At 54.1% G+C, this 66,056-nt stretch overlaps 5 protein-coding genes across 16 annotated transcripts; 2 read left to right on the top strand and 3 right to left on the bottom strand.

The window, feature by feature from the left end:
* Positions 1-2,609: 2,609 nt before the first annotated feature.
* Positions 2,610-20,458, top strand: SELENOI (selenoprotein I). Of its 2 annotated transcripts, none has more exons than XM_072332756.1 (10): positions 2,610-2,763; positions 11,394-11,462; positions 11,783-11,891; positions 12,554-12,628; positions 12,811-13,073; positions 14,055-14,163; positions 15,170-15,218; positions 15,515-15,695; positions 15,846-16,028; positions 17,869-20,458. In XM_072332756.1, exons 1-10 carry the CDS (start codon positions 2,716-2,718, stop codon positions 17,983-17,985), a joined length of 1,203 nt encoding a protein of 400 aa, XP_072188857.1. In that variant the 5' UTR covers positions 2,610-2,715; the 3' UTR covers positions 17,986-20,458. The 2 variants fall into 2 exon arrangements, with proteins under 2 accessions (XP_072188857.1, XP_072188858.1); XM_072332757.1 differs by having other exon boundaries at positions 17,869-17,934.
* A 7,177-nt stretch (positions 20,459-27,635) lies between these two features.
* LOC140249418 (dnaJ homolog subfamily C member 5-like) lies at positions 27,636-32,309 on the bottom strand. The gene is given in 5 exon segments (XM_072330958.1): positions 27,636-27,910; positions 28,166-28,310; positions 29,135-29,329; positions 29,331-29,349; positions 32,260-32,309. Coding segments are annotated over 5 exon segments (492 nt in total). The 3' UTR covers positions 27,636-27,827.
* On the bottom strand, positions 29,397-30,967 carry LOC140250294 (uridine-cytidine kinase-like 1). 2 transcript variants are annotated; one of them, XM_072332937.1, is made up of 6 exons: positions 30,865-30,930; positions 30,692-30,730; positions 30,067-30,189; positions 29,880-29,987; positions 29,642-29,798; positions 29,397-29,554 (listed from the first exon to the last, which is right to left on the bottom strand). In XM_072332937.1, exons 2-6 carry the CDS (start codon positions 30,692-30,694, stop codon positions 29,481-29,483), a joined length of 465 nt encoding a protein of 154 aa, XP_072189038.1. In that variant the 5' UTR covers positions 30,695-30,730; positions 30,865-30,930; the 3' UTR covers positions 29,397-29,480. The 2 variants fall into 2 exon arrangements, with proteins under 2 accessions (XP_072189038.1, XP_072189037.1); XM_072332936.1 differs by lacking the exon at positions 30,692-30,730 and having other exon boundaries at positions 30,865-30,967.
* A 4,159-nt stretch (positions 32,310-36,468) lies between the features above and the next one.
* On the top strand, positions 36,469-59,188 carry PTK2B (protein tyrosine kinase 2 beta). Of its 9 annotated transcripts, none has more exons than XM_072333459.1 (31): positions 36,469-36,633; positions 46,232-46,479; positions 47,700-47,878; positions 47,962-48,049; positions 48,190-48,269; positions 48,422-48,484; positions 48,628-48,682; positions 48,838-48,978; positions 49,168-49,242; positions 49,316-49,417; positions 49,779-49,896; positions 50,340-50,379; positions 50,457-50,503; positions 50,614-50,667; positions 51,476-51,573; positions 51,661-51,745; positions 51,970-52,070; positions 52,157-52,272; positions 52,406-52,506; positions 52,585-52,674; positions 53,301-53,505; positions 53,609-53,717; positions 53,803-53,868; positions 54,484-54,609; positions 55,134-55,280; positions 56,106-56,141; positions 56,515-56,542; positions 56,818-56,864; positions 57,096-57,239; positions 57,996-58,076; positions 58,165-59,188. In XM_072333459.1, exons 2-31 carry the CDS (start codon positions 46,267-46,269, stop codon positions 58,378-58,380), a joined length of 3,051 nt encoding a protein of 1,016 aa, XP_072189560.1. In that variant the 5' UTR covers positions 36,469-36,633; positions 46,232-46,266; the 3' UTR covers positions 58,381-59,188. The 9 variants fall into 9 exon arrangements, with proteins under 9 accessions (XP_072189560.1, XP_072189563.1, XP_072189562.1 ...); XM_072333462.1 differs by having other exon boundaries at positions 36,490-36,633; positions 56,809-56,864; XM_072333461.1 differs by having other exon boundaries at positions 36,511-36,633; positions 56,821-56,864.
* On the bottom strand, positions 59,107-65,328 carry CHRNA2 (cholinergic receptor nicotinic alpha 2 subunit). 2 transcript variants are annotated; one of them, XM_072333465.1, is made up of 7 exons: positions 65,146-65,328; positions 63,857-64,011; positions 63,145-63,189; positions 62,913-63,022; positions 61,459-62,551; positions 60,791-60,931; positions 59,107-59,223 (listed from the first exon to the last, which is right to left on the bottom strand). In XM_072333465.1, exons 1-6 carry the CDS (start codon positions 65,207-65,209, stop codon positions 60,806-60,808), a joined length of 1,593 nt encoding a protein of 530 aa, XP_072189566.1. In that variant the 5' UTR covers positions 65,210-65,328; the 3' UTR covers positions 59,107-59,223; positions 60,791-60,805. The 2 variants fall into 2 exon arrangements, with proteins under 2 accessions (XP_072189566.1, XP_072189564.1); XM_072333463.1 differs by lacking the exon at positions 59,107-59,223 and having other exon boundaries at positions 60,680-60,931.
* Between the last annotated feature and the right edge of the window lie 728 nt (positions 65,329-66,056).

The following is a 66,056-nucleotide window of genomic DNA, read 5'->3' as shown; positions in this document are numbered from 1 at the left end:
GGTGCTCTCTGAGCCTGGCTCTGAGCCACCTCTTATAAAGCCTGGAACCTCTGTACAGGCTGCAGCTTTTTGTAGGTGGGGCAGACCTTTTGCTCCCTGAAGCTGCAGCTGGAAGTGAAACTTGGCAGCTGCTGGAAAAATCAACTGCTGGGTTGAACTCTCTGGGTATGGCCGTACAGTCTATTCCTTTTTCATGTGACAGCACAACCACCAAGTCCAACTCTTAGTGAGATTGGGATGCCCAGAACAAGCCAGAAACCATCAGCAGTCAGCTCAGGGAGTCAGAGTAGCACCTGGAAAGCCCCAGGGCTGGAGCAGGACAAACACAGATGCTCCTGACAAGAGGCACTGAGCCGCTTCTCTTTCCTATGTGTGGTTTCTCAACTGGATCAGTTCTGCATAGGAACTGAGGTCATAGGAAAGTTTACAGTGTTTGGGACAACCTGATGAGAGCCCAGACCAAAGGCCATGAGAATGCTGCGGTGCCTGGATCAGTTCTGCTGGGAGGAGAGCGGGGAGAGCTGGGGCTGCTCGTCCCAGAGCAGGGGAGGCTCAGGGGTGTCCCACCACAGCCATTAAAACTCATAGGAGGTACAACAGAGTGGAGCCAGGTTCTGCTCTGCAGTGCCCAGATAGACCTCGGGCACAGCCTGCAGCCCAGCAGCTGCCCATCAGCAGCACTGCAGTGCTGGGTGGGTGCCGGAGACTTTCATTTTCACCAGGGCCTGAGCCGCATCCAGGAATGGCTCTGATTTCTGAGAAGCAGAGTACAGATATTGATAAAAAGTAAAGAACCTTTAACCCTCTCCTGAAGGTGTGTGTGGAACATGGGCTGGACAAGCAGAGGGCAGGACTCTGTTTGATGCCTACAAGACCATGTGGTTCCTGAGGTCACTGCCCCAAACCCGCTGCCTCCCCATCCCCAGTCAGTGTTGTGGCCACGGATAGCACTGACATCAAGGAGTGAGCTTGGGGAGCGTTCCTCTAGGTGTGCATCCTCCATTTATTGGCTGCTAACTAAACTAAACTAGTGATGCAAAAGCAATCACTCACCAGGCTGTCCCTGAATGCTGCAAGGTGAGCCGTAGGGGAAGAGTCCGGTGTGGATGAACTGGGATCTATCCCTCGGTGCTGAGGGAGCTGGCGGGGCTGATTGCTGAGCCGCTCTCCACCATCTACCAGAGCTCCTGGTTAACTGGAGAGGTCCCAGAGGGTTGGAGGCTTGCTGAAGTGATTCCCATCTACAAGAAGGGTCGTAATGAGGATCCGGGTAACTACAGGCCTGTCAGCCTGACCTCGGTACCGGGTAAAGTTATGGAGCAAACCATCGTGGGTGAGATCACACGGCATGTGCGTGGCATCCAGGGGATCAGGCCTAGTCAACATGGATTCATGACAGGCAGGTCGTGCTTAACCAACCTCGTCTCCTTCTACAATTGGGTGACCAGGCTGGTAGATGAGGGTAAGGCAGTTGATGTTGTCTACCTGGAATTCAGCAAAGCCTTTGACACGATCTCTCACAGTATCCTCCTGAGGAAACTGGCTGCCCGTGGCCTAGACAGGTGTACCCTTCTTTGGGTAAGGAACTGACTGGAGGGTTGTGCCCAGAGGGTAGTGGTTAATGGAGTTAAGTTCAACTGGCGAACCGTTTCAAGTGGTGTCTGCCAGGGGTCGGTTCTAGGGCCCATCTTGTTTAACATCTTCATTGATGACCTGGATGAGGGTATTGAGTGCAAGCTCAGTAAGTTTGCAGATGACACCAAGTTGGGAGGTGGTGTTGATCTGCCTGAGGGTAGAGAGGCCCTACAGAGGGATCTGGGTAGGCTGAATCGCTGGGCTGAGGTGAATGGGATGAGGTTCAACAAGGCCAAGTGCCGGGTCCTGCACTTTGGCCACAATAACCCCATGCAGCGCTGTAGGCTTGTGGCAGAGTGGCTGGATGACTGTGAAGAGGAAAGGGACCTGGGGGTGTTGGTCAGTGCTGGGCTGAACATGAGCCCACAGTGTGCCCAGGTGGCCAAGAAGGCCAACAGCATCCTGGCCTGCATAAGAAATAGTGTGGCCAGCAGGAGCAGAGGGGTGACCATGATTCTATGATTCTATGACCACCTCCTGTGAGCAGCCCGATGTCCAGCCCATACCTGAACAGAACAAAGCTGTTTTCTTATCCTCCTCTTCTCCCTTTTGAGTGCTGGGCGTGAAGTTATAAGGCATGAAATATCTCTTTACTTAGTTTGGGCCACCTGCCTGGTGGTTCCCCCTCCCAGCCTCTTGTTCATCCCTCTATCTATTCACAGTGAGAAACACAGAAGCCCTTGATGCAGTGCAAGCACAGTTCTGCCTCAGCTACGACATCCTTGCGTTGCCAGCAGTGGTTTTGTTCTGAAACCTAAAACGCAGCACCTTAGGAACTGCTATGAAGGAAATCCCTCCTCATTTAGACCCAATTCACCCTCTCCTTTAGAGGTGTGGAGTTGTAGAACCTCACGAGCTTCGCCCGGTCCCTCCTCCATCCATCAGCCCTCCTCGCCGCTAGGGGGCGCGCTTGGGTAACGCGGCGCCTCTCGATAGGAGGCGGCGCGGCGTGGTGACGTCATGGGCCACGCCGGGTGGGCCGATGCGGCGGCGGGAGGCGGCCTACGGCGGCCGGTGGGGGCCGAGCGGGTGCGGCGTGGGGCGGCTGTGGGGCGGCCGGGTCGGGTTGGTGCGGACGCCATGGAGTACGTGACGGCCGAGCAGCTGGCCGGCTTCAGCAAGTATAAGGTAGTGCGGCAGAGAGAGTGGCCTGGGGGTCTGTGGGAGCCTGGAGTGGGGAGAGAGTGCAGGGAAACCGGTGCTTGGGGTCCTGCTGCTGGATGGGGGGCAGCTTATAGGGTCCTTTGGCTGAGGGTACGATGATGCTGTGGGGCCCTTTGGATGTTGTGGGGGGGGAGAAGCTGTGAGTCCTTTGGCTCTGCGGGACGACGACACTGTGGGGCCGTTTGGCTGTGGGGTGGGGATACAGTGGGGTCCTTTGGTTAAAGGGGGGAGAGGGACGTTATGGGGTCCTTTGGCTAGGAGGGGAGTGGGACACTGTGGGGTCTTTTGGCTGGGGGAGGATGTCACTTTGAGGTCCTTTAGCTGTGGGTCTTTGTGCCATGGAGGAGTCTTGCTGCTGGGGCTGTCGTGGGTCTTGATGCTTTGGGGAGGGTGGGAGGTAGTTTCCATGGGGCTCTGCCCCACAAAGGGGGATGTGGTGGTCATATGAAGTGTCAGTTGCGGTGCTGTTGTCCTTTTGGGGGCTTATAGGGTGTCAGTTTCAGGTTGGATATTAAGGAGTATCTGTATCGAAGAGTGGTCAGTCATTGGCACAGCTGGTCCAGAAGGTGATGGGGTCACCATCCATGGAGGTGTTAAGGAACCGTGGAGATGTGGCACTGAGGGACGTGGTCAGTGGGCATGGTGGAATGGGTTGGGGTTGGACAACAAGGGAGGGTTGCCTCCCTGGGCAGCAATGTGTGAGCCTTGCTGGTACCGAGGTTCCATTCCCAGCTGGACCATAGGGGCAGAAGCCAGCAGAGCGTGTGCTCCAGGGGCAGGATTGCGGTCTCGCTGGCAGGAATAGACTTGCTCGAAAGATTGTGGTTTTATTGAGTCAATAAGGACTTTGATATAAGCAGGCAGGTTCACAATTAGCGCTCAAAGCGCATCGTGTCTGCTGTATGATGCCTCTTGTCTGCTTGGCAGGGCTCTGCTCGTCTTGTTTGCTCTGGGAGTTTGTTTTTCTATGCTATTTTAGCCTTGATGAAGGGGTGCAACCCTGTGATACTGAGTGGCACGTTCCAGCTTTGCTGTGGGCATTGCACCTTGTCCTCGTGTGCCCTTTCCTTACCTGGTGACCCTGGGCAAAGCTTGGTTTTCCTTTTGGGTGCAGCCAGAAAGCTTCTGTAAGAGTGTAAAACGCTCCATAGGGAGAGTATAGAGCGGGGTATGTGTGAATGGATGTCAACGCAAGATGTCAGGAGAGCAGTTTAGCTTTTGCTGCATGGCTTTCTTTGCATCCTGTGTTAAACCTCAGCCATGTAACCTGAGCGTGTACCCACAGCTGGAAAGTGGTGGGACCAGCTAAAAAGGGGATGCACAGCCAGAAGCAAACCTACAACCTACAGTTGTCCCTCTGTTCCTCTTGCTGCTTTGGCCAGCATGTTATAGGTTTGGAGAAAAGCCTGGAGGAGGCAAGAAGGGAAGGAGCACATCCCTGCTTTCCCAGCAGTGCTGCTTGGTTTTCCTGGAGCAGAAGTGCTTTATGCAAGGTTGCTTCATCCAGCTCTTGCTCCTCCCGCAGCTGCCAGGAGTGCAGATGGTGAGCTGGGAGCCAGATGGCTTCAGCTTTGCAACGTGCACGTTTCTGGCTGGGGGAGGTAGGTGTGTGCCTTATGGCATAGGTTGGCTGGCTGCTGACGGGGCTGATGTGGAGGGAACCATCCCCTATCAGCCCCCTCTGCTCTTGATGGGACACTGAAGTGTTCTTGTATGCAAGGGGGTTGTGCAGCAAAACGTTCAGTGTTGGCTTAACCTTTAATTGTACCCCTGTCACTTCTTCAGCAGGAGGTTGTACTACTTGGGTACATACCTACTTAAGCCATGGGACAGAAAGGTTTCTCTGCTGTACCAAATGCATCCCATTGCCTGACAGTGCTGAGGCTTGCCCAGGAGATGCTGCTCACAGTGGTCATCCTAAGTGAGTCTGCTCCAGTATTTCCTCCTGCTCATCAGGTTGGTGCAGAGGGCTGATAGTTCTGGCAGATCGAAGGGCTTGTTATCAGGAATAAAGCTTGTTTTAAGGCTGCAGAGCAATACGTGCCTTGACCTTCCTGTTGGAATACTGAGTGTCTTCGGCCAAAACCAGGTGCTGTGTTACTGTTCAGCACCGGATGCCCTCAGCCAGGCTCTGCTTTTCAGGGCTGCAAACCTTGCAGTTGGATGCCAGAAGTCATGGCCTGTTTCTTCAAAGCCAGCTTGCAAATCACTTTCTGGCAAGCTTCTATAATATCGTGAGCAAAGGGGAAAGTGGGTCCGTTTGGAACATTCACAGAGATGTCTGCTCCTGTTTTGCATTCGCAAGGAAAAAGATCTTTTTTCCTTCCAGGCTGCCCCCAAGCCCTGCTTTTTTTTTTGCAGTGCAACCCAAACAACTCGCCCTTGTGCAAGCTTTGTTGAGTGTGGTGCCTGGAGCTGGATGCGGAAGAGAAAGGAAGGACGCTTCGTGTATTGCATGCTGCGCTGCTATTGCTGCTCCTTGTGCATCTAGATGAGCTGCATGCAGTCTTTGCAGCTCCTGGGGCTCATTTCTTGGGGGGCTGCCACAGTGCCAGGAGCAGCTGCAGGAAGGCAAAGGGAATGAGGGCAGAGCTCTGCGGCTTGATGATAGTGCCAACTTCCATGGCTGGTTGCAGTGCTTTGGGGTTCCAGGTGTCCCAAGGTTCCTGCAGACTTTCCTGGCCCAGTGTTATCTCTGCTAGGGGTGATTCATGCCCCAAGGGTGGGGAGACAAGGGAAAGCAGGGCATTGGAGCACTGCACCTGCATGGCACAAGAGCTGCACCCCAAGAGGTGAGGTGATGACACGTGTCTTGCTTGGGTCCAAAGGTGGGATGGGACACTTTGGGAGCAAGCTCTGCAAGAAGAAAGTGAGCTGGGGGGGTTGGGAAATGCTGCACCCTGAAATCCTTCCAGGCCTGTTCCCATGCTTTGCACAGGGGTCGGTGATGACAGCAGCAGCATTGCAGAGGAGGCTGGCAGCTGCCCGCTTGCCCATGCTCTTGTGAAAGGCTTTTTGTCTCCTTACCTGCGTGGGCAGTGAAACAAAGCCTTCACAGTGTTGCTGTCATGTTTGCTGGGCTGAGGATGGCGACAGCACAACGAGTTGTGCCGTTGTCCTGGTGTTGGGACCTCAGCAGGTCCAAGCATTGGTTGAGCACCTTGGGTGTACTCGTGCATGGAGAGCTCAAGCTGTGTTGAGTGATGGCTCTTGCATAGGAGAAGGAAAGAAAGAAGCTTCTTCAGCTGTGCACTCCTGGACGAGGAGATGTCTTGTATGGTGCAGAGCAATCAAGCTCTATGGCCCTGTGAACATTCCCACATAGCAGATACTTCATGCCAGGAAGAGCTGTGCTGTTACCCCAGTGAGAGTGGTGCTCTGCAAGGTGCCACTTAAAATACTATTTGTTAGAGCTGATGCTGTGAGGAGAAAATTGTTTAGAGAACCGTGTATCTCCTTATGTGATAGAACTGCCACAAGCTATTGTTGGGTTTCCTTGCAAGAAAACTCAATTCCTTATTTCCAGAGCCATACAGAAGGATGCTCATTTGTGAGCATCACCCAGATAGAGGCACAGGTACATGGGTGCTTTGAACATATTTGTCCTGCCCCAGGAAATCCTCTTCCCTTCAGATCCAAGGACCGTGGAGAGCAAGGCTGCAGATGCTGCACTGCAGGAAGCAGATGGCTGGGAGCTGTCCTGGCAGCCTCACGCAGGCTCCTCTGGAAATGCAAGCCCTGAAGAGATCTCTGCAGACACCCAGATGTGTGCCAGTGGCTCTTCACACCAATGGAACAGCAATGCAGCTGGTAGTCAGAGCACTGTGAGAGGCTTTTGATGTTAGCAACCTGGATGGGAGGCTTGAGGCTGCTGCTTGGTTTCTCCTGCAGGGTCCTTAGCAGAAAGGGTGCGGTGCGGCAGAGAAGAGCCCTTTGAGCCCTGTTCTTGAATCACTTAACTCCTTCCCCAACAGTTCCTTTAATTGTTTTGTGGCTCTGCATGTGCCAGCCTTTAAACGGCCGCTTCCTAAAGTGCTGTGTTGCAAAGGGTGCCTGAAGCCCCGGAGTACTCCCAGGTTTCACAACTGTTGAGGTGAGCAGCTAGAAGACAGAGGTGTTTTTCTTCTTTCTTCTCCTTTTCTCTTGTTAAATTCAGGATATCGAACCTCTGCCCAATTCAGTACCACAGAATCACCAAGGTTAGAAAAGACCTACAAGATCATCCAGTTCAACCATCCATCGATCACCAATAGCTCTCACTAAAGGTATTGAAGGTATTGAAGCGCATTTTGGCTATGGATTCCCATTTTGCCCATTTCTAACTTCACGGAGGTCACTGGGATTGGACTTGGTGATCTTAGAAGTCTTTTCCAACCAGAATGATGCTCTGATTCTATTCCATGAAGCAGTGGCACACATTGTCCAGACAGGTGGTAGGTGTCTCTGCAGACACCCAAGGTCAAGCTGGATGGGGATCTGAGCACCTGATTGATGACTGTGTTCATTGCAGGGGAGTTGGACTAGATGACGTTTAAAGGTCCCTTCTGACTCAGATGATTCTAGGATCTGTCTTTTACTTTGCATTTTTGCTTCGGGTGCCTGATAGATCTTTGCACACACCTTCCTCCACTGCTGTCCTTGGTGTTGATGCACATCCCATCCCCAGGTCAATGGCTGCAGTGACACGTAAGGATGGAGCAGCTCACCTTTGGGATACCACTTTGTGACCCAAAGTTTTTGGCTCTCAGAGTGGTAGGGCTGGCCCATGGTGTTAAATAGGCTTAAAGACAATGTAGGTTGCATGCTGCAGAGGTGGTGGCTCTTTCAAGAGCCATGAAGATGTGGCACTGAGGGACTTGGTAATCTGTGTGTGTTCTACCACAGCAGTTCTGTGTTGGGTGGGGAAGAGATGCTGGGCAATTAATGTCATTAATCTGGAGGGGTTGTAGCTTCCCTCCTGAGGTCTGAGAAACATTCCTGTTTGCTATGGAGGATCATCCCACCTCCGGGTCTTTTTGAGTAGCACGGAAAGTCTGCTGTTAGAAATGTTGTTGCTCGTTGAATCTCAGCTGTAACGAACTCCATCATGAAAGTCACTCCCTGCTAATTAACAGCGAGCTCTTGGCTGCTGGGACTGCTTGGAAGAGAGAACCTTGTGGAAACTGACACCTCCCTTCCCATGGCTGGCTCACAAAATGGCTTCGTTATTAGGGCTTGTGTAACTGCCCCAACTCGCTGTGCTTCGAGCCCTGCGCAAAGCAGCTGTCGGGGCTTGCAAAGTTAATGCGTATTTCGCTGTATTTTTTTGTTAATGATGAATTTCCTCTTTGCAGAAAGGAAGAAAAGAGACTGAGTAAGGTTTAGGTGCTTTGGGAAAGGAAAAAAGAAGCGTTTTATTTGTCTCTTTCAAAACGCCTCTGTTGAAACTTGAAGGTAGTCCTCCCCCTCCTTCCTAGCAATGCCTTGCTTCATCTGCAGCCCGTCTCCTGATGTGCGTGGGTTTGTGTTTTCCTTTGATAGGCAGAGTTAAAAGTTGGGCTGACTTCTTTCTAGGGGAATCACAATGGATTCTCTTTCCACACCAACTCTCCTGCTTTACCTTTCCTGCCTCTTGATCTGCAGGGAGAAACGAGCCTCTCCCCAGTGGTTGGCTTTGCTATGGTCCTATGGGTGTGTTGAAGAAGGCAGGGATAGTCTCAGCAAGAAGTGTGGTTCTGACCATGAGAGGCTGTGGGCAGGGCAGAAATCCTGTTTTCCCAATATAAATTGCACGGCCTGTGGGGCTTGGAGAGTGTTGTAAGAAAGCAAGGCTTGTCAGTGTTGCCGAGTTCTGACTTTGCTAGAATCCCTGTCTATTGAACCTTTACAGAATGAAGACTGAAAAATGGCCAAAGGAGGGATGTAGTGTTGGGTAAAGTTTGGTGATGCTGGCATCCCTCTGTGCCAAACCTTCGGTTCACGCCACAGTCTTGTGCTCAACGCTGCCAACGTGCTCCATTCTCACACTGCTTGAGAACTGACCTTAGGGAAGATCAGCAGGACTCAAGTTAATAAGTACCATTAAAACACGATGCGGCTTGTAATGCACCAGCGGAGCGTGGGCATAGTGCAAACGTGGCTTGTTTGTGCTGGCACGGCTCTACTCGATGACAGTTGCTGTGGATTGTTTGAGTTCACAGCCTCCTGGATTACCTCGGGCCCCATGGGAAGAGGCTCTTAGCCTTGTTCTCCCTTTGCACTTAAGGAGATTTGTAGGAAATGGCCTTATGGATGTGCTGGTGCTCCTTCTGCTTTGCTCTTGCTTCGGTGCTCCCCCAGCCCACCCCAAAGCCCTTTGTGTATTTGGCACCGGGTGCCAGTATGATGAAGTGCTTTCTGCTGTTGGTAGCTGGATTACTTAAAAGCTGCATTGTTTTATTGGTTGGGAGAGCTATGAGGAGAATCTGGGCTATAAATATACATCTCTTCCTTGAGTGTGTAATTGGATCTTCCAGAAAGCACAGAATATCATAGAATTGATTGCATTGGAAGGGACCAAAGCCTGCTGTGGGTAGGGAGGGACTCCTCCCATAGAGCAGGCTGCCCAAAGTCCCATCCATGGCCTTGGGTGCTGCCTGGGATGGGACACCCACAGCTCTCTGTGCAGCAGTGCCAGGACCCCACTGCCCTCGGAGTAAAGAATTTCTTCCTAACATCTACCCTAAGTCTCACCTCTTTTGGTATGGCCAATGGTATAGCCATTACCCCTTGTCTTATCACTACCAGGCCGTGTCTTTTTATATAAGCTCCCTTTAAATGCTGAAAGAACCCAATTGACGTTGCCCTAAAGCCTTCTGTTCTCCAGGCTGAATGACCCCAGCCCTCAGCCTTTCCTTATAGGAGAGAAATGTTCCATGTGCACAATTGATGCTGGTTTTAAGCTGTAAAGAGCTGCTCCTCTCTCTTTAACTTCCATAATGATGGGCACCGGCTCAGTGCTGTGTCGTGGCAGCTGGGACCACTGGAAGGGGTTTTTAGAGCAACTTTACTTGGAAAAAGCCTCCTGGAGGTAAATCTCATTTTAATACTGATGGGAAATATCCCTGTGCTGTGTGACCAGGGAATGTGTAGGTTAGAGAGTGGTAGGCATGTGGATGAGGTGACTGGTTACAAGGGGTTCAGCTGGCAGGGATGGAGCACAGGGATGTGCTGACTGTGAGATTGATGCTGCAGAGTTGGCTGGGCTGTATTCTTGTGAAGCTTAAAACCGAAACCCCATGGGAGTGGATCCTTCCTGCCATTGTAAGGGGAAGCAACGTCTGTGTGCACGGTGCTATTTTAGAGCAGTGTCCATTACAGCCGTCTTGTCTGCTTTCAATAGGAGCCTCTGGGGCATACGAAATCCCTTCCATTTGTCCTTCCCTCCCTGAAAATAAGGCAGAAATCCGAGTCCTGACTGCTGGCCCTGATGGAGAAATGACTCAGGGAAGGACAAATGGTGTATGTTAAGCCATTAGATGTGTAGGGGGTTCACAATGGAGAAGGAGAGATGTGCTGGGATGTGGCCTGGAACCCTCCCCAGGGCGCAGACTCCAGAGTCCTTCCCCTGCCTTGCTCCTGTCGAGGCACCTGTTTTCTTGTTCCAGACTGTTACGGGGATAATGAGATTTAATCAGACTCCAGCTCTCCTCCCCTAGTTGGTAGTTAGCCCAAATCCTATTATCTCATAAAGTGTTTGAAATTCTGTCCCCTGAAACCGCGCTAAGCTGGGATGGAAATTCCTCACGGCTTAGCCCTTGTCTCATACGATGGCAGGCTCAGGGTGGTGTTGCATTGCTGTAGGCCCTGTGGGTTTGCTGGTGCTGTAAGATCCTATGAGATAAGTTGGGTGGAAGCTTGGATCACATTCCCTCCCATTGCACTTGAGCTTTCCCCTGCCATGGGGTGACAGCAAGCACCAATGCCTGACACTGTGTGGGCACTGTCCCAGGGTTCATTGCCTGGAGCACATGAGCAATGTTGTAGTAAATGGAACTGTTTTCCTTGGGACACTTATCAAAGTGATTTCTTGGGGAAGAGGACTTTAGACAGAGTGATGTTGGCTGGGAAAAGGGCCGTGAGTTGGAAAGCAGATAACAGCTTTGTGGTGCTTTGAGAGCCAAGCGATGGCGAAATGTAACTTATGAGCTGGAACCTGTTCCGTTGTCTGTTTGGGTCTTTTATTTCTATGCCCCATGTCTCCATCCAGCCCAGGTCAACTGTGCTGGGGGCTGCCAAATGACCCTTGGCTGCTTCAATTGTAATGGGGTGTGTAGGATTTGGAGGTGATCGTGGATGTGCAGTGATGTATGTGACATTCAAGAAACATGGAGGTGTGGCACTTAAGGACGTAGGTTAGTGGGCATGGTGTGGATGGGTCGATGGTTGGACTTATCTTAGAGCTCTTTTCCAACTGCTGATTCTATGATTTATGTCCTGCAGAATTGGGGGGAGGGAGGGTGGGGTTGGAGCTCTTATAAACATCTTCTATGGCACTCAGGTTCTTTAACTTGCTACAAGAGGTCTTGGAGCGCTAACTATTATTTGTTGTCTTTTATTTCCCCTCTCATTCACAGTACAGTGCCGTGGACAGCAACCCTCTGTCTTTGTACGTCATGCATCCCTTCTGGAACACGATAGTGAAGGTGAGACCTCCTCCTGCCTTGACTGGGACAGCAGAACACCACTTGCTGCCAAGGCTTCTGCAGCTGAAAGGCCCTGTTTGTATGCAAAGACCTGCTTCCTTTGGGGTGTGACTAATTAAGTGGGCACGACCTTCCAACTGGCTGCCTGCCCTGAGCTCACTGCACTGCAGCCTGAAGCTTCGTGCTGCCCGTGATGTTGGATACAACCAAGCAGTGTTGTCTAACACCCGGATGATTGTAACGAGGTCTCTGTTGCAGCTTGGAGCAGCCTTGTTGCACATTTTAACGAGCTCATTTGTTCTTTTGCTGCTTTCCCATAGATCTTCCCTACTTGGCTGGCCCCAAATCTCATAACGTTTTCTGGCTTCCTGCTGCTTGTCTTCAACTTCTTCCTCATGGCATACTTCGACCCTGACTTTTATGCTTCTGGTAAGGCTGCCTTTTTCTGTTCGGACAGTTCATGGTGTCAATCTACAGCATCTGTGGCATTGCTGTTGCTCGTAGGAGACCTCCATTCATTCTCAATTGAGGCTGTGCCAACATGCAGCTTCCTGCTTTTTCAAGTGTACCTTTGGGCTCCCAGAGTTGCTAACAGCTCAGCTGGCTGTCTGCTGTGAGTGCTGAAGGAGAGAAGGAGGACAGGTTATTAGGGAAGAAGTGAGTTTCAATTGGCAGAGATGCAGGCTGAGATAGGATTCCCCACGTTTGGCTGCAGAAGCTGGGTGTAACCTCATAGATTCTTGGAATCACATCCCCAACAGGCTCTGCTTGGTGCACTGAGCGAGCAGTGGAGGAGTGCTTGATTGGCACGCACTTCCATGGCATGCATTGGGCCATATTTGCTAGCTGTCATCACAAGATTTTTAGATCCTGTGACTGGGCACCTGAGGACAGAGGGCAGATATATCTTGGAACGTGGAACAGCTCTGCTATCTCATCCTGCAGAGCTACCATCCCGGTTTCACTGAGTTGTGTGGGTACTTTGTCCCGATGACCTGTTGGTCTGTGTTTTCTGTGCGTCTTGTGCCAAAATAAACCCACTGAGCATACACACTGAGCTCTCTACTCCTGGGTCTTTCCGATCCCTACAGCTCCCGACCACCAGCACGTTCCAAATGGAGTATGGGTCGTCGTGGGCCTCCTCAACTTCATTGCCTACACGTTAGGTAAGACTTCATCTGGCTATCTGGGGGATTTGTGTTGGTTGTGCTCTTGCTGCAGCTGTATGTTGGCTTATCTCTGAGCCCACTGTATCTTTGATTCTGAACTTCAGCCATGCCCTGCTCTAGGGCAGTTTCCAGGAATTGTTTTGCAAAGAAACTCCTGTTTCTCTTTGCTCTCTTCCCAGACGGTGTCGATGGCAAACAAGCTCGCAGGACCAACTCCAGCACACCCCTGGGAGAGCTTTTTGACCATGGCCTGGACAGCTGGGCTTGCGTGTACTTTGTTGTGACGGTCTACTCCACCTTTGGCCGGGGCTCCACGGGTGTCAGTGTCTTCGTTCTCTACCTCCTCTTATGGGTGGTGTTGTTTTCATTCATCCTCTCCCATTGGGAGAAGTATAACACAGGGATTCTCTTCCTGCCCTGGGGATATGACATCAGCCAGGTGGTAAGTATGCATCCCAGCCACTGCTTGCTTTCAGCAGAAGCTCAACAGGTTGCTGATGTGCCTGGAGTGTAGTACTGAGGTGTGAAAGGCCCAAAGCTTTATAATGCAGTGCTCTGGGGAGGTTGTCTTCAGCAGGAGGCACTCGGTAGCACAAGGAGTCCTCTGTGTGCAGAAGGGAGCGGGCTGTTTGCATCACTTGGAGCTTCTGTTGCTTTTATAAATCACTGTCATGTGATACTAGGAATAAAACTTCAGAATCTTAAATCCAAGGAACTTTGCCTTTGGACTCAGTGATCTTTACAGATCCCTTCCAGCTCAGGATAATCTATGACTTTCTGCAAGAAACAAGGCTTGAAGAATGGATATTGCTTTGTATTTCCTCTGCCTGGTTCCTAGCTGCTCTCCATGTCCTAGCTACCTTAATTGTTGCTCTGCTTAGTCACTAAATTGGCTACATTCAAGCCTAGAAGCTTGGGCTGCCTTTTGCAGTCTGTCAGAATGGGTAAAATTCAGCCCTGCTGCTTTCAGCTGCTTGTCCCAGCTGGAGTACAGCACCAAGCAGCACACCAGGCATATACTGTCTTGGTAGATTATGGGTGGGAAATGCAACAAGCTGGAAGAAGAGTGACCAAAACAGCTGTGTTAATTGCAACGATCACCTCCACTGGTAAAATGTAGCTATGACCATATTCTGACTCCTTCCTCCAAAAGCATTGCTTATGCTTTTGGACCTCTGCATAGCACAGAAAGGCAGGGGGTAGGGATCTTCACATAAGGGTTACTACTGCAATTGAAGGATCTTTCTGTAGCCTGTTCCCAGTAATGGCTTCAGCAGATGGATAACAGGAGTTCAGAGCTGATCACTGCGATGTGTAATATGGGACACACCTCCATGCTACAGTTCAAGCTGTGTAAGGGCCTCTAACATACAAGGAGCAGATCCGTGCTGCTCACCCCTGCTTGTCTTCTGCTTTCTTTCAGACCATTTCAATTGTCTACATAGTGACAGCCATTGTGGGAGTAGAGGCCTGGTATGCACCTTTCCTGTTTAATTTCTTATATAGAGACCTATTCACTACAATGATTATTGGTAAGAAACTCCATGTTGAAGCCTGTCTTTTAAACAAAATCAACTTGCTTTTTTTTTTCTTCCTAAAACCCAATGTCATAATTATTTTATACTGACGTTCTGTTTGCTGTAAAATGAGAAAAGCTGGGGCTGCTGCAGAGAGGGAGGACGTAGCTAAAGGGTGGGGAAAGCAGCTCTCTTTGGGGGTCCTTGCCATCTGTGCACCCATCTAAAGGTTCAGTCCAAGGGTGCATGACCTTGCTGGCTGCTCTTCCAAGTGGTATCAGAACAAAGCAGGGAATAATGCAGGTGGAGGTATCTTTGGAGAGCTATCTTTGCTTAATGTCATTTGGCTTATTCAGAAGTCCCCTCCTCAATGTAACCTTTCTCACTCTAGGCCCTTTTCTTTAGGTGCTAATTATTACTACTTAATTCCAAGTCAACGCGTCTCGGGGGGGTTGTTACATTAAGAAAAGTTCAAGCATCAGATTGAAGCAAGTGGATATTCTGAGCTTTCCTTTGGCAGATGCATACTTTCATATATGAATAATAAATGCACTTTTCCCTTATGAAAAGTAGGGCGGGATGTGTGTGTGGACTGGGTTTGTGTGTCTGAATAGGAGTTAGGTGATTAAAAGCAGGAAGATGTACAGCTGTGTTAAAATACCTTCTGCTGGGTAAACAAGGAAGAGTTGTGATGCACCTTCATGGCTTTGACTGTAGGGTCCCATTGAAGGCAGTATCGTAATTAAACTTTGCAACTGCTCCGAGCGTTAACACTGAGCTGCGTAATGCAGCACTGAAAGTTCATTTTGTTGAACTCAAATTGTGTTTGCAGCAGACCTTGGCTTGTAATTACAACCCCTGAACCAGAATCTCAAGCACCTGCTTGGAAACCTGCTGAGCTGCCCTTCCTGCACCTCTGAGCTGTTCTGCTTGCAAGCAGCTGAAACCAGAGCACAACCACAGTGGGGTGCACACGGTAGCATCCTCTGCACAGGCAGTAATGTGGCTCTTTCTCTTTCAGCTTGTGCTCTCACCGTGACGCTGCCCATGAGCCTGTATAACTTCTACAAGTAAGTTCTTCCTTCTCCACTTTAGCACCTTTCCAAGAGCTCCCAGAGCCTTTTGCAGCTTCTTTTGTTCTCAGATGAATGTCTTCAGGATGTCATTGTGGTTTTTGTATGTCACCAGAGGGTTCCACTTTGCAAGGTGGAGGCTGCTCAGCAGCTTGCTGAAGAACCCACAGCTTCTGCAGGCTTGTCCTGTTGTTCACAGCTCACCTAATTCAGGAGTTTCTTGGGTTTGGGGTTACCAATGAAGGTTTGCATCATCCTCACGTGACTGTGGTTATTGACTGTTTGCCTTTCAGGGCCTATAAAAATAACACCTTGAAGCACCACTCTGTTTATGAGATCATGCTGCCACTGGTTTCCCCAGTGTTGCTTTTTGCTCTCTGCACCACTTGGATCTTTGTTTCTCCTATGGACATCCTGGAGGTCCATCCAAGGCTCTTCTATTTCATGGTTGGAACCGCCTTCGCTAACATTTCTGTAAGTGGCTTCGCTTTATGTTTCACTTTAGCCTTTGGGAAGTGTGAAACCTCCCATGACGAAGTAAAACACATTCCCCCGTGCTATGCACAGCTGTAGGTTTGCGGGGTTGGTGCTGGTGAGGGCTCTGACTTCTTTCTCTCCCTTCAGTGCCAGCTGATCGTCTGTCAAATGAGCAGCACTCGCTGCCAGCCTCTGAACTGGATGCTGCTGCCCATTGCCCTGGTGCTCTTCGTGGTGGTGTCTGGGTTTGCACCCAGCAGCGAGACGCTTCTCCTCTACCTGCTAACTGCATTCCTCACCTTGGCGCACATTCACTATGGAGTGATCGTGGTAGGTGAACCTGGCTCATGGGCATTGGGCTGAAGGCTCAGGAGCTGCTCCTCGGGGCAGCAAATGCTGTCCTTTATAGTGGTGGTATCAGGGCACATAGCTCTCCATGAGAAACTAGAGCTGAGTGAGAGACTTGGGCCGTAGGCTGGGTTTAAAGCAAGCTTCAAGCAACGTGGCTGGGGGCTCCTGTGCCATCCAGGGGTCTGAAATAAATCCTTGCATCTCTGCTGCTGTTTTGCACGCTGTAGCTGTGGTTTTAACCTAGAAACCAGCTCATAGGTCTGCCCATCTGGGTGATCCACACCCTGAGGCAGTGGGAAGGGCTCCTGTAGATAACCACAGCAGTGGATGTGATGTCTACATAGTGGATGGAAGTGTCTGATTTGGGAGTTTTAGTATCAAAAGTTGATCTGCTGTGGGTGTCACCGTGGCTTAGCTCAATCTGGAGCCAGAGGGACACATAGTTGACATGGAGCACAGTGATGCTGTGGCTATGTAGAGATCCAGAGGACCGATTTGTTCCCCTTGGTCTGAGCAAACTCTGCCTAAATTTTCCTTAAGAGAGAAAACAAATTCAGAGCAGTCCAAATCCAATTAGAAACACACCAGGAAGCTGCTGAGGAAGTAGGGCAAGGGCCCCCATGGTGCTGCCATGTCACGCACCCTGCATGGGTAGCCCTGTGCCCTCAGTGCTGCATCACTAACGTAGAGTCTCCACGAGTCAAGTTTGAGCTGTAATTACAGCAAGGAAGTAATACCCACGTTATCTTGTCTTTCCAATTAGTGTAATGAGACTTATGTGCGAGAAGGATTTGAATAGCTAAGAAGCTTTAAATAAATTTGGTCTTGGAGTCATTGTTGGAGACGGGGCTGAGGACGGTGTAATCCCATCTGCTCACACTTGCCCGTCCCTGCAGTGAGTTTCCCAGCTCTCTACTCCCCCTGAGTTTATGTTGCCCCCCCTTTGAGTTTTCCAGGGGCCCATCTGTGCAGTCTCCTCTCTCAGTACAGAAGAACCTCAGTAGTGATGAGCACCATTTTGGAACAGATGCTCTGCCCTGGCTTGCTGATGGTCTCAGCACTGTTTTCTGTTGGCTTTGCAATGACTGAACACTGGTGCCACGCTGTAGGTTTTATCCTCTGTCTGCTGCACTGCTTCTTTGTGGTTCTACAGGTGTTGCTCTTTCACCCTGATATTGAAAGGAGAGGCTGAATACTTTCCCTCACCCCACAAAGAAGATTCCCTGCTTTCCCAATGCAGCTCTCAGCCCTTTGTAGTGTTCTCATTCCTTAGAAGACACAGGGAAAGCTCAGGCTGCTATAAAAGGGACCTGATGATCCAAAACTTGGTATTGGGTACCCTCTTCTCTGCAACCCTCCTGTGTCAATGCCCAGCACTTGACCCCCAGTCCTAACTGAACACATCCAGCAACTGCTGTGCCTGAGAAGGGCAGGATAGAAATAAAGGTGCTCCAGGGCAAGATGGGCGACTCTAAGATCATCAAGCTCAAACCAACCCATCGTGCCCAATAGCTATCCACTTCACTCAGTGCCACATCCCAGGGATGGTGACCCCACCAACTCCCTGGGCAGCTGTGTCACTGCATCACTACTCTTTCAGAGAAGAAGCTTCTTCCTAATTGCGTCTGTTCTTCAGCATTCATCCAGTTGCTCCAAATCTCTGCTGCCTAAAACCTTCCATGGAAGGACATGGGGAAATCTGGAGGACTGGGACAATGCACTGTGGGCAATGATGGGGAAAGCAAGAGCAGTGGGGTAGGAAAGCTTCCAGCTTTCCTTCTTGTGCCGTGAGCTTTGCTAACTCTGTCCTTGTTTTCAGGTGAGCCAGTTGAGCAGGCACTTCAATATACGACCCTTCTCACTAAAGAAACCAACTCCGGATTGACTAGGAATGGAAGAAGAGAAAATCAGCTTGCGGTCTGCAGAAGTACTGTAAATATCTGCTGCAAATACCTGTAAATAGTTCAACCATCACCACAGATCTAAACCTATCCTCTGGACAGACATCAGGGCAACGTACACGCGGTATCCAGTGCAGCCAGGGTGGGACTGATATGGGGCAGCCTCTGCTGCTGTTCAACCAACACAAGCCTATGGTTTTTGGGTGAAGCTGGACAAGCTTCAGGTCGCCTTCAGGTCACTACTACTGTATTTCAGACCAGCTGAATGTTCCCAGTACAACCTCAATCCCCAGCACTTGTTCAGGTAAAGCCTGTTGGGGATGCAAATGGCTTTACCTGAGCAAAGCACCTTGACCAAACCCAGCGTAACAGCTGATTTCTGTAAGGTCAGGGGGACATCCTTGTGGTCGAGTTCCTGTCTTTCCCTAACCCTCTTAACCTTCATCCTGGGCTGGTACTTGAGGAGCAGATGGTGACAGTTCTCTCACATTCTCTGTCCTGCCTTCTTGCACTCATTTATTTGGACAAATAAATACCCTTTATTTTTTAAAGCAGAGGTTAAAGCCACGCCAAACTTACAGTAACATTTTACATAGGGGGCTTTAGGAATCAGGGCTCAAAGGAACATAGAAGTGGGAAGGCAGCTTTACTCTCCCTTGCCCAAGTGGTGGGTACTGGGACCGCATTGCAGCTGTCTTTGTGTGCTCCCTGTCTGCGAGCTGGGCTTTCTGATGGCAGCAAAATGTGGCTTAAACTAGCCTATGTAACACAAAGCCAAACTCCTTCTTCCAATGGGATGAACTTGTTGCTCCGGGTTGGCTCTGCTGGGTCCCTGAGCCTCTCCTTCCATAGCAGTGCAGCCAGGCTGCACATTGTCCTTCCACCAGCTCACCGATAGGAGCAAATCACAGCTTGGAGAAGCACCTTAAATCGTATCATGTTGGTTCAGTGTGCGCTTTCAGAAAGCTCACAGGTGTTTACGTGTGTGTATGTGGTGACTTTCCAAACATCGCTTTGTTTTCAAGCTCGTTGTCCGCAGCGGCTGCATGTCTCATCCGATGGATATCTTTGTTTACTGTCCATTTGTACAAGGCACGTTTGCATTGATTTCCTTTTGTTTTTTAAAGCATTTTTATAATTGAGTTAATTGAGTGGGGTGGTGAAGACTTGGAACGCTGATTTTCTTTTCTGTTCAATTTATTTAATGAAGATCTGTGCTTGAATGAAGAGTGTAGCTTAAACCCAGGCTCTGGAAAGGCTGCATCCGGAAGCAAACAAGCACAGCAGATTGTGTGCATATGTAATCTACCCATGGGAACAAAGTCTCTTACACACTGATCATTGTGCGGCGTGGTTCGTGGACGCCCGGTCACAGCATGTTTTCCTTCTGCAGGTGAAGTCCTTTCTTCCTGCTTTAGGGAACCTTCAAACTGTAACTACTATTTAATGCTTTTTATTTTGTTTTTGCCGTGTTGTTGGGGTTGTTTTTGTGTGTGTGCGTGTGTGTGTGTGAATTCAAATCACTGTCATGCAGACTTAAACCCCCCCCCCCCAGGCAGCACCCTGTGTGTCTGTCTGGCTCCGTGTCTGTGATGGTGGCTCGCCTGGGAGATGAGGGGCAAATGGTTTTCAGAGTTAACTAAATAAAGCAGCGTACACGGGATGTTGTACTGACATTGTACAGGAAATAAGCAAAACAAACCTGAAGTGCACAGAAAGAACCGGGCTGTGCTTGAATTTATGATGCAAACGCAACAAAATACAATCACGGAGGGAGGTAAATGCAAGCCGTGCTGGGCCGCGTTCAGGTGGTAGCATTGTGGAGGTCGGACGGTTGATTCTCTGCAGCTTGTGTTACCCTGGCTCTTCTCTCGTGCTGTTGGATGTCCCACCTCACCCCTGGGATGTCACTCGGTCTCCTTAGCACCTATGCAGCATCTGTTGGCTGTGAGCTGGTGCAGCCCATAAGAACATACCCCGAACAATGAAATCTAAGTTACAAACACATGGAAGCAGGGCTTCCTCTCTTATCTTCTGCAACTACATGTTGTGCTGGAGGAGAAAAAATGCCTCTGAAAAACTGGAACCGGTTCCTATCTGCACAGGCTTTATCTTTTGGAGAGTCCTGGGTTTTCGGTGCCTTAATGTGAAGCACCTTGAAGCTAAAAAAATAGCTGCTTAAATCAGTGCTGGAAAGGAAGCTGGCTCATCTCTGCTGCTGCCAGGCTTGTGGCAAAGCCAGTTGTGAGCAGCCCTGGTCTCAGTGTACGTCCAGTGCCGTTTCCAACTCGTGCTGCTGTGAAGCTGGGTGGGTTTCTGTCTGAGCTGTTGGAAATGATGTGGTTGCTGATCCCAGCTTCTTGGGGGAGCGGAAACACTTGAATGGGGAAGACCCAAACCATCTTGTCTTGCCATGGTGGGGTGTGGCATGCGGAGAAACAAATTATTTATTAACGATAATGGTTTTAAGTCTTAAAAGATAAATAAATTTATTCCTTGCTAACTGCATCTGAGGGTGCTTGTGTTGTGGTGGCGGTGTCTCTTCGGGTGCTTGGGGGCTGGTCCGCATCACTGCTTCTTGAAGAGATGCTTCTTCCTTTGCTGGGGGACACGCTGTGTTGATAGAAGGGATGTTTCACGAGCCTTTAAATCTATCTCAATCCAGCCCGATAGCAGGAAGAAACCTGTTCAAGGTTCATTGCCAGGGCTGGAGCAGAAGGGCAAAATCTTGCTTGATCTTGATTTTCAGTACGAATACAGACTGTGAAAGCGGGGCCTCACCATCCTTCCGACTTTTCAACCGCTCGAGTAGGAGTTGCGTATGAAGCTTTTGGTCATGGTGTTACGATGTAATGTGGTGCGTGAAATACCTCGTTGCATTCCCTCTCGTTTTTTTCCCAACCTTGTACTTTCTTACATGAGAAACGTGAGTGATCGTCACTTTGGATGGGGTCAGGGTGAGTAGATTTGAGAACCAAGACGACAACCCCCACAGTGTATTTCACCCACCAGCTTTCTAACACTTGGTCACCAGAAGCAATCCAGAGGATGAACTGACATCCCACAGAGGGTTTAAATGCTCTCGTATAATCCATTTGCCATGTAGACCATCATGGTTTCCCCTCCTTAATAAGTAACCATCCTCCCAACCAGCATCACCCAGGATCTGAAGTTGTTTTTCCTGATTTTTAGGTAACTCATCAATACTTTCTGATTGCATTTTTGGGGCAGACTGACGATCCTTAACATGAATTTCCCATCTTGAAAGGTGTTTCCTAGCTACACCTAGTTATAATTACCAAACATTCATTCTCCAAACTGAGGCTCTATTGACTTCCCAACTCAAGGCTTCCCATGGACAGAGCCCCAGGGTGGCACCAGCCCATACAGCATCAAAGGCTCTACAGATAGGAACAACTACTCTTCTGTAGCACTCTACTCGCTTTTCTACAAGAGTGAGTATAATGGTGCTCACCCTGAGTGTTCTGAGAGGGAGGAAACTGGGTATGGTGGAAATGGTGTTTTCCCAGCTCTAACTGCACAGCCCAGATCCTCTTAGCAGAAGAAGACAAGTCAGGACAACAGCTTTGCCCCATCAGCGCTGCCTAAGCTCAACAGCAAGCTCTTAGCTGTTGGCTTCAGCGCTAATCGTGGTGATCCCCACCTTATCCTCATGCCAGCACGACTGGAGCTGTGTTCAAGGCAATAAGCTGCTCTCGGTGCTGCAGCCAACTGGGTCTCCATACTCCTCCTCCTACCTGTGCTGGGTACCTCCGCCTGGGTCTCCACATCTTTCCTGGCAGTTCCCTTAAATCAACTGCTTCTAAGCAACCCTTAACAACAGCTATAAGCTTAAGTCCTAAAATCAAAAGGATAAGAGGTCCTGCGAGAGTAGACAGTAAAGTGGTCAACCTTTGCTGAAGAAGAAGAAGGTTTAACCCACGTCTATTTTACAGATGGGTTCACCTCGATTCCTAGGGGCGCAACACTGAGCTTTGATGTGGCCATGTTGTCCATATCGAAAACAAGGGCCTAAACCTGCGGGACGTTGCATCCCTCCAGCTGTTATTGCCTGCGCAACCACTGTCCCCATTCTATCAACCACCGCCCCCATCACCAAGCTAACTGCAGAAGCAAGGACATACTTAATAACCTCACCCGGGGTATTCAAGCCTTTCAGTGCCATCCTTAACAGAGTTTTAATGCTCTCCGTTGGGCATTGTTTAACTGGATTGTGCACGGCTTCGGGTAAGGCAGAACCCTCCACTGCTTTAATAAGCCAAGTTATCAGTCCAAGGTTTATCAGTCCAAGGTGTGGAGGACTTGGCAACCCTAACAAATCTCCTGGATGCAATGACTGCTGTGTTTTGAGGTGGCTGTTAATTCCCCAGGACGTAATTGCAAAACCTGTCCTTGAGGGGTAAACATACCTGGGTCTGTACCCATCACCTGTGGCAAGGCAGTACCATGAGCACGGTGCCGCAGGTCGCCCTGTACTTTTGCCGTTACCTTCTTTAATTCACTAACCCGTTCCTCTTTCCACACTGCAAACTGCACAGCTTTTAAAGCAATGCACGTTAAACTCTATCATAGAGTAACAAAGGACCTGTCAGGATCTCCAATGCATTCATTGCCATTGGAGAGCATAACCCCTTCTTTACGATGGACTCCACGAATCCTGTAACACCTTTCAGGTCGAGAGTCGCCCATTGAGAGCCTCCTTCCCCTTCAACCATAAGACATGCAGAAACGTCTGGAACACCACCATCTTCCACGGCCTTCCCTATAGCCGACCAATCAGACACCGACCTGCAGCCTCTTGGCCGCACCCCCAACCAATCCGCGTCTCGTATTCCCTCCTGCGACACGCCCCCTGGCATTTGACGGGCAGACGGGGCCGAATTCGATTGCAGAGCACAGCAGGATCGATAAGGGATCGTTAAGAACAACAGCACTTCAGCAGCACTCTGCAGACAGGCAGCACAGGCTGTGAGGCTTGGGAAGTGCAATGTGGTCACCCCTGGCACTGGAACTGGTCATATGGGTGCATCTACCTCCTTTGGACTTGCTGATGTGGGTCTAGAACAGGGGGGTCCAGGCTCTGGTGAGACCTGAGGATTGATAATCACCTGTTACCAAAACCTATGTGTTTATAACCATCAGGATGGTAAAGAATGTTGTGAAGTGCTCAGGGAACAGCAGTCCGGACACCACTCATCAATGCCTCCATCTGCATGTAGAGCTGTTGACCACAACTCTCTAGTTATGAACTTCCAACCAAGATCTACTGAATAGACCAGCTTTCAAATCAACATACCTCCAATGCAGTGATAAGGATGTGGTGGAGGACCATATCCAAGGCCTCACACAAGTCTGGGTAGACGGCATCAGTTGCCCATCCTTTGCCCACCGGTGCCATCACTCCACCACAGAAGGCCACCAGGCAGGTCAGGGATGATCTGCCCTTGGTGAAGCAGGTTGTCTCTGATCACCTATTTTTCCCCTCGTGTTCCTGAACATCTTTTCCATTTTTGCCTGATGACTGTTCAAATATGACAGAGAGATCATCGTCATCATGGAGAGTCACCATTGGCAGCAGTAGCCAGCAGGGATGTTGGTATGGCTGTGTGGAGGGGAATGGGGGAGAAAATGGCTCTTCAAATCAAACTCCTACCCATGCTCACAGTGTGTTGCGGTCCACTTTATTGCTGGTGCTCCCTACACCGTAGCTGGGAACTCAGACACAAGCAGCAGAGGGGCGGACAGCAGCTGATCCCTTCTTCCAGTGCCATCAGATGCAGATCTCTCTGCTGCTCTTTTCTGCCTCCACTTTCTTTAGGTTCTTCACTTTGCTCTTCATCTTCCAGCAGTGGCACAGGAGGCACAGCGCTGTGCTGCCATCCCCTAACCCCCTGTATTCCACCTGGGGCATGGGCTCCATCCCCGCTCTCTGCAGCCGTTCCAGGGCATCTGGGGGGATTGGCTGTGCCCACGGGGGCAGGGGCCACACGGGGGTTGTGGTGGGAAGGGACCCCCCTTGTTGTATCCCCCAGTCTTTGGGTCTTCTGGACAGGGGCTCTCCGCATTCTTCACAGTCTTCATTGCTGCCACAAGATTTGGGCAGCCACACGTTTTCGCCCCATGCGTGCAGTGTCGTCCCACCCACGGACAACTCAAAGAGCAACCCAACCTTCAGCTTAACCTTCTCCTCCCACACCATCATATCCAGGGAGCAGAGCGAGGCAGTCAGCGTGGCCATGGCTGTGTTGGCTGAGGAGCTGCTGTGGTGTGGGCAGCTGTCGTCCAGGCACCGACGGCACTGCATGCAGACGGGGTATTCACTCCTGTAGCCCCCGCGTACCCTTTGAGCATCGCTTTCATTGCTTTTTTCCACTTTGGCCAGCAGGCCGAGGCAGATTTGCACGGTATCCAAGGACTCCATCAGGGATTTAGAGAGGTCCTCCATGCTGATATTGGAGGGTAAGTTCCTGTTGAGCTCTGAGCTGGCGGCTGGACTCAAAGTTCCTTCTTGTCTTTCCCTTGGCAAGCTTCTTGCAGAGGCTGATTTCTTTTGCATCCTGCTTTTGTGCTGTCTTTTTTGATGTGACCTCAACCAGCTGCATATGGAACTCTTGGTGGGACGGTGGGTTCCGCTGTTGGATGGGGAAGACATGGAACCATCCCTCAGGTCTTTTGACGGAATGCCCTGGCAGTGCTGCGGCATGAGGTGTGCAATGGGGGGCCAGGTCCCTTCCTGCCACTCTGCTCCGTCCTCCTGTCCGTTTTCTTGCTCTTTGTTGCTGACCTGCCCTGATACAGAAAGCTAACTTGGTTTTGTGGGGAGTGCCAGCCTTGGTGGCCATTGCTTGGGAAGCAAGGACCTGGGAAGGGGAATGGAGGCACAGGGATAGGAATGTCTCCAGCTTCAGCCTGGTGCAGAGCTGAACCCTCCACCCCACCCCACTCCACTTCATTTTGTTCTACTTTAGTCCATTCCTCTCCCTCCTTCCATCCCATCCCATCCCATCCCATCCCATCCCATCCCATCCCATCCCATCCCATCCCATCCCATCCCATCCCATCCCATCCCATCCCATCCCATCCCATCCCACCCCACCCCATCTCATCCCATCCCATCCCATCCCATGCCCTTTTATCAGCATTTGGATGACACTGGCTGGCTCCTGCCTTGTCGTTGGTGTGGTGCCTCCTGGCCATGAGGATGGCCAACACTTGTATGCCCAGCAGAGCAATGGTGCAGCACACCCTGTGCTGGTCCCAGCAACCCCAAATGCTGAGGCCTGGGAGGACTGTCATGACTGCCAGAAGCCATAGCTTCATCTTTGGCTTGGAAGTCATGTGAAGTGTGTGGCCACCAGCATGACCACACAGCTCTTAACAACAGCCCTGTGATGGTGGCATGGACACGACCAGCCTGAAGGCTGTCTGGACTCTGTGATTTTGGAGTCCGACTGATGTGGTGAGCAGCCTGCTCCTACCCACCTCCTCCTTCCAGCTGCTCTTCTGATAGAGAGCTGCCACATGGACCCACTCAAAACAGAGCCATGTCTGTGACGTCATGGTGACATCCCTCAGACACACAATGGCTTCTGTGGCCCCAAGTCCCAGTCAGGACACCCAGTCACCCCCCAGCAGGGGAAGCTCAGGGGCAGCCACTGCCCATCTTGACCTGACCTGATCCCTGGTGATGGTGCACGAGGAGAGGGTGCCTCATTTATGGGCCCCGTGCAGTCTGATCTGCTGGGGGGCTCCCCACTTGCTCCCAGTGCCCCTCCATGCTCTGCACACATAGTACTGGCAGTGCTGCACTGTGTCACGCTGCTCCAGGCCCTTGTCCTCTTGGTGGCCCTCTTCCTCTTCAGCACCGTGTGCTGGTGACACGTTGGATATGTGTGTATCCATGTGGATGCAAGAAATGAGTGATAAATCTATTTGCTGCTATACTGGCGGTGAGCTCGTGTTCCTTGAGAGAGGTGATGTCGGTCCTGGCTTCAAGAAGTGCAACGAGGAGGACCTGGGGAGCTGTGGGCCAGTCCAACCACTGACTCCTCACTGCAGGACCTGCTGGTGGCCCTGGCAGCAGCCCCCCATTCCCAACCTTCTCTCCATGGCAGCAGCAGAGACAGATACCATGGCAACCCCACGGCAACAGCACAGGCGATGCCACTGGTTCCTACAGCCCAGAGGCAAGAGGATGGTGGGGCATCCTGGAGCAGTCTTAGAAACGGGTTGGGTTGGAAGGGATCTGTTACCTTCATCAGGTCAGCTTAAGAATCATGTCCTTCACTAATGTGCTTTGACGGCCCCTGGCCAAGTTACACACTGGTCCTTCCACCAATATGGCGAGTGGTAAAATGGCGTTTATTAGATTGTATGAGTCCCTTCTATAGGTTTCCTATTTCATTTACACCTCTTATACATATGCATGACCTCTTCTACATATACATGACACCATCTAGATATGCATGACCGAGCAGGGGAGTGCCTGTCTCCGTACATCTCGAGTGACCATCCAAGTCTAATACAACATCTCCCCCTCCCCATGCTTAACAAAACCATGCCTCGTTACAACACGAGCGCCAATAAAGTGAGGTATACAAGTAAGTGGTGCAATGTCCAACAGTGTTAGTGGTGTTCTACTCAGTATGTCCAAGGCATCTTTGGTTATATTATACAGTTCATCCTTCTACTCAAAGCTTCTCATGTATCCGCTGGAACTCCATTTTCTCATTAAACACTCTTTCCATCACACGTTGTCAATGATTCTCGGTTGCCGGTGTTTCTCTATTGGGGTGCGCTCACTCAAAACACTGCGCTGATACTTCTGCCTGCTGGGCTACTGGGATCCTACCTTTGTGACCCTCCCCAAGGACACGTCTTGTCCTTCAGGAGACGGTTGTCCCTCTCAATGATCAAGTGAGATATTTCCCAACACTCGAGCCATTCTTGAGTAGATCATGAGATGAAGCACGAGCCGTTGTCTGTCTTGATGTGTCGCAGCACATCAAGGACCGCGATGGTAGTGGCCCAGTGTCGCTGATGGTTAACATAACCATCACCACTCAATCAAAGCCTTGATTGATAATGCACTAAACATAAGGTTACATGTAGGGTCATAATCTTTTTGAGTTGACATATACACATTCATTAAAGCATTCGTTTTAGACAATTCTATACATGGAAATTTCTAAGCTAATGTATTACCTACTTATTGATAACTATAAGGTGGCAAAGCACCAAAAGGAGAGAGAATGAATACAACAGCAGTGGATGCAACAGGCAGTGCCCGCAAGGCGTCCCCTGCTTCAAAATGCACTTTGCCTTTCTCACCCATCACAGACTCTCTCCTGTGCAGGGTTATTTCACTTGTGCTCTATACCTGTACAATTTTCAAGCTCCATCAACCAATCTGTCCAAGTCCCCTACCCTAGTTCCCAAAACGTGTATATTATTGGGAGAAAATGAAGACCTTCTTGCTCGGACAAGCAAGCGACCTTCAGAGGTGCGAACAGCTCTGCAGACCAGGAGGGAGAAAACCGAAAGTATGTAACTCTTCCTGCAGACGGACCCTCTTGGCACCATCACCGCCCCGCACGGGTCCCAGGGTCCCATCTTTCCCCTCCCCTCCCTCCCCCCCGCCCCCCGCATCAGCCCCACAGCAGCGTTTGGCACCCAGCTCCCGTCAGGGGGGTCCGGCCCCGGGCTTACAGTGCTACCGGTCTCAGTCACAGCGCTGTAGGACGGTTTCACCTGAGATTGTGCCACCCCCCACCCCAAGATGGGGTCCTGGGAAGCGGCGGTGGTCCCGGAGGAGGCTCTCCCCCCCCCTCTCCCCCCCTCCGGTACGTAGGTGGCCCTATGCCTCGCTGCTGGCTCCTGCAGCAGGCAGGGGCTGGGCGTTGCTTGCAGGGGGCTGCGCTTCCACCGGGACCTGTGGGTCTGGAAAGAAAACGTGTGGCTCAGTGGAACCGGGAGGGAGTCCTGGGGGTCCCAGCAGCGACCTGGGGCTGCCCCCTGGCACCAGCACGGCCCTCGTGTCTCTGTTCCTCTGTTAAGGAAACCAAGAGAGCCCCCAACCCACGTGTCCCACCAGCCCCCACCCCAGCAGGTGGCCCCCGAGCCCGGTGCAGCCCCCCCTGCAGGTCTCTGTAAGCCGGGAGCATCGTGGGGGGGTCATTTTGGACCCCAACTCACCGCCACCATCGTCCGCCTCCAGGTCTTTGGGGTCCACATACTTATAGGACTCGTCCTCGCGGGGTGGGCAGCACTTCCCGCAGCAGAAGAAGCAGCAACAGAAACAGCAGCAGCAGGTCAGCACACCGCAGCACAGCGCCAGGGCCTGCGGGATGGGATGTCACAGCCTGTGGCTTCCTAGAGACCCCCAGGGCTGCCCTGAGACCCCCAATATGCCCTAAGAGCCTGGGATTGCCATGAGACCCATGGGGCTGCTCTGAGACCCCAGGGCCCAGCTGCCATGGAGATCCCCTGGGCCACTATCAGACCCCAGGGCCACCCGAGACCCCAGACCCAGACACTGTGAGACCCCAGGGCTGCCTTGAGACCTCTGGGGCCACACTGAGACCTCAGTGTCCTGCTGCCATGAGAATCCCAGGGCCACTGTAGGATGCCTGGAGCCACCCTAAGACCCTGGGGCTTTCCTGAGAGCCCAGGCCCAAGCACTGGGAGACACCAGACTACCCTGAGACCCCTGTAGCCTCACTGAGACCCCTGGGGCTGCCCTGAGACCCCAGTGTCCAGATGCCCTGAGAATCCCAGGGCCACTGTAAGACCCCAGGAGCCACCATGAGACCCCAGGGCCCTCCTGAGACCCCAGACTCAGACACTATGAGACCCCAGAGCTGCCTTGAGACCCCTGGGGCTGTACACTGAGACCCCTGGAGCCACCCTGAGACTACCAGGGTCACCCTGAGACCCCAGCATCCAGCTGCCATGAAATCCCAGGACCACTATAAGACCCCAGTTCCATCCTAAGACCCCAGTTCCAGGCACTGTGAGACCCCAGAGCTACCTTGAGACCCTTGGAGCCTCACTGAGACCCCTGAAGCCACTCTGAGAATCCAGTGTCTGGCTGCGTTGAGATCCCCAAAGGTCACCGTAGGACCCCCAGGGCCACCATGAGATCCCCCCACGCCCGGCTCCCACCTGGGTCCACCAATGGGACATGAGCAAGTAGAGATGGACGGCATCGTCTCCGAACTGCTCGGCCACGTAGAGGCCCAGCGATCCGTACTGATTGTACAGCTGCCTCCGCTTGGCGTCGCTGAGCGTGGCATGAGCACTGTCGATCTCCTCCAACAGTTTGACGGCCTCCGGATTGTCGGGGTTCCTATCGCGGTGGGTAACGCAGCGCCAGCTTCCTGGGGGCACATGGGGACACGGCGCGGTACGGCATGGCCCGGCCCCACCACCACGGGGCTGGAATGCAAAGGAGTGTTTGAATATCAAACCCCCCGCCCTGTGCCGCGCGGGGTGATGGAGTGCAAGGAGTTCAGCAGTTCATGGCTTCGCTGTCGGTGCAGGCGGGCGGCGCATCGGTGCCAAAGTACCTGTCCCCAAAGTTCCCTGTGGGAGATAAGGGAGGAGTCGAGTGGGGTGACCAAAGAGGAGCAGCACCCCCTTTCCCCCCCCACAGCCCCCTCCTGCTCTCACCGATGCCGGGGATGATGTGGAACTCCTCGTTGATCCTCTTGTCCACAGCCGTGGTGATGATGCGGACGCGGGGGAAGGCGTAGGCCACCGAGTGCACCCCCATCTCGGCCATCAGCAGCGACAGCAGGAAGATGCGCTCCTCCGGCACGTCGTGGTCCTGCAGCACGGCACCATCAGAGCCCGGCCCTGCTCCCCAGCGGGCTGTGAGCCCCCACACACACCCTGCCCGGCCCCTCACCAGCAGCACGCGCACGGCCATCATGGCGGCGGCGCCGGTGGACACGGTGCTGTCCATGAGGATGACGTAGTCCTCGCTGATCTCCTTGGGCAGGCGCAGGTAGTGCAGCTGGGGGAGGGAGGACGGGCGGTCAGGCAGCGAGGCGGCACGCCGGGGGCTCAGCCTGGGGGCTGCAGGTGCTGCTCACCTCGGGCTCCCCCGTGTCGTGGTTGGTCTGGATCAGGATCTTGCCCAGGCGGATGTCCTTGCAGACGGCGGTCAGTGCTTGCTCCATGGTCTCCCCGGCCCTCAGGATGGACACGCCGGTGATCTACGATGGGAAAGGAGCCCTGCGTCACGGCTGCATCCTCAGCACTCAGTGTCCCCCTGCCCAGCCCTGCTGAGCCTCTGCCTGCCTCGCTCTGAACCCAGCTCCTCTCTGGGAGCTTCCATGGGATCTGATGGGACCCACAACTACCCCTCGGAGCTGGTCAGCCCTCCTTGCGGCTGACCAATGGTTGGCCAACAGCTGACAATTGGCCAATGGTTGACCTAGCAAGGGCTGACCAGTGGTTGACCAGCAGTTGAACAACAGTTGGCCAAGAGCTGACTGACAGTTCACCAATGTCTGGCCAACAGCTGCCTGACAGTTGATGACTGGTTGCCCAATGGTTGACCATTGCACCATGCCACTTGCCCCATCCCTACCCCATCCCCTGTTACCCCATCCCCACCCATCCTCACCCCATCCCCTGCCACTCCATCTCTATCCCATCCCCATCCCTCTCCCCATCCCATCCCTACACCCAGCTCATCCCCACAGAGCATCTCACCATGGGGAGAGCTCAATGGCTTCTGCCTCGGCCCCACATCTGTAGAGAAAAAGCATTGGACAAACGGAGAGAGGGACACACGGTGAGACCACGCACCATACATGGCCACGCTGCAGCCACAGCAGCACCATGGTGACTGTGGCACAGCATAGCACGGCACAGCACGCTCTCACCTTCAGCAGCCTCAGGTGCCTCCAGGCTCTCCTCATCCCCTGCACCTTCACTGCTGTCTGTGGGCCCATCCCACTGTGTCTCGCTCCAATTTGTAGGAGGGAGGCAAGGTTCTTTGATATGTGTGTACCCGGCGTGAGATTAAGAAGCAACGGGTCAGGACCGACGCCGCCCCGAGCGGGCGGAGCCTGGGCTGCGGGCCGGCACGGCACGGCCGGCGGCGGGCAGCGAGAGCCGCAGCGCCAGCCTCCAGCTGCAGCCTCCCCTATCAGCCCCTATCAGTCCCCAGAGTAGCCCCTGGAGCCCAGCACTGACCCCTCCCCCAGCCCCTGGTCTCCCACTCTAGCCCCCAGGTTTAGCCCCCCACCCCGCCAGCCCCCATCCCCCCGCACTAAGCCACGAGCAGCAGGTTCCAGCCGGTGCCCACCCCACCGGGGACACCCTCGGACGGCACCCAGAGCCACCCCTCTGTCCCCGGACACCCGCGGCCCCCCCCGCAGCGCCGTGACCCCCCACCTTCCCCCCCATCGCTCTGAGCCATCGGCGGTGGCCGCGCTGCTCCTTTATTCCAGTACAAAACGAAGGCGGCCACGTACAGTACGGAGCGGGCGGAAAAGCGGAAGAGGGGGGGAGGGGGGCGCTGCCCCCATGGCCCCCGGCCCGAAGAACCTGAGCAAGAAGCGTGGCACGGCCCAGCCCCGGAGGGATGGGGGGCCGAGGAGCAGCCCCTGCGCCAGCGTGGTCCCCTTCCCCACCAAAAAGGATCTTCAGGGGTTACAGTACGGCCCCACCGCCACGGGGCTGGAATGCAAAGGAGTGTTTGAATATCAAACCCCCCGCCCCGTGCCGCGCGGGGGTGATGGAGTGCAAGGAGGAGCCCCCCCCCCGCCCTCCCCTTCCCCCATCCCTGTTGGTCCGCAGCAGCACCGAGGGGGCGGCTGCTCAGAATAAATACAAATAAATACAGATTCCATCAACGCAGGACCCGAGCTGGGACCCCGCTGGGTGGGGGGAATGGTGGCACTGTAGCCCCCTACCACCACCACCACCACCCCCCGGGGCCGTCGGGCTCAGCCCCATCCCCTGTTACCCCATCCCCACCCATCCTCACCCCATCCCCTGCCACTCCATCTCTATCCCATCCCCATCCCTCTCCCCATCCCATCCCTACACCCAGCTCATCCCCACAGAGCATCTCACCATGGGGAGAGCTCAATGGCTTCTGCCTCGGCCCCACATCTGTAGAGAAAAAGCATTGGACAGACGGAGAGAGGGACACACGGTGAGACCACGCACCATACATGGCCACGCTGCAGCCACAGCAGCACCATGGTGACTGTGGCACAGCATAGCACGGCATGGCACAGCACGCTCTCAACTTCAGCAGCCTCAGGTGCCTCCAGGCTCTCCTCATCCCCTGCACCTTCACTGCTGTCTGTGGGTCCATCCCACTGTGTCTCGCTCCAATTTGTAGGAGGGAGGTAAAGTTCTTTGATATGTGTATACCCGGCGTGAGATTAAGAAGCAACGGTTCAAACGTTGGTCCAACCAGTTTATTCAAGTCCTCGCTGTTTTAGGGAGATGGGGAAGGGAAGGTGGGCGATAGGAAAAGTAGGAAAAAGAAGCAAGGAGCCTGTCGAGAGCAAAAGTCACCACCGTGGGTCCAGCGAGGTACACTGTAGGTCCGTTGATTTCAGTACAGAGTGAGATGCACCCGTATCTACCAGAAAACAAACATCTTTACTCTGCTGTGTGCACAATGCGTTCAGTCCACTGGGGGCTAAACTCATCCTGGGATCTTCAGGTCCTGCTCTAATGCAGCTGCTATTGTTCTTCCCAATTCTTTCACTACAGTCCCTGTTTCAATATAATTTCCAAGCTCCATCAATAAATCTGTCCCGGGTCCCTTACTTCAGTTCCTTTCATGTCTATATTATTGGGAGAAAATGAAGGCATTCTTGCTTGGACTAGCAAAAGACCTTCAGAGGTGCAAACAGTTCAGCAGACCAGGAGGGATAAAACCGAAAGCTTGTAACTATTCCTGCCAGACAGACCCTCTTGGCATGATCACAGGATGTCTAGCTTGCACACCTGGCATGGGTGTGAGCAGATACTGTAAAGACCATTGGCAAGACCTGCTAAGCCTGAGGCAGCTTGGAGTGAGTGGCAAGAGACCATGGGTTTGTGTATGACCAAGGAGCAAGTGGCGAAGACAAAGGAGCAAACGGCAGATAGCCAAATTGTGGAAGAGGAGCAGACGGAGCAGACAATGGAGACTCAAATCATGGATGAGGAGCAGACGGAGGATTCTCAAATCATGGAGGAGGAGCAGCGGGAGCAGATCGCAGATTCTCAAATCATGGACGACCCCATAATCTATGCATGGAATCTGCTCTACGAAGTCCCAGCCTGGAACAGACAGTGGAGACGACCTGCGCAGAAGGAGGTGAGCGCCAACATCGAGCTGCATCTTGCGCAGGGTTGGTTCCATGGCAGGATGGGACCAGGGTGCAGTGGGCGGCACATTGCTGAGCTGGTGCTGAAGAAGTACTGCACCGTGATGGGGGCTCCCGATGGCTCCTTTCTTGTCAGGGAGAGCGGGACATTCGTTGGGGACGACGTCCTGTACATCTGGCGTAATGGAGGGGTGCAGCACTGTGGCATCCATTGGTGGCAGGATGCCAACAGCCACAGGTACTTTCTGACCAACAACAGAATCTTTGACAGTCTCTACCACCTCATCTCCTATTACCGGGAGACACCGCTGAGGTACAACAACACAGAGATGAGACTGACAGCGCCTGTGCCTCGTTCCAAAGACTGGGTGCCGCGGGATGGCACCCGAGGGTCGAGCACAGCTCCAGCGCCATCTTCCTCAGGGCAGGATGGAAGATCCAGCACCGTCGCGCGTGAAAAGAGAGTCACATTTAATAAGGCATTTGACCAAGTTCATATTCTTGAAGTTCATTGTTCACAATAGAAGATTTTGTTCTGCACTAACCACAGAGTCCGTGTCTAATTACCGCTGGTAAACCTTGATCGTATTCGCCTTTCTTCACCAAATTGATCACTTAATTTGTCTGTAATACTGGTCCCAGCAGGGGTAATAATTAACACTAAACTAAGGGCGAGTGCACTTCCAATGTTGTGCTTTTTTCCCTATTCAGAAGTAATGTTTTTTTTCCTTTCTGATCACAAGCGGCAATAGGGGGGTAGGCAGTGGTGGGGGGTGCAGGAAGGGGCCTTCCCATGGACCTGATTCCAAATTCTTTAATATGATCATATTTTTTCCATGAATTTTCACTCTTTCCTAATGAACCAAACACAAAGTGAGGGCTGCTGGTTGTTGCCCGTCATCACATCCTTGATTTTAAAAGTTCAATACAGTTGTCATTTTAGCAAGCCTTCCTGCTGGAAGTGCCGCACGCTCACACTCAGGATGTGCCTCAGAGAGGGCACCACTTGTTACCTTCATCAGGTCACCTTAAGAATCACGTCCTTCGGTAATGTGCTTTGACGGCCCCTGGCCAAGTTACACACTGGTCCTTCCACCAATATGGTGAGTGGTAAAATGACATTTATGAGATGGTGTGAGTCCCTTCTATAGGTTTCCTATTTCATTTACACCTCTTATACATGTGCATGACCTCTTCTACATAGACATGACACCATCTACATATGCATGACCGAGCAGGGGAGGGCCTGTCTCTGTACATCTCGAGTGACCATCCAAGTCTAATACAACAGGAACCACAGAACCATAGGAGTTGGAAAGGACCTCTGGAGATCACCAAGTCCAACTCTTTGAGCAGCTGGTGCTCTATTATTAATGAGCACATCTGGGGTTGCTGTGGCTCATCAGCCTGAACAAGACTTAATGTCGACTGCAGGAGATGAACGTATAAACGTGGGGCCACCAGACTGCACCAAAGATGAACTGGATGCTGAAGTTTGAATCGCTGCTCTGCAGTTCTTCCATCAGGAAGGCTGACAGATGTGGAGCTACATGGGGAGAGATGGGCTGGTGGCAGCTCTGACTGGGGCCAAGGGATGTTGCTCCTCCAACAGTGGCTCGAGCCCACCTGTGTACAGTATGGGATAAAGCCTTGAAGGAGCCCCAAGAGCCCTGTGGCCTCTCCCCATGCCCTGGGCCCTGCTCTTTCCATCCAGACTAACGCCCAGGTGTATTAAAATGACACCTTGCCCTTTGTCAGCCATCTCCAAAGCTTCCACTAAGAGGATTGTTGCGGTAGGTGTAAGGTACTTAAGGGATCGTTAAGAACAAGAGCACTTCAGCAGCACTCTGCAGACAGGCAGCACAGGCTGTGAGGCTTGGGAAGTCCAATGTGGTCACCCCTGGCACTGGAACTGGTCATATGGGTGCATCTACCTCCTTTGGACTTGCTGATGTGGGTCTAGAACAGGGGGGTCCAGGCTCTGGTGAGACCCGAGGATTGATAATCACCTGTTACCAAAACCTACATGTTTATACCCATCAGGATGGCAAAGAATGTTGTGAAGTGCTCAGGGATCAGCAGTCCGGACACCACTCATCAATGCCTCCATCTGGATGTAAAGCTGTTGACCACAACCCTCTGGCTGTGAACTTCCAACCAATCTCTGATCTACTGAATAGACCAGCTTTCAAATGCACATATCTCCCTGGCAGCAGCAGAGACAAATACCATGGCAACCCCACAGCAACAGCACCGGCGATGCCACTGGTTCCTACAGCCCAGAGGCAAGAGGATGGTGGGGCATCCTGGAGCAGTCTTAGAAACGGGTTGGGTTGGAAGGGATCCCAGTGACCATGCAGGACCAACCCCATGCCATGGGCTGGATATCCACCAGCTCTTCCACCAGCAGCACAATGGGACATTGTGTCCTACCTGGCACTCAGGGAATCCCTTTCCAACAGCAGGTGTTTTCCCTGGGGTTGGGAGCCAGCTGCAACCAAAGGGCATCCTCTGAAGTAGAATTTGGGGTTGCTCCAAGTCCCTTGCAGGGTCTCATCTCGACTGGGTAGGGTGGACCCATAGTAGCTGTCCCAAGGTACAAAGAGGAGGTGAGCTGGGCTGGGTGAAGGACGAGACCCCAGGGTTTGTAGGTGTGGGCTGAATGGGGTCAGTGAGGAGAAGTGAGACAGTGGTTACTTTGTGGGGGATGGATGAGTGTCCCTGGGGGTGATAATGAACCATGGAGATGCAGCACTGATGGATGGGGTCTGTAGGCATGGGGGGGGGGGGTGGCATGGTGGGTGATCTTTGAGGAGTTTTCCAACATTAATCACAGTCACGCAATCATAGAACTGAGTTGGAAGGGAGCCTTAAAGGTCACCTGGCTGCAATGAACAGAGACAGACACAGCTCCATCAGTGCTCAGAGCCCCATCCGACCTGACCTTGGCTGACCGCAGGGACATCCAGCACCTCTCTGAGCAACCTGTGCCACTGCTTATAGTGACAGCCCATGGTCTTTCAAAGCCCATCTCTAACCTCGGTCCTTAAGCTTGCTCTCAAGTACCCGAAAGGTACCGGCTCCTCCAGCTGAGGTCGGTCAGCCTGCAGATGGCAGCAACCACCTGCAGCAACCCAGCCGGTGGGGACAGCTGCCACCCGCCCTACGGCTCGGAGGACACCCCCAGCCCCGCTCCTGGGAGTCTCCCTGCTCCTTCGGCACCGCTTCTCCCTTCTCCATCCCAACACCAGCTGGAAGCCCCCAGAGCCCCCTCCACACCCCCCACCGCCCGGACCCTCCGGCCCTCGACCAAAAGTAAGTTGATGCCTTCAAGCCTCCGGCAGCCCCTGTTCGAAACCGTTTCCCGAAGCGCCGCTCGCTCCCTAGTGATGGGAGAGGTGCTATTAATAAATCCCGGCAGCTTTTATCGCTTCTCTCTGTGCCAATGAAGAGGGAGGTTTGGGGAAGGGGGGAGGCGGAGTGGGGTTGGGGGTGGGGGGGTGGGGGGGGGGAAACCTGTTTCTCTCCGGCGTTTCGTAGCTACGAGCTCGCCCTCGGCGCGGGAGCATGGGATGGCTCAGCAGGCTGTTGAACCAGCTCTCCTGTGAGTCCGGGGCTGAAGGTGGGGAGGGATGATTGGGGTAGATGGGGGGAGAAGGGTTGTTTGGTTTTTGGTTTGCTGGGTTCGTTTTTTGGTGGGGTTTAAGCCAACCCAGCTCTATGGGGCTGTGCTGGTTGGGGCACAGCAGCAGCATCGCAGCGTGTGTCCTAAACTTGCACCTCTTTGGGAGCGCATAGAGAGGGGAAGGTGCACGTGGAGCTGTGCAGAGTGATGCCCAGAGCTGCTGTCCCTGTTCCTGCTGGTGATGGGGCACCTATTGCCCACCTGCTGCCCCTTTGCTGGGAGATGTTGGCCTGTTTTGGAGCAGCCCTGCGATATTCAGCATTGGAATTGCTTGGGGTCGGGCTGTCAGTGTGGCTCTGTGTGTATGGGAGTGCCACAAGGGGACAGCGGTGCCCTCAGTGCTCCCGACCCCTAAGTGGGGGGTTGCCATGCCCTGAAGCCTTCCGTTCCCTTGAGTCCTCCACTTCTTAGGTGTCCTTTAGCACCTGGCTGTGGGGTGCTTGGCTTGGGTCTGGCAGCTGCGTTGCACCTTGGGAGGTGTCAGCAGGGGACAATTCTGTGCCCAGCTGTGGGCTGTGCAGTGGGGGGCAGCCAGCTGGGACCCTGCATGCACTGGGTAGGGGACCCCCAAAGGCTTCTGCTTTCAGCAATAGGGGATCCATATAGGAGCAGGGGTAGCATCACCTCTCCCCATGCCAACACCCAGCTTGCCTTCATGTAGGGAAACCGCTATGGGGCAGGAGGTGGCCACGAAGGGAAATTCCCAGTACGAACCCATTTGCCCCACGGCTGCTGCCTGCAGCTGTGCCATGCCTGCGGTCTGCAGAGCCAGAGGCCGAGGGGATGGTGCCTGCATATGGGCTTTGGGGAACTGCCTGTCTGCGGCTTTGCCCTGCTGCTTCCCCCACCGTGCTCAGCTTCCTGCATGGAAACTGGCCCATGTGGCAGTGCCCACCGCCCCCATAGCACCCCGCTGCTGGGACTGTGTTGTGGTGGGGAGGGAGAGCACCCCACTGCTTCCACTTCCCTCCTCCTCCTCCAGCCCTCAGTATCCAACACCCTCAGTGCCGTATTGTGGGGCTGGGGGCTGTGTGCTGCTATGTGACCATGGAGGGCCTCAGGTAGTGGGGGGGTCCCCAATGCACCCTACAAACAGGGCTGTGTACTGAGGGTGGAGGTGCTGCCAGAGCCCTCCCCGCTGCCCCGGACGTTGGCACAGCAGCTCTTGCACCATCCTCATTCCTTCCTCATCCCCTTGCGCAGCGCCGGGCTCCATGGGGGCCGCTTGCCAGCTCTTCCCAGGTAGGAGAGGCCCCATATTCTGGGCCCCGTGCCCAAATTCCCAACCTGTCCCAACCTGTTACGGGGTCAAGGGAATGAGCAGGTGAGGGGTCCTGCTGCCTTCCTCGCCTCCCGCCCTCCTCTTCCTTCTCGGCGTCGTGGCCTCATCCGGAAGCGGGCGGTGGGGAGGAGTGGTTTCAATACCAGTTCCAGCACAGGACACGCTGCTCCAGGGCCAGTGGGGGCGAAGGCAGCGTCAAGGTGAGCAACGCTGCTCACTTTAGGGAGCACGGTGCAAGAAAAGAAGGGGGAAACACGGAGCTGAAGGCAGGAAGTGGGAGCGGGATGTTGCGTCTCAGTGCTCGGGGCGAGCTGGGCCGCGGCAGGGCGGGAGGTGCTGTGATGTTTGCCCAAGGGTTGGGTGCTGTGTGCCAGCATCGTCGTCATGAGAAGAAGCCTGGAGATGGGAGAGCTGGGAGGGCGAGAGGGGCTGATGTAACACTGAGTGCCTGCGGGCTGCTCTGGGTGCTGCTTGGTGGAGTTTCTCCATTGCCGTTGGCTTTGGGATGGATCATCCAAGCAGGATGTGTTGCTCCTCCAAACCTGGCCCAATGTGAGTGATGCTGCAGGGAACTGCCTGCATCTCCTGGTGGGGATGCTGCTGTTGCTGGGTCCCCAAAGAGTGTCTCAGTGCTGAGCCAGGGCTGGGAGGACATGTCCAGAGTAGAGGATGGGATGGAGCACCAGGCATGGAGCTCTGGTGTTATGTGAGGGGTGGGGAAGGCTCAGCCAGGCTGGGCCAGGGGCTGTTCTAGGGCTTCCTGAGCAGGTGTGCTGTGAGAGCCCTCTTGAGTGGGGCAGGTCACCCCAGGAATGGTCCCATTTCCACCTACTGCACCTACAGCAGATGTGCGTGGCATAGCTGTGTGGTTCACAGGACAGCATCCAGCCTGGGAGCATGGGGATGGATGCATGGGGCAATGCAGGAGCACCCGTATGGGGTGCACAGTGCAGAGGTGTCCATCCAGGAGCACCCAAGTGGGATGGGGGCTACAGGCCTCCCGGTCTGCAAAGGACAGGGAGGGATGCACAAGCCCATGGTGTTGGTGGTGCATGCGTGGGGTGCAGTGCTGCTGTCCCCAGGCTCCACATCTCCATGCCTTTGTGCTCAGCTGTTTTTCAGTGCTCTGTGCTCAGGCTCGTGCAGGCTGTGGGGGCTGGGGAAGCGCCATCTGAATCACATTGCTTTTTCCCTGGCACACTTATTACTCACAAGGAATAGATGTGAGCCTTCCGTGGGTAGCGTTGCTACGTTCCGTTCTGCAGCAGCCTGCCAAGCTCAGGTCCCCTTCTCTGAGGAACAGTAGGGGGCTCAGCCCCAAACCCACAGGGATGTGTTTCCCTATGGGGTTTTTTGTTCATATAGGGGCAGCACAGCGTGGGAGGGAACGGCCACAGTGCTCTGTTTGGGGAAGAGGCTGCAAAGGGGGAAGAGGAACATGGTGATGCGCTCATAGCGCAGCTCCCGTGAGCCACTGGGAAACCTCCCCATCCCCATTGAAGCTTCAGTCAGCGGTCACAGCTGGGAGCTGAACAGCAATGGGCCCCTGCACCGCTTCCTGAGCCCTGTGCATCCACACAGTGCTGTGCACCTGCACTGCGCAACCGCCACAGTGTGCAACCACCACAATGCAGATCTGACACAATGCACGTCGAGCACAATGCACGACTAATGCAATGCACATCTAACGAGCACAGTGTGCAACCACCACCGTGCACAACCACCGCCGTGCACAACCACCGCCATGCACAACCACCGCCGTGCACAACCACCTTGCAGACATGGCCACATTGTGTCCAGCACCAAATTACAGTGGCCATTGGGAAGGAGAAATGGCTTTGGGAAGGGGCTCAGGGGTGACTTCTGAGCATGGGGTGACTGGTTTTTCCAGGGTGTGGGGGCTGCAGTTTGGACTTGAGGTGTAACTCTGGAAATGGGGATACTTCTCTTAAAATGGGGGGTCTGTCTCTGAAAAATGGGTCGCATCTCTGAAAATGGGGACGGATCTCTGAAAATAGGGGTGCATCTCAGCAAATGGAGTGCAGCTCTGGAAACAGAAGTGCATCTCTGAAAATGGGGAGGTACGTCTCTGGAAATAGGGGTGCACGTCTGGAAATAGAGATGCATCCTCTGAAAATAGGGAAGCGTTTCTGAAAATAGGGGTGGATCTCTGAAAATGGGAGCACGTCTCTGAGCATACGAGCACATCTCTGGAGATGGGGGTGTGTGAAAATGGAGATGCATCTCTCTGGAAATTCCTGGTGCCGGAGGGGAAGGCAAGGGAAGGCAAGGAAGAGGAAGGGAAGGGAAGGGAAGGGAAGGGAAGGGAAGGGAAAGGAAAGGAAAGGAAGGGAAGGGAAGGGAAGGGAAGGGAAGGGAAGGGAAGGGAAGGGAAGGGAAGGGAAGGGAAGGGAAGGGAAGGGAAGGGAAGGGAAGGGAAGGGAAGGGAAGGGAAGGGAAGGGAAGGGAAGGGAAGGGAAGGGAAGGGAAGGCAAGGCAAGGCCAGGCCAGGCAAGGCAAGGCAAGGCAAGGTCTGTGCTGCAGAACCTGCAGCTTTGCACTCTTTAGTGGTGTGATTTCTGCCAAAAATGCCACGGCCTGCCTGGGAATTTTCAAGTTTTGGAGGAACTGAGTTTCCCTAATGAAGCTGGCTTGAATATGAGGAGTGTAATGAAGCGCGAGCACCCATCAGTCTGGCAGAAACGGGTCCTGGGGGCTGCACGGTTTTGTAGCAGTGCATGCAGTGGGATGGGGCACAGGGTGGGCTCCATTCCCTCACCCCCCATTCTCTGCCCACCCCAAAGATGAAGGAGAAGCATCGTGTTCCTGCAGGTTGCCTGGCGACGGGGATGCCTAGCGACCGGTACCAAGCGTGCCAGCCAACGATGCTGCAAAGCCCTTCGCTTCCTTCTGGCGCAGAAAGGTTACCGGGAAATACGCCCACCCTGTTCCTGGGAAGCTGCTCCCCTCCCCAAGCTTTCAGTGCTGCTCGGGGTTATTTTTAGTCTGGAAGAGCTGCGGGAGCAATGCTGGATAGGAAAGGCTGTGGCTGAACCCTGCTGCTGCCCTGATGCTGTTCTCAGCCCCATCTCCTCTCATCCCCATGGATGCCCTCACCCCCTCAGCCCCATTCTGGGAGCTGCTGGTGCGCTCAACCCTTGTATTCTGTGCTGTTGTGCCTTGTTTTGCTTGGGGAAATCCAAGAAATAGCCAAGTGGTAGTTGCGTTATTACTTGGCCAAGTGGTAATTGCATTGTTAATTGTGATGAGTGAGAGCACTGGGATTCAGAGCAGGGTTAGGGCACACTTATGGGGCCCTGGGAGCGTGGTCCTGCAGGTCCCATAGACTGGAAACATTCAGCAGGGAAAATGATTTTGCCCCATTAAAGTTTTGATGGAAAACTGCAGGTTCTACATGGTTGCTGCTGATGGTGGAGGCTTTTAGAGGGGACTCTTGCAATGGGATCAGGCTGCAAACCCCCTTAGGGGGAGAGCTGCCCTCCAGACCCATGTCCCCGTTGTCCCCTCCCCATTGCCTTGCACTGGGGGGCGGGGGGAGCCTTGTAGGGAGCCCAGATGGCCCTGCCTTGTCCCCTTGCTGGGACAGAAACACAGCACAGACAGAACACGTAGATCTTTCCCCCATGCCTGAGTCACCTCTTCAGCGAGCTCCGGCTGTGGGTGTGATGGCAGCACAGCATCTCAGTTCTGGTTCCTCAGCAGCGCCGCTCGTATTGCCATACCCAGCTGCTTGTTGCAGATCTGGGGCTGGGGGAAAGGGCTTCCTGAGCCACCCCTGCACCCAGAAACACACGTAGCAGCTTTTTCCCACTTGGCAGATGGGATTGCATCTCTGAAAATGGGGGCATGTCTCTGAAAATGGGGCGCATCTCTGGAAATAATAGGGGTGCGTGTCTGGAAATAGGAGTGCCTCTTAAAATAGGGGTGGTTCTCTGAAAATGAGGGTGCATCTCTGAAAACAGGAGTGCATCTCTGAAAATGGGGATGGATCTCTGAATGTGGGAGACATCTCTGAAAATCAGGGTGTCTCTGAAAATGGGGGCACATTTCTGAAATCGGGGTATGTGTCTGGCTGGAAATGGGAGTGATTGTCTGAAAATGGGAATACACCTCTGAAAATAGGAGTATATCTCTGAAAATGAGGTGCATCTCTGAAAATTCACTTCTGAAAATGGGGTACGTGTCTGAAAATGGGGGGTTCATCTCTGAAAATAGGAGCGTGTCTCTGAAAATAGGGGTGCATCTCTGAAAATGGGGGTTCATTTCTGAACATGAAGTACCTGTCTGAAAATGGGGGTGTATCTCTGAAAATGAGGGCGCAACTCTGAAAATAGGAGTGCATGCTGGTGGGATGCTTAATCTCTCCTTAGGAGACGCAACAAAGGGAGTTGTAATAAGCAAAGCATCAGATGGGTGGAAATGTATTAGGAGCTCTCCTTGATGTTGAGGATGTCCAGTGGATGCTTGTTGGAGCTGGCTGAGTTTTTAGTGTTTTGGGCCAGCATTTTGGGGGTCTGCAAAGTGCTTTTGAGATCTGCAAATGGTTTTGGGGTTCGCAAGCAGAGAGGGCAGCCCTCCAACCCCCCTGGGGCAGCCTGTCCCACTGTTGCAGCATGTGTCACTTCCTTTGCTTTGCGAAACACATTCTTCCTCTGATGGGGCTGTCACGTGGGGCCCAAACCCAGCACCCCAAACCCATCCAGTGGGCACCCAGCACCAACACTGCCTGTTGTAGTTGCTGTCAGGGCTCTCTTTCTCCCTGTTGCCCTATTACAGGAATGGGATGGACTCAGACCCCCAGATTTGGGGGTTGGATGCATGAGGAGGGGTGGTTAGGTGATAACATCCTGGTCCCTGCTGGGGACAGGGCTGAAGTGATGGATGGGAGCTGGGCAGATATGGGGAGCAGGCATCTGCGATAAGGCAGGCGTGCCCTGGAGTGTTCCTTGGTGTCCACATTCCTCTGCCCCAGGGCTGGCAGAAAGCAGGAGAAACTGAGGCACGCAGCCTGTGCTGTGGGTCTGCATAGGGTGGTGCAGCCCCTGTTATAGGGTGCAGCCTCCAGGTGTGGGTGCTGCAGTGCAGTGCTATAGGTGCCACTGCCTCAACCCCTGCAGGAGCCTCTCTGCTCCCCCGGAACCATAACAATCCACCATGAGTCACTGAAATACCTGCAGCCATGGGGCAGGGCCGGGGCGAGGCGGGCGGCTGTAGGGTCCCCATGTCTGTCCCACGCCATGGCATGGAAACGAGACCCTGCTGAAAGGACGAGGTAAATAGTGGGGGAGGTCCTAGTTATCCCTGTGCTTGGGGAGGAGGGGGGCTTGCAGCCCCAAAGCTGGCACTTAGGGGGGTGGAAATGCAGTGGGTTGGGGGCAACACGGTAGGTTTGGGGCAATGTGTGTGGGGGGGTTGAGTGAGCCGTGCCTCAGTTTCCCCACCTACACCGTGGGCACATGCGTGAGCCGCCTGTTGGGTGCTATGCAAATGCCTCTGCACACAGCAGGAAGCAGCAGCAGCTCCGTCAGCTCGGGGTGGGGACAAGGGACGGCCACCTCTCTGTAAGTGCCTCTCGCCCCCTCCTAAACCTACACCTGGGTGCCCCCATAGGGAGCAATGGGGAACAGAGCTTCACCTTTCGCACCGGTGTTGGGGGTGGGCGGCGAGCTGAGAACGGGCAAACTCGTCACACCAAGCTGGTGTCCGTGGGGGGTGGGGGGTCCAACCCATCCCCCCCAATGCGTGAGGATGGGTCACTCCATGATGTGACTGAGATTTGGGGTAGGGTTGGAGGGAACAGGGCCGAGCATGAAACTATTTTGTGTCTCAGGAGTGCGTGGGAGCACCCAGAGGGACTTCCTGGTATAGGGGCAGAGCACAGCGGGGACGTCAGGGGTGTCCCAGCCATGAGGGGATGGGAAGGGGCTATGGGGGGCACAGGGCTTGGTGATGGGAGAGTTGTGTGGTCACCTCTGTCCCCTTATGCCGGGTTGGCTCCAAATGCTGCACCAGGGCCAGAGCTGTGCTGCTGTCGGCTGTGTCACTGTGCTGATATGAGGTGGGGGCAGGGGGTGTGGGAATGTGGTTGGGGCCCCTTTTCCACCCAAAAGGCTGTGCATGGTCAGGTCCTCGTTGGGGCTGTGCCTCAGGGGGTGGCCAGGGGAAGGGGCCATTGGCTCAGCCCCATATGAAGGAATGCATTGGGTGAGGATGGTGATGCTGCGTGATCAAATAGGGTGAGGGGAGAAGCCAAGGTTGGGAGGAGAGGCATTGCTTCTGTGTGCTGAGCTGTTGTGGCAAACCCCAAAAGGAAAGCTGAGGGCTGGGCTGAGGGTGGCTAATTCTGCTTAACGTGATGGCTGTTTTCAGCACGGTGGGCAGGAAACCACCAGCTAGCACCTCAAGACCCTCCTCATGCAATGAGAAATAACCTGGTGTGAATGCGTGTGTGAGAGCTTGTTGTACTGTGGCACCACCAGAGCAAAGCCAGACCCTGGGAAATGCTGCCTGTGCCCTGCTTGCATCCCCTTGGGGCTCTATGGGATGGTTGTCACCCTGTCCAGAGGGTGTCACAACCCCACAGTGCCATGGGGAGAGCACAGACCCTGCAGGTCCCCATGTCACCCATCTGCCTTCAGGTCCCGTTGTCACCTACCTGTGTTCCTCCAGGTCCCCATGTCACCCACTTGCTTGCAGGTCCCCACGTCACCCGTCTTGCTTCTGGGTCGCCATGTCATCCACCTGCCTCCATGTCCCCATAGGACCTGCTGCAGGGCAGACCCCAAGCACCATCCCTGTCCTCTCTATGCCTTCCCAGCTCTTCTCACCCCCTCCACACACCAAGGACTCCCTCCCTGAGGCCATTCCCTGCAGCAGACCTGGGGCGACCCGTGGGCCACCTGTACTCCTGTTTGCAAACAGCTCTGGTTCTGTTTAATGAGTAACTGGAGGGTTGAGCTCAGAGAGGGAGAGGCCCCCCAGGCTGAGCTTCCATGTTGGCTGCTTCACAGCTGAGAAGTGCTTCTTGGCTGCTGATATGTGCACTGAGTGTGCCCGGCCTCAGCCCAGCTGCATGCAAAGGGATGGGGCAAGCCGTGCCTTTACCATCCCTTGTGCCCAGCTCACAGCCCAGAAATCCCTACAAAATAAAGGAGGAAAACAGAGGTGTGCTTGGGATCTGTCAGATTCAACGCGGCCTAAATGTGGTTTCCAGTTGTTCTCAGCAAAATGAAAAGCCAAACCACTTCTGTTCCGGCCCAAGGGACGTTTCTGAGCAGGCTTCTACGTCGTGTGCCCTCTAAAAATAAAAGAGCAGATCAATATAAATAACTATCGCCCTTCCGGGCGCGGATGAGTCCGAGCTGCTTGTCCTGTTTTGCTCTGATCTCTGCATAAAGCCCTCTGCTAAATGCAGCTCCACCGAGGGGGTCACGCTGCACTGTCCCCCACACTGCACTGTCCCACACTGCAGAGCACGTATAGGAATGCCTTGGATTTTAGGGGTAAGTGAAGGGCTGGCTGTGGGATGCTGGAGCAGGAGGGATTCATTATTCCAGTTAATAGAGATGGGGACACATGGGCACACTGCTCCGGAGGTGATGGGGATTAAAAGGTGTTGTTTGTGAGGGGATGGTGTCGCAGAGGTGTTGCTCTGGAGGTGATGGGGACATGTGGGTACATTGCTTTGGGGGTTCTGGGGACATAGGGACGTAGCTCCAGATGTGATGGGGACAAAGAGCTGTTGCTCCAAAGGTAGAGAGACAGAGATGTCACTCTGGAAGTGACATGGACACAGAGGTGTTGCTCCAGAGGTTGCACTCCTTTGTCTCCATCATCTCCTCCATCCTACCCCTCCTTCCCCTCCTCTACCTCCCCTCCCTCCCTATGTGTCCCCACCTGGTGATGCAGCTCTTGTCTCCCCGCAGGGAAGGGATGCTCAGCCCCTAGCACCCCCCCAGCCATGAGCATGTCAGCCCTCTCTGAGCCCTTGGGTCGCCCACGGAGCAGCTCCTTCCGCAGCCTGTCTGGGACTCTGGAGGCCAACCTGGGCATGGGGACCTTGGAGGCGGATAGGGAGGAGATGCGCATCCTCAAGGTGTGCTTCTACAGCAACAGCTTCAACATGGGCAAGAACTTCAAGCTGGTCAAGTGCCCCGTGACGACGGAGATCCGGGTATGTAGGCATGGGGTATGTGGAGATGGGGGGGTGTGGGGGGGATCTTTTTGTCTATCTGGTGGCAGAGGGAGCACCCGTAGTCCCATGGCTCCAAAACCTGGAGGGCAAGGAGATGATCTTGACACAACCAGCAGCCTTGTAGGCCCTTTCTGGCCAGCAAAGAGCAGTTCCCGTGCCATGGAGTAGAAATAGAATCAATGAGCTTGGAAGACCATTAGGATCAACAAGTCCAACTGTCAACCCATCACCACCATGCCTACTCATAGAATCAAGGGGTGGGTTTGGAAAAGACCTTCAAAATCACCAGGTCCAACTGTTGGCCTACTCCCATCATGGCCACACCACATCCCTAAACAGAATCATAGAATGACTGAGGCTGGAAAAGACCTTTAAGATCATCAAGTCCAACTGCTGACCTATCCCCACCATACCCTCTAAACCATGTCCCTGAATAGGATCATAGAATGACTAAGGCTGGAAAAGACCTCCAAGATCATCAAGTCCAACTGTAGCCCCACCACCACCACACCCACTAAACCACGTCCTGGGATGGTTGGAGGGTTGGGTTGGTGTCATAGCTCACTGGGAGGCTTGGATCCCAAAGACCTGGTGGAGAAAGGGTTGGAGATGTCTCAGCATCTCCCCGCAGACGTGGTGTGGTGTCTCCATGTCAAGGGTCACATCCATGGGGAGATGCTGAGACCTCCCCAGCCCCTTCTCCAGGGTTGGACTCCACCACCTCCGTAGGCAGCCTATCCTGGTGCATCACCCCACACCCTCCTGGGGATGCTCAGTGCTCCGCCATGCTGCAGTTGATGCTATGCATCTGGGGGTAGCTCTGCTGAGGTGCAAGGGTGGAAATAACCTGGTCAGGCTTTTACCCCTCACTACAACACACCAGAGAGCTCAGGCGAGACACGTGCAGGCTGCGGGTTGGTGCAGAGGGGGCTGAAGGCATCTCAGGTGGAGACTGCAGAGGCTGTGGTCTTGCGAAGGGACTGTGGGTTTGTACCATTTCCTCCTCATTTTTGACATCTGTTGGCTCATGCAGAATGTGAAGGCTTGGGATCGTGTCCCTTTCACAGCTGCAGTTTGTACTTGAGAGGGTGTGCATGGGAGGACACGGTGCTTTGTAAGGGCGAACCCACAGCAACCAAGGGGACAGCCCTCAGCATCTGCAGGGCTTTGAGCCCCACTCCCCTCATCCCTGTCCCCAGGAGGTGATCAGATCCATCCTGGTGAGCGGCCGCATCGGACCCGACATCCAGCTGGCTGAGTGCTACGGGCTGCGCCTGAAGCACGTCAAGTCAGATGAGATCCACTGGCTGCACCCCGAGCTGACGGTGGGTGAGGTGCAGGAGAAGTACGAGTGCCTGCACCTGGAGGCCGAGTGGAGGTAGGGGACAGAGACCTGTGCACAGGGTGGGGGGTTCCTTTATGTGCCCCCCACAGCCCAACGGGACTGTGCTGTGCCCCCAGGTACGACCTGCAGATCCGCTATCTGCCTGAGGACTACATGGAGCGCTTCTTAGAGGACAGGACCACACTGCTCTACTTCTACCAGCAGGTTCTCCACAGCCCCTTACCCACTCTCAGCATTGCTGGGCTTCACCCCAGCCCATTGTACCCCAAGGAGGGATCCCAAAGTGCATGCACCCCTGTGAGCATCCTCACCCCCAGTCCCTGAGCTCTGTTTCTCCCCATTAGCTCCGCAGCGAGTACATGCAGAACTATGCCAGCAAGGTGAGCGAGGGCATGGCCCTGCAGCTGGGCTGCCTCGAGCTCAGGTACGTGCTGCTGGGTGCTTGGGGAGCGGGAGCAGGAGGGGGCTTCCAGCACCCAGCTTGGGGGGCAGAGCCCTGGGGTGGGGGAAGCACACGGAGCAGAGGGATGCACGAGGATGCACAAACAGCTGTCTGACATTGCTCCCTTCCTGCAGGAGGTTTTACAAGGACATGCCCCAAAATGCACTGGATAAGAAATCTAACTTTGAGTTCCTGGAGTGAGTAGTCACAGCTTGTCCTTTAGCCCCTGTGCTGGGAGCAGCCCTGCTGCACTGTGTATCCCTTGCTTTGTTGCTGCAACCCCTAGTGTGTTATCAGGCTACACGTGGCCCTTGACATGTGCATGGTCTCTGCTCTGCAGGAAGGAGGTGGGCTTGGACCTGTTCTTCCCCAGCCAGATGCAGGAGAATCTGAAGGTGAGGGTTGTGCATGCGGGGACTGCCTGTGGGCAGCTCTGGGTGCATGTTGGTTGTGCATGCAGATGCACGTGCATATCTGCAGCCGAGTGCATGCCTGCCTGTGTGCCTGCATGCATCCCATGGCACACACCACATCCTTGCTCTGCCCGCAGCCCAAGCAGTTCCGCAAGATGATCCAGCAGACGTTCCAGCAGTACGCGCTGCTGCGGGAGGAGGAATGCATCCTCAAGTTCCTGCATACACTCTCCACCTTTGCCAACATCGACCAGGAGAGCTATCGCTGCGAGCTCATTGTGAGCGCACGGAGAGGGGGGCAATGGGGGATTTTTGGGCCTGGGGGCACCACGGGGGCCTAATGCAGCACCCATACAGTGACAGTGGGTGCGTGCTGCCTCTCCAAGGCATCACATTGAGTAGGGGAGAGATGGACATGGGGAAACCATCCCCCAAAAATGTGCATCTTCCCTCTGTCTCACGCACAGCAAGGGTGGAACATCACGGTGGACCTGGTCATTGGGCCCAAGGGTATCCGGCAGATGACAAGCAAGGAGGCCAAGGTAGGGGGGCACAGGGGGGGGTGAGGATACCCCCAGGGCAAATGCTGGGGTCTGACAGTACTTTTGCCTGCAGCCCACCTGCCTGGCTGAGTTCAAGCACATCAAATCCATCAAGTGCTCCAGCGTGGAAGAGGGTCGGGCTGTGCTGCAGCTGGGACTCAGTGGCACCCCCCAGGTGAGGCAGCCCTGGCACTGGAGGGGACATTAGCAGGTTTTGTAGGTGGGATGAGGATGGCTGTGGGATGGTGTCTTGTCCCTGCAACGGTCAGCTCCATTCCCACTGGGGGCTAGGTTAGGGTTAGTTAGGGTTAGGGTTAGGCTTAGGGTTAGCACTCCTTCCTAGAGCCATGGCCATAGTGGTGCTTTGGCCCCAACCAAAGTGCCTGGGGTGGCCCTGCTGGGGGATGGGGTTGAGGATGGGATGCTGGATGGGATGGTGCTGTGTGATGTGGGGAGGTGGTACCCAAATCATCCCCCGTGCTCCAGTTTTTGGAGGCCATGAACAGCCTCTCACTCATCCCTATTGCCTACTCCAGTCCCTGGCCATCAAGACATCATCTCTGGCTGAGGCAGAGAACATGGCTGACCTCATCGATGGCTACTGCCGGCTGCAGGGGGGCCTGGACACATCCCTCATCATCTTCCCCAGGAGAGGTGGGTCGTCTATGGGTCCTTATAGGTGCAGGCATCTCCCTGCCATGAATGTCCCCACCAAACTCCATTGGCAACCCATCCATGCCCCATTCCACGCCTTCCTCCCCCACCCCAAGGACTTATTCCAGAGTTGCAGCATCATCCACAACTTCTCAGCCATTAGCCCAACCTGAGACCCTGCACACTTGCTGCATGCGTGCTTGCACCTGGTTCGACTCTAGCCAAGGGGTGGTGGCATTTCCATAGCAAGGAGTGCTATGGAGCAGGCATTCTTGCTCTGTAGCTCCCATAGCTAATGCCTTCCCAAACAACATGGGGAGCTGCTGGGGAGCAGAGGCATGGCTGCTCCTTGTCTACACTGGATAGGGGGATACAGGGGAGTCCCTACCCCAGCTGGGGTGCCTGGCACAGCTGGGAGGTGACTGCCTGCTGTCTTCCCACAGAGAAGGAAAAGAGGAGCAGCCTTCCACAGATCCCTGTCCCGTGAGTATTGCAGGGGATGACGGGATCCCTGCCCTGCCCCACTGTGCCCACTGACCCCAACCTCCCCCTGCCCGCAGGCACCTGGAGGAGAGGCACTCTGCTGTGTCCGACAGCCTCAGTGTGGGTGAGTTGGGGATCCCCTTCTTCTCCACTGACTGTGGGTGGGGAGCTCTGGGATGGGCACTTTGCCTTTCTCTGATTGCATCTCTGCCTGCTGCCTTTGTCTTGCCCCAGAGTCTGAGATTTATGCTGAAATCCCCGATGAGTCCTCACGCCCGAGATCCGGAGGTGGGTGTCACCCCTTGGGTGCCCTCCTGCCCATCTCCCTCCAGCTACCATCTCCCTGTTCTCCCCTTCTTCCTGCCTCTCCCAGTTTCCCACCACATCCCCAGCAGTGCCTAAAGTTGGTTGGTCCCATTCTGCCCAACTTATCCATCATCGCATCTCCCTGCAACCATCGTCCAATCTCCTCCCTACATCCAACTCCTCCTTGCTCCCATCATCCTTATTTCTTCTTCCTCCTGCCCATCAATGTTTCTCACCCCATCCTCACCAATGCCTAAATTTGAAGGCTAGGTTTTGCCCAATTTGCCCATCTTGCCCATCATCTTCTCTCCCTACACCCACTATCCCATCTCCCTGTGCCCACCCCCACCATTTCCCTGTTTTCTCCTTCCTCCTGCCCACCCCCATTTCCTACCCCATCTCCAATAGTGCCAAAATATGGGGGCTAGGTTTTGTTCACCCTGCCCATGATCTCCGGTCCCTACGTCTGTCATCTCCCTATGCCATACATCTCGTCTCCCTGTGTCCATCATCTCATCCCCCTACGCCCACCGTCTCCCTATGCCCATCATGTTTGTATTTGCCCCTTCCCCTTGCCCACCCAACTTCCCACCCCAACCCCACCAGATCTGGGGTCTAGGTTTTGCCCACTCTGCCCACCTTACCTCCTGGAAGTACACACTATGGAGAAGGACCCATGGGGCTCTGTCTTGGCCAAGGAGATGATGGAGCAGATGTGCACCCAAAACCTCCTGCTAAGCGAGCAGCTCCCCATGGCCCAGCACCCACTGTTGCAACCCTCTCCTCTCAGCTCAGCACTACGGGATCTGCCGTGAGGACGTCACACTGGGAAGGATCCTGGGGGAAGGCTTCTTTGGAGAGGTGTACGAGGGCACCTACACCAACCCGGTGGGTGTGCAGCGCTGCTTCCTCCCCACCCATCTCCTCTGTGTTGGGGGGGGAGCGGGGTTGAGCTGCCCCCATCTCTGCTTGCAGAAAGGGGAGAGAGTGAATGTGGCTGTGAAGACGTGCAAGAAGGACTGCAGCCCTGAGAACAAGGACAAGTTCCTGAGTGAGGCAGGTATGTCATTGCATTGCAGAGCAGGGTTGAATCTTCTGTGAGGAGAGGTGGGCACCATCTGTACATAAACCCATTGGAGTCCTGTTGTGAACAGCAGGAGCACCCTATCAGTTGCTGCTCTGGCTCTGGCTGCATGGCACAGAGCTTCCCCTTCACCCCTGGTGGGTTTGGGGCTGCTGGAGGTTCCCATGTGGTAGGGAACCTGAGACAGGGTCTCCCCGCAGTGCTGATGAAGAAGTTGGACCACCCCCACATTGTGAAGCTGATTGGCATTGCAGAGGAAGAGCCCACCTGGATCATCATGGAGCTCTACCCCTATGGGGAGGTGCGGGGGCTGATGCTGCTGGGGGCTGTTTCCCCCACCTTGGTGCTACCTTTCAGCCCTTGAGCCCCACACATGTCCTCTTGCAGCTGGGCCAATACCTGGAGCAGAACAAGCACTGCCTCGCCGTGCCCACTCTCGTCCTGTATGCACTGCAGATCAGCAAAGCCTTGGCATACCTGGAGGCCATCAACTGTGTGCACAGGTGGGGTGGGAGCAGCAGGGAAGCAGCAGGGGCTGGTAGCACTCCTTGCAGATTTGATTTGCAGCCGGAGGAGCTTGTTTCTCTGGGTGCAATGGTCCAACCCTCATTCCCAGTCAAAGTACTGTCCTTGCAGGGACATTGCAGTGAGGAATATCCTGGTGGCCTCCCCAGAGTGCGTGAAGCTGGGTGACTTTGGGCTCTCCAGGTACATTGAGGATGAAGAGTACTATAAAGGTAAAGCAGGGTGGGATGTGGGTTTGTGTCAGCCCATCTGCAGCCATGAGCATGGCTGCCATCTATCTGTCCCTCCAGCGTCCATCACCCGCCTCCCCATCAAGTGGATGTCCCCCGAGTCCATCAACTTCCGACGCTTCACAACAGCCAGTGATGTCTGGATGTTTGGTAGGCAGTGGGATGGAGATGGGACAGATCCTGGGCACATCTGGGGCAGCATCATGGCCTACAGGGGCATATCCTGCTCTGTTGTGGCGGTGGTAGCTCAGCCTTGGGGGAAACCTTTTGGAGCAGAGCCTTTGGGGTTCCAGCTCCTGAATTTGGGATGCTCAACCATCATTGGGAGCATCCTGCATTCAAGATGTCAACTGCCAGTGGGGGCATCCCACATCCAAGATGCTCAACCATCACTGGGGGTATCCCAAGCTTGAGGTGTTAAACCATCATTGGAAGCAACCCCCATTCAAAGTGCTCAGCCACCACTGGGGGCATCCCAAATCCAAGATGCTGAGCCATCACTGGGGGCATCCCAGATTCAAGCTGTCAGCTGCCACTGGGGACATCCCTCATTCAAAATGCTTAACCATCACTGGAGGCATCCTGCATTCAAAGATGCTCAGCCATCGCTGAGATCATACTGAATTTGAGATGCTCCGGGCTCTGGGTTAAACACTACTCCCTGAAAACATCCAGAGCCTGGATCTGTCACCAGGTCCCCAAAACCTTGGGCAAGGGGATGGTCCATAGGGTGGTAACTCTGGCATCATCTGTGATTTATCCCCTGTGCTTTGCAGCTGTGTGCATGTGGGAGATCCTGAGCTACGGCCGGCAGCCTTTCTTCTGGCTGGAGAACAAGGATGTGATCGGGGTGCTTGAGAGGGGTGACCGCCTGCCCAAACCTGACCTCTGCCCACCCATCCTCTACACCCTGATGACGCGCTGCTGGGATTACGACCCCAGCGAGAGGCCCAAGTTCAAGGACCTGGTTTGTAGCTTGAGGTAATGGGAGAGATTTTGGGGCACCTTCCTCCTCCACCCACCCATCCCATTCATCTCATGCGTCAGGGCATGGCACTGAGGTCCCCACCTTCTCCCTCTGCAGCGACATTTACCTGATGGAGAAGGAGCTGGCCAAGGAGCAAGAGCGGAACAACCGCCATCGGCCTCCCAAAATCATGGAGCCACCAACCCTGCAGGAGCCACCCCCGAAGGTGGGACATGGACAGGATGCTGAAGGGCGAAATGGGGTGTCTCCTTGCTTGCACCCTCCTCACCTTTCTTCCTCTGCTCCCACAGCCCAGCAGACCGAGGTACAAACCTCCACCCCAGAGCAACCTCCTGGCACCTAAGCTGCAGTTCCAGGTAAGGCTGTGTGCCCTGAGCAACCCATGGGAGACACTAGGGCTTGGCCCCAGGAAGCTGAACCCGGAGCTCCAGCCCTCGGAGCTGGTGACTTTTGGGACTCGGAGCCACCAAGTGCCATCAGGACAGTGCGCTGCTTCGGGCTCATCCTTGTCTCTGCCTCAGAGCTCTGAGAGTGCCTTATGTCCCAGGGCAGGGCAGTTGCAAAGCTCCCTCATCCCGCTGGCAATGCTCTTCCCATCCTATTAGCAGTGCTCCTCCATCCTGCTGGCAGTGCCCTCACAGTCCCATGTGCATGCACAGCTGCAAGGAGAGGGGGTCTGCTGTGCTCCAGTGCTGCCTGCAGCTGAGTTTGGCAGGAGTGCAGGAGTGCAGATCACCACGAGTTCACACCATTCCTTGGAGTATCCCTGCACTCTTGGATGCTTTTTGGAGCCAGACAAGGGTTTGGGTAGGAGCATAGTTTTGGGAGCAAGCCTCGTGGCAAACAGGGTCCTATGCTGCTCCTCTGTGACGTTCTGCTGTGAAAGCTGCTGTCCCACACTCTATGCTCTGTCCATGTGTCTGTCTGTCCTTCTGCTCCCATGGCTGTGTCCTGTGCCCGCCTTGCCACAGGTGCCCGAGGGTCTGTGTGCCAGCTCACCCACCCTCACCAGCCCTGCTGAGTACCAGTCTCCAGCCAGCTCCCTGCACACCCCTCCGCTCCACCGCCACCAGGTCTTCAAGCGCCACAGCATGAGGGTAAGAGAAGGAGCCGAGGACGTCATGAGGACCACGCCAAGGAAGGGGCTTGGTGGGGGGATGCTCTGTGCTTGGCACTGCTGCCTGTGCTGCTTCCAGCTGTGTGCTCGATCCTGCACTGCACTGCTTGAGGCTGGAGGGGCTGCCATGATGTTTGCATGCATGGACACCAAAATGGAGGTGTGGCGGTGGAGGAGATGCTGGCATGGAGTACCCAAAATCGAGCTGGGGTGCTCTGGGGATGGGTGGCTGCAGCGTTACCGCCTGGTGTTTGGCTCCTGAGCACCACTGCATGGCCCCAAAATCGGGGGCAGGTGTTGCCCTGCACCTGGCAATGCTCTGCTGGTTGGTTGGGCACAATCCCAGCACCATGAGCACCCGCACTGTGGGCGCATCCAGTGCTGAGCTGCATGCCCACAGGCCTGGTGCATGGCTTTGCATGTGCAGAGCTGTACCAAAACCACATGGGGAGGCTCCTGGTGCTGAGCCCCCCCCTCCCCATCCCTGCCTGCTCCATGCATCAGGAGGAAGACTTCCTGCGTCCCAGCAGCAGGGAGGAGGCACAGAAGCTGTGGGAGATGGAGAGGCTGAAGATGCGACAGGTGCTGGATAAGCAGCAGAAGCAGATGGTGGAGGACTACCAGTGGCTGCGGCAGGAGGAGAAATCCCTGGTGGGTGACATCAGGCTGGGGACAGACTTTGGGCTGGATGCTCCCAGCTCTCACATTGTAACCAAGCACCAAGCTGCAGCTTCATGCAGTGTAACCACAATTGCAGCACGCTGCAGATCTCACAGCAGGCTCGCAGCTCCAGCTGCTTGCGCACAGCTGGAGATGTCAGGGCAGCCCCCATCACCAACCCACTCACACCTCTCTGTGTTCTGCACCTCGCTGAGCTGCGATGGGGAACGAACACTTTGACAACTGAGCAATATTTTAAATGTAATTGCATCTTCATGAGCTTTTATAATGCTTTCTAAAGCCGGCGTCAAGGTAGCTAATGTGTGACTAATGCACCAGCAGCAGTGAGATGGAAGATCTTTTATTAGCACGACTGACGCAGCCATGGAGCAATGCCCGGCTCTGGTGCTGCAGCAGCATTCTGGGGAGTAGCAGCACTTTGGGGGGCAGCAGCTCGGGGTCCTGGTGACCTATGGAAGGAATGAGGCCAGGGCCAGGGCCATGAGGGGCTGTTGGGTTGCAGAGATGGGCCATGCTTCTGGGGTGTATATTTGGGGTCTCCTGGAGGCAGAAAAACCATGAAGGTCTCCAGAGGTCAGAGATGGATTTTCCTGGATGATGTTGAGCAAAGTGAAGGGAGGAATGCTTCTTATTCTGTTGGGAATTGGGATGAAAGAATCAGGATTTGGGAAAGTTTTGCCATGGTGGGAGTAGAGGGGAGGGAACAGTTATCTGCAGGTCCCCATTTTTCCTTTACCTTCCCTTTTCCCTTTCCCTTTTTCCATCGCCTCTCACAAACCTTCTCCCCTTTTGCAGGACCCAACGGTGTTCATGAACAACAACACTGCTCTGGTGAGTGCTGCCAGCCCCAGGGAACCCTACTGAGTGCATTCATCTGCAGAGGGGCCCTCCTCCTGGGGGTGGGCAGGAAATTATGTACAGCTTGCGATGGTCCCTGCTGCCCTTCTTCCAGCCCTGCTCTTGGAAGCACTTAAGGATTGCAGGGGTCAAATCACTTTTGGTTGTCATGCTGGGGAATCCTTGTGCCCCCACTGCAGAAAACTTGTCCAAAACACTTAATGGGGTACAATGCTTGTGGTCCAGACCTGCCCCCTGAAACCCTCTGGAATGGGGATACCTCCACCCTGAGGCAGTGCCTCTTCCACTCTTGCTTCTCTGAACAGGATTTCCAACCTCTCATTTGCTGCTGTTTCTTCCCCTGCAGCTGCTCCCGGAGAAGGAGACGAATTACAGTGAGTGTCCCTGCTGCCTTTTGCACCAGCCCTGTTCCAGCAATCCCAGATCATCACCAGGAGTGGCTCCGCCTGCCCCAAGGGCTCTGCCTGTATTACAGGCAGGGGGATGAGCTGCAGGCATCCCTTTTTCCTTGCCCTGATGGTGGAGGGGAGGTGGCATACAGCTGTGTCAAGCTGGGGTGTCCTGAGTGGTGTGGGGCATGAGGGACATGCACACCCGTCCAGGGAGCATCCAGAGTAACTCTCCTTCCTTTCCCTTACTGATGGTGTAGCAGAGTTCACGGCACCCCCACAGAAGCCTCCAAGACTTGGGGCACAGGTAAGACCTTCTCAGACAGCCACTGTGGTCCACAATCTTCCTCCACAACCATTTACTTCTGTTTGTTTGCAAGATAGGATTTCTTGGACCAGCTAAGCAGTGTCCAAGTCATGGGTGGGACGTGGATGGATCTGGGGTGCAGAGACTGGCCAGGGCTCCCTACTGATGTAGGTTTATTCCCTCCTTGCTCCCTTGCTCTCCTGAGCCCATTGTGCTCCTGTTCTCCTCCAGTCCATCCAGCCAGCCCCTACTGCCAACCTGGACCGCACGGATGACACAGTGTACAGCAACGTCATGGACCTGGTGAGGGCTGTCCTGCAGCTGAAGAATGAGATCAGCCTCCTGCCCCCAGAGGGGTATATCCTCGTGGTGAAGGTAGGGGAAGCAAAAGGATAGTGCCAGGTCTACTGTGGGGGATCATGGAGGGAGTTGGGAATCAGTCTGCTGAGCAGCTCCCACCAAGAATCCTTTCTGGAAAGACTTAAATGTATAGGAGGGAGCATTAGCATCACACCTTGGGTCCTTGGGTCAATGGTGGGAGCAATTCTAGGATGTCTTGCTCCTCCAATGGATCGTAGGCTCAATGTCGGGAGAATTTCCAATGTGCCCAGCTCCTTCCCTGTGTCCTTGTGTCAATGGAGGAGCATTTCCAACATGTCTTGTTCCTCCAGCGTGTCCTTCTGTCAATAGCAGGAGGAATTCCTACATGCCCTGCTTCTCCATTGAGTCTTTGGGTCAGTGGTAGGAGCAATTCCAGCATGCTGTGCTCCTCCATTGGGTTCTTGGGTCAAGAGTGGGAGTGTTTCCAACATGTCTGGCTCCTCCTTTGGGTCCTTGTGTCGATGCAGAGCACTTCCAATATATCCTGCTCCTTTTTGGGGTCAGTGGGAGAGCATTTCCAACATACCCCACTCTTCTCTTCTGTTGAGTCCTTGGACCAACAGTGAGAGTATTTCCAACACGTCCTTGTGTCCGTGTGTCAATTCCAGTATGCCCTGTTCCTCCATTGTGTCCAAGGGGAGCATTTCTCCCCATTCTTCTCTCCCCACTGGGATCCTTAAATCAGCATCAGGGACTATGCACCACTGTCCTGTGCTTGGAGCCATTCTAACCCTACCACTTACCCCACAGAACGTGGGCCTGTCCCTCCGCAAGCTGATAGGCAGCGTGGATGAGATCCTCCCCATCCTGCCCGCCACTTCCCGCACCGAGGTAGGGCTGCAGCTTGTCCTGTGGGGCTGGGGATGATGGAAGGGACTTGGGGACGTCCCCACATATAACCTATGCATGTCATGGTCAGATTGAAGGGACCCAGAAGTTGCTCAACAAGGACTTGGCTGAGCTCATCAACAAGATGCGCCTGGCACAGCAGAATGCCGTCACCTCACTGAGCGAGGAGTGCAAGAAGCAGATGCTGACGGCCTCCCACACCCTGGCTGTGGATGCCAAGAACCTGCTGGACGCTGTGGACCAAGCCAAGGTCCAGGCCAACCTAGTGAAGCTGTGCTTGGAGTGAGGGAACGTGAAGGGGTAGGGAAGGTGAAGAGGAGGAGAGGAAACGCCACATTGGTTGGTGGCGATGGGAGGAGAGCGGTGTGGACGAGCTGGCTTCTGTGTGTCTCCTGTGGCCTCGCCACCCTGTCCTCCATGTCCCCCTCCTCCTGCTGCTTGTGTCTTTAGCATCATCTCGTCAGTCTTCTGAAGAAAGGAGGTGCCTGCTAACACATCCCTCCAAAGGACTGGGGGTGGTCTGGCTGTCCCCAGGGGTGGATGAAGGTCCCTTTGGCTCAGTGGCCACCAGTGGGGCTGTGTGTCCATTCAGTCCATTCAATGGGGCTGTCCAGTGGGTCCATACGTCTATCCAGTGGGTCCCCATCTCCGTCCCATGGCCCCTCCCTGGGGCAACACATCCAACTGAGGACCCACATCCTGCTGCCCTGCGCCGAGAGCTGGGGACACAGTGATCAGGGGAGCTGGCTTCCCGGGAGGGGCTCGCTGGAGGGACTGTTTGCATTTCCTTGTACATTATATAGAAGAGTTTATTTAATGATGGACGTGTGTCAGGTCAGTTCTCGCATCCAGCCTTAGCCTGGGGAGCGTGGGAGGGATGGGTCCCTGTACCCGCAGCCATCAGTGCCAAAAACCAGCCGGGAGAATGGGGCCTCTTCCAGCTGAGTTTGCTCCAACCTGCTCTATGTAAACAACAGCAGCAACAAAATCTTTGTTTGGTTTGTGCTTCAATTGGAAATCGTACGGTTCGGGCTTTTCCCCAGCATCTTCCCACAACGCTGCTCGCGCTGGCTGAGATAAACCATGCACCAAGTCCTGCTGTGCCTTTGCTTGCTGATGTCCCCCTCTCCTGGAAGAGAATGTAGGTTGGATGCCAGAACCCTGCAACAAGGATATCCCTCATTCACCTCTGGCTGTAAAACCATAGAATCATTCAGGTTGGAGAAGACCTCTCAGATCCCCAAGTCCAACCCCAACCCAACCCCCCCATGCCCACTGCTCACATCCCTCAGTGCCACATTCCCAATGCTCTGGAACAGCTCCATGGATGGTGACCCCACCACCTCCCTGGGCAGCTGTGCCACTGCATCACTGCTCTTTGGGAGAAGAAATGTTTCCTAATATCCAGCCTGGGTCTACCACCTCTGGAGCCCCACTGGCTCCCAAATCCATGCAAGGTGCCACTCTCCCTGTTCCCATCCCAGGTCTTGCTAAGCAGAACTACTTTCAGATGTTTGTGTTTTGCCTTTCAAAGAGCATCAGGAAATCATGGTGAGTTCAGGGTGGAGGCAGTTGGGAGAGGCTATAAGGGACAGAGGATGGGTTCCCCATAGAGAAGGTTGTTTAAGGTTCTTGCTGTGTGGTGCTGGGGTTCAACACAGAGCTTCTGCTCCATCCCCAGCCAGAGCTTTGCTGAAAGGGGGAATTTGCTGCTGGATGCAACCAGCATGGGATTTAGGAGAGCTGATGTGGGGAAGAGATGAGCACTCAGGTTTCTGCAGAGTTGTGTTGGGTCAGATGCGCACATAGACCCATGTGTACATCCAGCTTGCTGCCTTGCACATCCCTTATCTCAGCCTTGTGTGCATACACCAGGAGATGCATGAACAGCTGCAACACCCTTGGGATGTGCATTTTTCTCAGTGGCATCATTTATTCCAGCCCATTTCACTCCTGATTGCACAAAGTGCTTTCTGAAACCTGTCAGGTCACATCCAGCTCCTGGGTTGGTGTCCTGGAGGAAAAACCCCACAGAGTAAGCCCGGCTTCAGGGCACAGACAAGAGTATAGATCTTTGCAAGCACGGGTCCTTTAGGGTGCATGGAAGATAGAAATTAAAGCTGGGTTGCAGCAGTCATCAGAACGAAGGGGCTTGGGGTCTGCTTGCTGTCACAGGTATGGGATGGAGAGGACAATTTGTCCACGATCCCTGTGTTGATGAACCTACCAGCACACATGTGGGCTGGTGCAGCATGATCGCTTGTACTGTTGAGCTTTGCAGAGCAGAGCAGAGCCCCTGAGCTGTGCAGTGTGAGCAGGGACCCCCTGCCCCCTCCTACTGTCACACCCCAAAGCACTGTGTCCTGCCCCATGTTGTGATGGCTGTGGTCCTGAGGCAGGATGCATCCAGAAGCAGCTGTGATATCCTCTCTTGGAGTCACAACCAGACGTGTCCCTTGGGTTCCAGATGGAACCTGCAGCAGCTGGAGGAAGTGGACACCTCTTCTAGATGCCTCCATCCCACTTTTGGTTGGTGGAGTGACTGTACTGAGCTTTTCTTGAGGCCAGGATGGCCACCACCATGAGCAGGACAGCAAGGAGCAGGGCACTCCCAGCACACCTTTTGCTTCCCTCCGCACTGCTGCACATCCCACCCAAGGGTCCCCCATGGTCATGATGCTGTGAGAGGTACCCACATCACCCTCTGATCCTTAAATCATCCCTGCCAGGTAGGGTGGGAGGAAGAGCCCCACGGTTCCCAGCAAGCAGACGATGATGAACATCCAAAGGAAGATGCGGTCGATCACCATGGCCACGTACTTCCAGTCTTCCTTCACCTGCCAGGAGGAGAGTGGCTGTGAGCTGCAGGTGGAGGGTGAAGCCTCAAAGGGATAGGAGATGTCTCAAGCATAAGATGCGGGGATAGATCTCTACAGGGAGGCTGCTGGAGGCACAGCAAACCCCACCCCGGTGTTCCCAAACTATAGGCTTGGGTGCAGGTTCTGAGCTGGGTGATGGATACTGATTGAATGTAGGGCATTGCAGCTGGGAGAGGGGCTTTCAGCACCCCGCAGCCCAAGGAACGCTGAGATGACCTGGTAGGACCCATATTTCATAGAATCATAGAATCATTAAGGTTGGAAAGACCACTAAGATCACCAAGCCCAACCACCAACCCATGCCTGTGACTGCTGTGACTGCTCAGTGCAACATCCACCCTTATTTCCCAGGAGGTTATCATAGATCCCCTGAGGCCCTCAGCATGCATAGATACAACTGGATATCCCCATCACTGACTCCCATTGAGGGAGCACTGGGTTGGGGAATCCTCCTCACTCCCAGATCTCAGTTGCCCCCCACTCACCGAGAAGTCAGCATCCTCAGCTCGCAGGTGGTCCGCGATGTACTGCACACCCTCCAGGGCCCTCAGGATGCTGGGTGACAGCGTCAGTCCCTTATCAGAGCCCACCTCCTCCCCCTTGAGGGGCACCTGGGGGGCTGCGCCCCCTGATGCTTTGCCTGCTTGGCGTCCACAGCTGTAGCGGCACTGGGTGCCCTGGGATCCCCCTGAGGGCACACGGCTGGGATACGCCTTCTCCTCCTCTTCCTCTTCCTCCTCTTCCTCTTCTTCCTCCTCCTCCTCCTCCTCCTCCCATTTGTCATCCACATCGGTCTCCAGCCAGCAGCGGGACGTGCTGAGCCTTGTCCCCGGAGGGTCATATTGGCCCGTTGTCCCTTCAGCAGGGAGCAGCACCGGGGGCCGCTTCATGAAGAGCCAACGGGGGATGAAGCCGAGGAAGAAGCTACGCACCCAGTGGGGCATGGTGTGGGTGCTGGGGGTGCGGTGGTGCACGTTGAGGACGAAGACGGTGATGATGATGGAGAGCGTGACAAAGATCATGGTGAAGAGGAGATACTCGCCAATGAGTGGGATAACCAGAGAGGTGGAGGGGATGATTTCGGTGATGAGCAGCAGGAAGACGGTGAGGGACAGAAGGACGGAGATGCAGAGTGTGATCTTCTCACCGCAGTCGGAGGGCAGGTAGAAGACCAGCACGGTGAGGCAGGAGATGAGCAGGCAAGGGATGATGAGGTTGATGGTGTAGAAGAGAGGAAGGCGGCGGATGACGAAGTAGAAGGTGATGTCGGGGTAGATTTCAGTGCAGCAGTCGTACTTCTTAGAGTTGTACCTGCCAATGGCATTTATGATAGCCCACTCGCCGCTCTCCCAGTAGTCCTTGAGGTCCACGTGGTGGTCCATATTCTCCAGGTCAATCTTGGCCTTATCATATGTCCAGGAGCCAAATTTCATCTTGCAGTTCTGCTGGTCGAAGGGGAAGTAGGTGACGTCAATGCTGCACGAGCTCTTGTAGATGGCAGGTGGCACCCACTTCACTTTCCCATTGGAGAAGAGGTGGGCCTTTGTCATGTGTGTCACAGCAAACTCCCCATCGGCACTACAGGGACAGAGAAGGTGAAGGGTTCCCCCCAGTAAACAGAGGCAGGAGCTCCATCCATGTGGAATGGGATGGGTTTTGTTGGGATGGGTTGGGTTGGGTTGGGTTGGGGTGGGATGGGATGAGATCGAATGGGATACAGTGGGATGGGATAGGATGGAATGGGATGGGATAGGATGGGTTGGGATGGAATGTGGTGTGATGGGATGTAATGCCATGGGATGTGATATTATGGAATGGGATGGGATATAATGCCATGGGATGTGATACTAGAGAATGGGATGAGATACAATGGAATGGGATGAATGTGATGGAGATGAGGTAGAATGAGAGGACTGGTCCTAGGGATGCATCATCTCACTTGTTGTAGAGCACAATGTCGGGGATCCAGATCATCTCAGAGGGCACCCTGATGGAGGTGACGTTGTCAAAGTCCTCCGGGTTCCAGCGCAGCTTGTAGTCACTCCACTCCTGGAAGGAGGCAAGGAGGGCACCAGGTGATCCTGGGTCTGATGGGATTGAGCTGCCCAATACCATCCTCCTCCTTCTTTACTCTCTCCAGCCCAGGCCCCATAGAGGGCACAGACTCCTACCTGCTTCAGCCAAACGTTTGTAGTCATCATTTGGTTCTTCTCATCCTGCAGCGGGAAATGGAGAGATGAGAGAAGGACAGAGAAGGTTCATCCCATCACTGCATCAATCCCCATATCACCCTCCTGCCTAGCCTGCTCTTGCTGCCGAGCTCCCGTTCTGCCTCTGGGGTTCAGCTCCTTAAAGCAGCTGATACCAGCACAAGGTGCAGGAGAAATAGCATATTTGCTCACTAGATGGCAGCAAACAATAGTATACTGTGTCTGCAAGCTCGGAGAAGTTCCGGTCGGTAGACCAGTGTACAACGCCGCGGATAAATGGGCAGATGGATGGATGGAAGAATATATGAATAGACGAATAGGGTAGATAGATGATGGTTTTGTCTATGCTCTATGTAGCATATAGTAGATAGGCTATAGGTAGTAGAGAGTGGCTGGGTACCCTGCTCTGGGTGACCCCTCTGGGGCAAGGGGAGCGGGTGGTAGCCCTCTAGGTGTAGATGGTGGGAAGAAAAGAATGGGGATGGAGAGCTGTGCAGTTTTCCTTGATGCTCTGTTGCTTTCAGGGAAAGGGAAGGCTTGAGACAGAGGAGTGATGAGCAATGTCCCCTGCTCAGCAGAGGTTTAGTGAAGGTGGGTGGGGACAGCCAGCAGCATGAAGGCAGAAGAAATGGCTCAGAGGTTCCAGGCTGGGATCCCCATCTGGGCTCCTTACCACATCGATCAGTTGTGCTATGGACAGCCCGAATTTCACTATGACCACATCAGAGGTGTTGGGCACCGGCCGTGACCACCGGTTGTATCCAGTGAAGAGATGCTTGAAGAGACGGTCCTCAGCAAAGCCATGGGGCTGCTTCTGCTCCCGGGCAGCTGTGGAGACATGGAGCAGATGCAGAACCTCCTTGAACTACCCAAAAGGGACTGTGCACATTACAGGACACCCCAAAATAAAAGCAATTATAAATGTCACTCTCCTTCTCCCATTCCCTGCAGTGGGGGCTTTCCACTCTCTGCCTCCTTACTTCTCCATCTCAGCACTGCTTGAGCAAGAGGGCAGAAGCTGCCCCCACAAATCTCTGGATGAGGATTTGGGGTCCTCTGCTCCATCTGGGAAAGGAATATTTCTGGGCATGAAGGTGGGAAGAGAGGAAATGGCCTCTGCAGCTGTGCCCTATGCTCGCTGGGCAGCGCAAGGTCAACTTGGCAATGTTAGATTGGGAGCTGGTGAGAAAATCCTGCTCCTGAATAGCCTAGGGTCACCTCACAGCCCCTTTCCAGCAGCTCTTACTGGTGTAAACCAGTTGGGCTTTGCAATCCAGAGGCTGCAGCTGGTGGAGAGCTTGGGACCAGTGCATACTTCCCAGAGAGAGGCCATTGGGTTCAACTGGAGGACAGAGGATAGCAATTGAAGGGTGGAGGATGGAGATTGGAGGATGGAGGATGGAAGTTCAAAGATGGAGGATGGAGGGTGAAGGATGGAGGGTGGAGGATGGGAGATAGAGGATGAAAGCTCCTTGCTATGTGGAGCAATCATTGGCATTGCTCTCTGATGCCACCAGCCAGCCCACGTGCTTCTGCTGCATCGCTCAGCATCGCTCAGCATCGCTCGCATCTGTCCTTGCTTGCTGCGGAGCCCCATAAATTTCTTCTGTGGAGCATTTTACACAGCAAAGCACAGCCAAAAAGGCATTGTAGGGGTGGCTGTACCCAGCAGCAAGATGGATGTACAGCTCCACAGCTGGAGCATCCCCTGTGCCCTGTGCAAGCTCTCCCCACTGCTCAGCTTGGGGCAGACAAACCCAACAAGGGGCTTTGGTTTTCCCTTGCACACTGCTGGGGATAGAGCACTGAGCAGCAGTGGTGTATGGGGAGGAATGCTGCTGGATGAGGGAAGAGACAAGGTGCCCATCTCCAGGGAGCTCTTATACTGATGGGAGATTGGGACCCAGGGGAAGGCTGGGCAGAAGGGAAGGGTACCCCAGGGAAAGAAAGGAGAGCCCTTACCTGCCTGGAAAGTGATGAAGCACCACACAAGGAGGGGTACGATGCTGCTGTACGGCCACCCCATGCTCCCTGCAGTGTGAGCCCAGACGTGGGCACAGAGACGGACTCAGTAGGAAGAGCCATCATGGGGCAGCTCCAGCAGGATGTCCTGTGTGTCCCCACCACCAGCAAACTCCAGAGGAGCCATGGACAGAGCTGAGTAGTGTGGCCAAGCCTCTTGACCAAGATTTCCTCCCTTTGTGGCTGTGGAAAAACAGCAGAGAGTGACATTGTCACTGTGATGTCACCCCAATGCACTTCTGGGAGGTGGAGTGGTCCCACTCTTCCTGAGGCCAACTGAGAAATCAGTTTCTGACTTATATTGGGGCCAGGGGAAAATGTCTCCAGAGCATCCTCTTCTCATTCAGTGAGTGTGGTGTGGGTTGTAGGGCTCCTCTGGGGAGCTCCATCGCTTTGCAGTAGCTGGACCCTGTGATTTAAAGCCACGGGAATGGGGCAAAGTCAAAGCAGAATTAAAAAGAGATCCCTTGCAGGGACATTGAGGGTGTGGATTGTATGCCTTGATGCAAAACTTCAGAGCACCCATTCTCAGGCCCCCTGCCCATGGATGTGGGCATGTGGATCCATGTGCCTCATGGATGGCCTCAGTGACCCTCTCAGGACCCCTAGGAAAGACTTTGGGAGCATTGGGGACACCTGACTCAAAGCTGGATATCCACTCATCCACCATCCATCTATCTACACACACATCCATCCACCCACCATCCATCCATCCATCCATCCATCCATCCATCCATCCATCCATCCATCCATCCACCCATCCATCCATCCATCCATCCATCCATCCATCCATCCATCCATCCATCCATCCATCCATCCATCCACTCATCCATCCACCCACCCACCATCCA

The sequence above is a fragment of the Excalfactoria chinensis genome, chromosome 3 (assembly GCF_039878825.1).
Source record: "Excalfactoria chinensis isolate bCotChi1 chromosome 3, bCotChi1.hap2, whole genome shotgun sequence".
Lineage (NCBI taxonomy): Eukaryota > Metazoa > Chordata > Aves > Galliformes > Phasianidae > Excalfactoria > Excalfactoria chinensis.
The sequence above is the reverse complement of the archived record's forward strand: the minus strand, read 5'-3'. Positions and strand labels throughout refer to the sequence as shown.

Bases quoted from the DNA above. Each gene is read 5' to 3' on its own strand.
- SELENOI (XM_072332757.1), top strand. From the start codon at position 2,716: ATGGAGTACGTGACGGCCGAGCAGCTGGCCGGCTTCAGCAAGTATAAG. The intron at 12,629-12,810 runs GTAAGACTTCAT...CTCTCTTCCCAG, and splicing joins CTTCATTGCCTACACGTTAG to ACGGTGTCGATGGCAAACAA. The intron at 15,219-15,514 runs GTAAGTTCTTCC...TTTGCCTTTCAG, and splicing joins AGCCTGTATAACTTCTACAA to GGCCTATAAAAATAACACCT.
- LOC140250294 (XM_072332936.1), bottom strand. From the start codon at position 30,933: ATGGGCCCACAGACAGCAGTGAAGGTGCAGGGGATGAGGAGAGCCTGG. The intron at 29,799-29,879 runs GTGAGGGGCCGG...GCCGTGCTGCAG, and splicing joins TGGCCGTGCGCGTGCTGCTG to GACCACGACGTGCCGGAGGA. The intron at 29,555-29,641 runs GTGAGAGCAGGA...TATCTCCCACAG, and splicing joins CCACATCATCCCCGGCATCG to GGAACTTTGGGGACAGGTAC.
- PTK2B (XM_072333454.1), top strand. From the start codon at position 36,886: ATGGGATGGCTCAGCAGGCTGTTGAACCAGCTCTCCT. The intron at 48,050-48,189 runs GTTCTCCACAGC...TCTCCCCATTAG, and splicing joins TGCTCTACTTCTACCAGCAG to CTCCGCAGCGAGTACATGCA. The intron at 56,142-56,514 runs GTGAGTGCTGCC...CTTCCCCTGCAG, and splicing joins TGAACAACAACACTGCTCTG to CTGCTCCCGGAGAAGGAGAC.
- CHRNA2 (XM_072333465.1), bottom strand. From the start codon at position 65,209: ATGGGGTGGCCGTACAGCAGCATCGTACCCCTCCTTGTGTGGTGCTTC. The intron at 63,190-63,856 runs GTAAGGAGCCCA...TTCCCGCTGCAG, and splicing joins TAGCACAACTGATCGATGTG to GATGAGAAGAACCAAATGAT. The intron at 60,932-61,458 runs GTGAGTGGGGGG...TCCTCCTGGCAG, and splicing joins CTGAGGATGCTGACTTCTCG to GTGAAGGAAGACTGGAAGTA.